Here is a 72,089-nt window from a genome sequence, read left to right as displayed (position 1 = left end):
GCAACAAGTTCCCAGAGACCCCATGGATATGAGCAGAATGCAGGAAATCATAGAAGGAATGTCTCAACAATACATGAGGTCTCAAGAGAAGCAAGAGGACTTTCACCTAAAAATGATGGACATGCAAAGGAACTTTGAATCAAGATTCCTAGATCTGCAAAGGGAACAGAATTTACAATTACAGGAATCCCTCAGCCACATAGGCCAACACCAAGATGACAATATCTTGGCAATCAAGGAAGCCACCACTTTGCAGAATGCAAGATATGCAGTTCAAGCTGATTACAACATCAGTTCTCAAATCAAGCTTAACTACATAGGGGAACATCTACACAAGATGGACCCAGCATTCCCAGCTTTTGATGAGTATTTCAAGGGGAGGAAAGAAGGAGAGATGAACAAGGCAGTGATCCTTGAAGAAAGAGTGGAAGAAACAATGAAAAAAGCTGGATTCTGGACAAAGCTCATAAGAAAAGACAAAGGAAGTACAAGTGGTCAAAAAGAGGCAAGAAGCAAGAAGAAGCAGGACCCCAAGAATCAAGAAGAACCAAGCAACAAATGAGAGGTGGTCTTGTTCCTTAATAATCAAATAATAGTTTGTGAATTGTCTTTATGAGCTTTCTTTTATTTTAAGTCATTTAAGTTTTATGTGAAATTTCTAGTATGTTTGTCTGTTTACTGCTTTGAATAAAGTGAATGTCTAGATGTTTGGATATAACTTCACCTTCTTAAACAAATGCTTTCCATGCTTGTTCTGTTTCCAAAAATAAAAGAAAAGTTTGAACAAAAGTAACTTGGCTCATTTAGTGACAAATCAAGTAGAATTAAGTGGTGGTATGCATGCTTGATTGTTTAGTCAGCTCACTGGAAATTGAGTGTAGAATTATCATTTTTGTGTAGAAGTTGAATACTGTCTATGGATCTTGATGAATAAATGTCTTTGGCCATGAAAAAGAAAGAAAAAGAAGAAGAAAAAGCCACTGAAAAAGGGCAACCAAAAAGCAAAAAAAAATTGAGAAAATAAGCTAGGCACCAATGGTTTGAACTTCTGAGACAAATGCCTGTGGTGTTTATGTATTAAGGATATGCTTGGATGAATAGGTTCTGAGGAGTGTTTCAACACTTGGTAACTTGGGTTAACTAACCCGGGATTATCAACCAAAAGTCCATTATCAAGAGCAACCTAAATACAAAACATTTAGTCACACAAAGAGGTGCTGGGCACCAATGTCTCAAGAAGAAATGTGAACTAAAATGCCTGTAGTGGATATGTGTAGTGCACTGATAAGAAAAAGAAAATGCCAAAGGCTTGTGCAACACATGACACTGAGCAAACAAGGAGCAAAGGAGCTCTAAGAAAAAGAAAAACAAAGAAGGGAAACGTGCCAAGGACATAAGAATAACAAGAGGCCATAGCAGTGTTTGATGGATGCAATGAAAAAGTGATAATCTTACCTGATAAGAATGAAAAAGTGATGCTGCAACTTTCTGCATAAAACCCTTCTGATGAACTTCAAGTGCTTACTAATATAGCCAATGTAATTGCTTTCTGTTTCATACTTTCTTCTCAAATAACTCAGGACTTGCTTAGGGACAAGCAAGTATTAAGTTTGGTGTTGTGATGCCAAGGCATCTTAGGCTAGTTTCACTAGCATTTTTCTGTTAGTTTTAGTTGTTTTATGAATTTTCTTGAGCTTAAAGTAACCAAGAATGGTTAAATGAATAACAAAGCAATAAACCATCCAAACAGTATGATTTTGATGCAAATTCCATGAGTTTTTAGTTATATTACTTGAATGCTATGAATGGAAGATTTCTCATGAAATTTTGCAAGACTTTGATGCAGTTGTTTGGATGATTTCAGGGAAGAAGAGGTTAGGCAAGGAAGCAACAAAATCAATAAAGGAAGCTTGAATATCACATGTGGAGTTTAAGTTCCAGTTTAAGCTTAAACTGGAACTTAAACTGCCAAGCCATATAATGCTGGGAACTATCAGTGGCGTTTAAGCTCCAGTTTAAGCTTAAACTGGAGCTTAAACGCCAAAATCATGAAAGCTGAGGAAAGGCTGAAAGTGGCGTTTAACCTCCAGTTTAACCTTAAACTGGAAGTTAAACGCCAGAAATGAGAAATGCACCAGGGAGCCATTTCCACGTTTAAGCTCCAGTTTAACCTTAAACTGGAGCTTAAACGTGTTCGACCAAAATTCTCCTCCAGGGTTGCTTTCTTCATTTCCACGTTTAAGCTTCAGTTTAACCATAAACTGGAGCTTAAACGTGTTTGACCAAAATTCTCCTCCAGGGTTGCTTTCTTCATTTCCACGTTTAAGCTTCAGTTTAACCTTAAACTGAAGCTTAAACGTGTTCGACCATTCCACACTACAGGGTTGCTTTCTTCCATTTCCACGTTTAAGCTTCAGTTTAACCTTAAACTGAAGCTTAAACGTGTTCGACTACTTTACCCTCCAGGGTTTCTTTCTTCCATTTCCACGTTTAAGCTTCAGTTTAACCTTAAACTGAAGTTTAAAAGTGCTTGAGTTATACCACCTCCAGGAGTGTCCAACGTTTAAGTTCCAGTTTAAGCTTAAACTGGAACTTAAACGTGCTTCCACAAAAGGCATCACTGGAAGTGTCTGGCGTTTAAGTTGCAGTTTAAGCTTAAACTGCAACTTAAACGCCACTATTTGAAAAGGTTTATGGGCCAAAGATATTACAGTTTTAAGTTAGCATTTGAGCACAAACATTAACTTAAACGTACTCTGGTATGAAACCCAATTGAATATCATGGTTTATGAGATTGGGCCTGAAGAATTGATGATTCTGGAATTTCAATTTGTTGAGTCATGTGTCATTACTTGATTATCACTAAGTTGGCTCAATGAATGTTACAGAATTGGATCAGCAGCCTCATCAGGATTATGGATCATAAACCCAAAGCAAAAGGAAATCAGGGAAAGGCCTCAAAGCCCAAGAAACACAACAGAAGCTCAATTTAGAAAGTGTATAAATAGGATAGAATTTAAGTTAGTAAGGGGACTTTTGATCATTTTTCTAGTTTTCATACTTTTTGTAATTGAATTCAGAGCTATGACTCACTAAACCCCCTTTCATTGGGTTAGGGAGCTCTATTGTAATTCAATGAATCAATAATAGTTTTTATCTTCTTCTTCAATCTTTTCTCTTGAATTTTTGTTAGAAAGCTTCTCGATCTAATTCCATTGGTTAGTTGTCTTGGGAAAGAAACTATCCATAATTGGAATCCTTCGGAACCTTGGGAAAGGAATGGAGGATTCATGCTAGAGAAGCTTTCTCACAGTGAATTGGATTGGGGTTTGGATGGATATTGTGACATGTAATCCTACCAAATTGTGGTTCATGAAACTGTGTGGTATAATCAGTGATCGAGCGTCATCTCTTCTTATGAACATTTAAACCAAGGGATTGGGAATTTGTTTGTTTTTAGAGAGAATTGGTGAGCCAAGGGATTGGGATCCAATCATATAAGATTGCCAAGCAAAATTCAATGAACGCATTGGTTGAGGAAGGGATAAAAATGTTTTGATTCGGAGATCTCAATATCTCCTGAAACCCAATGAATTCCCTATTTCTGATCTACCACTTTCTCTTTACATTCTGCAATTAAATTCATGCAATCACCCCGATCCCTTTTTAATTTCAGCAATTTAGCTTCTCGCTCTTTAATTCATGCAATTTAAGATTCCGCAATTTCAATTTCTTGCCATTTACGTTTCTCGCCAATTTTACATTCCGCAATTCTCATCTAAATCTTGATTCCGCTCAACTAGAACACACTTCTAATCCGAATTGCTCACTCAACCAATCCTTGTGGGATTCGACCTCACTCTATTGTGAGTTTTTACTTGACGATAACCGGTGCACTTGCCGGGTGGCATCAAAAGCAAGTGAACAATGCCATTGCATCTTGCCCGATCACATATATCTTAATCACAATCAACCCTTATAATCTCAATCAAACTCTTTCATCATCATCTCATGATTTTACAACCATTTCTCATTATATCTCATTCATCAACATTGCTTTGTTCTTATAATTGCCTCATTCATCACTTTTATTATCTCATCAAATCAATTATCCCCTCTTCAACTCCTCTAATACCAATTCTATCTTCTTCCACTCATTAACCTTTACTTCGAAACCCAGAACCTAACCAATAAACCTTGAACAGAGTTTTCAGAGGTTTGAAAAAAGAAAGGAATGTTCAATAGTTCAAAAATAGTGAATTTTCATCAAAACAATGGTTTTGAAATTTTACAGACTTGCCAGAAAAGTCAAATAGGAAAAAAATAGTTTTGTGTGAAAAACAAGACTCGTGCATACGCATCATTGCTGTGCGTACACACACTTGCAAAATCATCAGGGTGTACGTGCGCATGAGCTCAAATGTGCTCCCTAGTCTGTGCGTGCGTGCGCACACTAGTGTGCGTATGCACGCACACCAAAAATCAAGGGTTTTTGCAACTTAGGAAAAATTCAATTTTCGGCACCTAACTTCTGACGTCCATAACTTTCTCTACAAATTCCGATGTCCACAAAATTTAACCGTTTTAAAGCTCTTGAAATTATCTTTAATTTGAAACAAATTTCATTCAAATCCAAAATTTGAGACTCAAGTTATGGTCCACCAAAGTTCGTTAAAAGTTCATTTTTTACCAAAAGAGTCAAAACCTCTATTTTTCAAACTCTCAATTTCAAACCAAAGCTTCACACCTCAAAACAACATTAAATACACTCATGTAACTCCATAACTATTTCATTCCTTCCACAACATTTCAATATCCAATTTCATCAATTTCAATCCAAACAATTCATAATCCAAATAACATTATTCATAATTCATCAATATATCATTATCATAACACATAATCATTATCAAACCTCATCATCGATAATTCATCACATTCTTATAAAAAGCTCAACATTTACACCAAGACTTACTAAACTTTAACAAGTTTACGTAATCCAACTTATCCTACGGTCAACTAGCCTTTGTTTTCACGTTATATTACACATTATCTATAATAAACCAAAATCATACCTTGGTCGATTCCTCGCTAAGCCTGGAACACTTCAAAAACCTCTTCTTTCACAAGCTTCAAGCTTCCAAACGCCAATTCCACAAGTTCAACCACTAGAATTTCGTTACAATCCACCAATTGAACTCTGATTCAACAAGATACACAATCTAATTCATCTAATATCATAATAATCAACATAAGTTTCACTCACCAATTCACAAGGTTTAGGGTTTCCTTACCATTATCCAGAAGTCAAATGGACAAAACCTAGTGATTACCCGCTGTTGGAGTTCACCTAAACCATAAAAATCATTCAATTCTTCAATACCCAATATCCAAAAACTCCAAATTTTAAAACTGAATAGAGAAGATATGGGAGAGAAATCTCAAGTTTTTTACTGAATTGTTCAGTGATTTTTTGTAGAGGATTCCGAGATGAACGCATGGTCGCTGACGGCTTATCAATCAGAACTCCAGATTGAAAGATACTAGGATTTGAAGTTGAAATGGAATTTGGGGTTAGGTTTTGCTCCTCCCCCATCAAGTTCAACGTGATTCCCTGTTGAAATTTGGGAGAAAATGGCTAAGTTAACCTTATATATAATGGGCCTTGGTCATGATTTGGGCCCAGTCCACCCAGTTCAGCCCCTTGGCTTGATTTTGGGCCAAAAACCTTTAAATTTAGTGTCTAAATTTGTATTTTAATTATTTTTACCTTTGCTAAATTATCAAATTTGACTTCCTATTTTTTTGAATAATAATTAATTTATTGGTTAATTATTTACTAATTACCCGATGTTTATATTAAGCGTATGAAAATTTGGTAATAAATGGTTGGATTAGAGGAATTGATGAATTAAGGTGTGAAAATGATGATTTAGAGTAGTAACGTGTAAATTAAGTAGGCTTGAACTTGGTTGATAGTAAAGGAGTGAATTGTGATAGTTGGGAGGTATTATATTGATGTAGAAAATTGATGTGGCTTGTGAACCTCTTGGAAATTGGAAAATTTTGCTTTTGGGTAAAAACTAATTTTTGGCCCACTTCGGTGATCCATAACTCGGTCCTCGGAGTAAGAAATTCAAAAAATTAGATTTTTATGAAAATATATTCAATGATCTTTCTAATGGTTCAAAAATGGTTGAAAAATGAATTTTGTATAAAAAGTAATGAAAGATTAAAGTTTGGGTTAAAAAATTGAATTTCTGCAATATATCAGCTTTTTTGAAAATCTGGTAGTCATCCGTATGTAGCAGTGTCACGTGACACGGGTAATTTTTTTTTGCCCAGTACTCTCACGTACATGGAAGATGCATGTATATGCGACACTGTCAAATTTTGAATTCATGTGTACGTGGAAGGTGTAGCCGTATGCGACTTTCCCAAAACCTTGAAAACCTGCGTACACGGAACGCATGGGTATGCATGACCACCCTGTTTTTCTGAAAATGAATTTTTAAGTTCTCAACCATTCTTCTAGCCTTCTAAATCTCTGTAAACCCTGTGATGAGTCTAAAGTCAGAGTAATAGAGGTAGAGGAGTTAGGAATGAGATCTAATGAGGCGAGGCAATGAATTAGAGAAAGATGGATTAAATGTAATGAGACATATGATGAGGATGATCATGATAAGGCAAAATGATAATGATTGATTTTGATTGAGGATTATTATGACAATGCTAAAGGATGATGATTGATTTTGATTGAGGATGATGAGTATGATTAAGATAATGAGAGATAACGATGATTAAGTTTGAGTATAATTTTGATTGAAGTGAAATGAGACTGAGGGTGAATTTGATAAAGAAATTGACTTTGATTGAGACATACCTGCATTGGTATATGCAGTGGTGTTGTTCTACTTGCTCCGAGTTAGGGTTTAAGCTCCCGGGATAGATGCAAGGGTGTGGTTCGCTCTACTTGCTCCTGGTTGAAAATGATACCTCTAGGGTAGATGCAAGGATTGTGGGTTTGTCCCACTTACTCCCAGTTGATGTTTGAGATCCTGTGATAGACACAAAGATTGTGGTTTTGTCCTGCTTACTCCTAGTTGATGTCTGAGCTTCTGGGTAGATGCAAGGATGGTGGTTTTGTTGTGCTTACTCCTAGTAGAAATGTTGATCCTCCGTCGCAAGACATGGCTGAGATCTTAGACCTTCCCAGATGTTCCTCCATGATATTGATATATGATTGTGAGCTCGAGGATATGCCCACAGAGGGACTATCCAGGGTTAGTTACCAGACATATTCGGTTTGGCTGTATAACCGACAGATGATATCATCGGCCATAGGACAGGCATGCATCATTTTCATTTTTTTTATTTGTTTGGGTTTGCTACTTGGCATGGTTTGCTTAATTGTGCATATTAATGTGACTATATGTTAATTATTTTACCTAAATCTACTTGTATATTACTTGGTTGTCTTGCTTGTGTTTGAACATCTGAGAGGTCCCTCATGCCGATGTTAGTTGATACTGAGGGCTATTCTGTTTGGAGTTTGGAGAGTCGTGGAACTTTGAAAAGTGAAGTAGATTAGAATTCCCTATGATAGTTACCTAATTACGGATTAGTGAGAACTTACGATGGAACAACTGATGTATGAGAGTTTAAGATTGCTTAGAGTGCTCCTATTACCTTATATTGTATCTATTTGACATTTTTACTGCACTGGAAATCTATGGGTCATGGGTTCTCATTCCATATATATTTCTTGTTTTCCAGATGCAGGTCCTAGTCTATAATGCACGAACACTAACACGAACATGGGACATGACACAAGACACAAGACACGCTGACACACAAATTTTAAAATCTTACATGACACGAGGACACGCATACATATAAAATATAAAGTATTTTTTAGATAAATCATAATGATATTTTATTGATATTAAAATATAAATTAAATTTTTAATTATTTTTAATGTCTTATTTTAATTATATCAAGTGTTTAAAATATTTTTTTGTTTTAATAAATAATAATATATACTATATCTAAATTTATTTTAAGAATATATGTTAAGAATAAGACTCGACACACTAACACGTGATGGTATTTAGGTGTGTCCAGGCGTGTCCGAAGAAGAATTTTTTATTTTTATTAAGACACGGTTAGACACAGCAGACACACGTGTCAGGCGAGTGTTGGTGCATGTCGTGTCCAAAATGTGTCCGACACGTAGACACGGCAACTCAGTAAAGTGTCTGTGCTTCATAGGTCCTGCTGCCCTACAGTGAGCTGGAGTTCATCTGGAAGACGGCGAAGTTTAGTTTGAATTCTGTTTTGTATTTTGCTTAGATTTCTCCCCATTTATTTTGAAAAAAATTAATGATGTATATGTATATATTTTCTTTTGAAACCTTACTTATAGAGGCTTTGATGTCTTTTAGGGAGGGATAGGTGTAACACCCTATAACCCTAAGCCTTACCTTTAGCCGTAAAGCGAATGATAACAAAGTGTCACGATAGTTCTAAAACTCATACAGTAATAAATAGAGAACGAAATAGAAATACTAGAAGTCCGATGAAGGAATGAAAGCTCAAAAATTGCATAAAGCGGAACTACAAAGCACGAAGCGTTTATACACAATAACTAAAAGCGTAAAGGCACAAGATATAACATGAGACGTAATATAATAATAGTCAATATATATATATATATATGATAAACAAAAGAACTCTAGTCGTAGGCCGCTGAGTTTAGACCGACTAGTTACGAACAGAAATTACAGAGTTTTTGAGTTAAAACAGCTTATACAACTTATCTCTCAAAGTAAACCTCTAAAGCAACATAGTATAGTGCCCAATATATAAGATATAAGGTTTTAGGATGCTAAAGACAATCCTAAAACTTCACATTACAGATAATCAAGCTTAATAAAAATAAATATCTCAAACCATGAGCCATAAATAGGGTTATCTAAATTTAGGGGATTTCTAACTAATACTAATATCACTGCTGTATCCCACAGCCTTCGTCAACCTAACCTCCATGCAACCCCATCACCACTGCCTCCTGATCCTCCTCACTGCCAGTAAAACACATTTAATGCAAACAAGTAAAGCACAATTAATATTCATATACAAGAGGTAAATCAACAAGCATATAGACATATTATTCAAATAGGCATAACTCAAGTAATCAAAGCAAACAAGCAAATAGAAGATGCATATAATGAATGTCTACCTATTTAGCTTGTGATATCACTTGTCGGTTCAAAATGTCAACCCGACACATCCCTGAGATGTTGCCTTTCTGCCACAACCAGGGTTATAGTGCTGACGTGGCAGAAATTGGCCGATTAAGAATTTATAGAGAAAACAGCATTGCAAGTATAGTTCTCAACTGACTAAAATCCACTTATCAATTTAGAAGAGGTTGTCACAAAATTTAGAAATAAAATACTGGGAGTATGAATCCAGGTCGTCTCCCAACGAGTTGCAGAAAGAGTGCTATTTTATTAATCAGAAGTTTTCTAAGAAATTTTTGAGTTTGAGAAACAGAGAAATTAATAATAGTAAATTCAGATAAAACCTTGACCGGGAGAAGATTAAATGGAAGTTCTATTCCTGTTTAACTTTCCCAAGTGTAATAATAAAAGGGTTGTTATCCTACTTAGTTATCCCTTATATAATAAGGGAAAGTCAAGTAAATCTAAAACTAATCCTATCGCTTGCGTCCTAATCCTTTCCTAAGAAAGGATTACAGTCGAAGACAGGAGAATTAGCCAACAACTTCCAATAAATATTAACACTTGAGTATTCCAACTCAAGTTTTTCCTTTTAATCAACTCCCAATCAAGTTAGGGAACTACTCCATTATCATGAATATAACTTTCACAGAATTAAGAGAGGAATAAAAGTAAGACATGATAATTAATAACTAAAAATCAATTAAAAGTAAAAATGGTTCTTTGCATTGATAAATCCTAAAATCATGAACATACTTATCTAAATAGAGTCAATGGGCAATTAAAGAGTAAAGGAATAGAGAAACAAACTAGAATGATAAAGCTCCGACGGAGGTAATGAATCTTCTCAATATCCAAAACAAAGCACTAAAACTCTAAAACTATCAATGTGAAGAAAACTTAGAGGAAGGAGTAGAATTCTCTCTAGATTCAAAAAATAAACTACAACTATGCAGAATGAGAATGTCTCTTGAGTCTCTTCTATTCCCTGGCTCTAATCTGTGTTTCTGGGCCGAAAATTGGGTCTAAAACTGGCCCAAAATTGCCCCCAACGATTTCCGTAGGTCACGCATGTCATGCGTGCGCGCTAGGTGTGCGTGTGCGTCGATTGTGCTTTTTGCTTGTTGCGCGTCTGTGCCAGGTGCGCGTATGCGTCGATGTATGGATGCGCTAATGTGCGCGTGCGTGCCAGGTGCGCGCCCGCGCTGCTCCTTGCTGGTCAGCTTCTTTATTTCCTTGCGTTCCTTCCATTTTTGCAAGCTTCCTTTTCATCCTCGAAGCCATTCCTGTCCTATAAAGCCTGAGAGCACTTAACGCACAGATCACATCATCGAATGGTATAAAGGGGGATAAAAAAATATATAATTTAAATGTCTAAGAAGCAAGTTTTTCAATCATAGAATAAAATTGGGAAGGAGTTGTAAAATCATGCAAATCATATGAATAGGTAAGTAAAGAGTTGATAAAAACCACCCAAATTAGCACAAGATAAACCATAAAATAGTGGTTTATCAAACTTCCCACACTTAAACAATAGCATGTCCTCATGCTAAGCTCAAGGAGACAAAAAGAGTGAACAGGGAAAGTAAGACTCATGCAATGCAACCTATGTATATGAATGCAACTATATGCTGAGATGTTTCTATCTACTTGGTCAAAAGTAAACAAGTTCTTCAAGACAAACATAAACCAAATTCCCATAATTCAAATTATACAATAAGAGAAAATTAAACTTGTAAGAAGATAGCTCATGAAAGCAGGGAACATAGAATCAAGCGTTGAACCCTCACTGGTGGTGTATATGCACTCTAATCACTCAAGTGTATGTGGTAATCCACTCTAGTCTTCTCTAGTCATGCTTTCTAAATTTTGTTCTTCACCTAACCAATCAACAGATATTTAATGTACCAATGCAAACATCATGAGGTCCTCTCAAGGTTGTAATGGGGCTAAGGCAAAGGTGAGGATATATGTATGGCTGAGTGAGCTATAAATTGAATCTTTGACTAATCTAAGCTCTCACCTATACACACACACACACACACACTATATAACTTCTAAAACTATGCCTAACTACCCAAAATTCCCACTTTTTCATCTCATACTCATGCATCAACTTTCTTTTAATTTTATCACATATGCATTGATCTTTCCTTAAACTTGACATTGGATTAATTTTGTCCCCTTATTCACTTAATTAATTGATTTTTTAAAAAAAAATAAAAAATGATACATCAATGCATATGGATTTTTTAATTTTTATGGTCTTACATGAGTAGGCACCCAAATTCCCAATATTTAAATAAAGCAGAATTATAACACATTCCTATCAACCCATGTTCCCACAATTTCCCCACACTTAGTTAACACATTATCTTAAGCTAACCAAAGATTCAAATTAGGTAATTAATTATTTTTTCGCTTAAGGCTAGTTATGTGGTAATATAAAGAACAAATGGAGATTAAAAGGCTCAAAGTGGCAAACAACGGTAATTGAAAGGGTAGGCTCTTTGGGATAAGTGAGCTAATAATAAATGATGGCCTCAATCATATGTATGCATTTAAATACACTATACATTCGACATATAGAATGGAACAAAATATAGATTACAATCATAAAGAAGAAAACACACAAGAATAAAATATTATGGTTAAATAATGTAAGCATATAATTAAGCTCAATTCTCACAGGTTGTGTGTTCTTTGGCTTTAAACTATATTCTAAATTACAATCTTCAAAACAAGTTTTAACACAAAAAATTTTAATTTAGATTAGTGAAATTTTCAAAATAGAGTCTTGAAAAGAACTTATTAATTTTCAACCAAATAGAACATGCATGCAAACACTAATTACTATGTAATTTTTATCCTACCTAAACAAAAAGAAAATTTATCTACTGGTACAAAGAGAAAGAAAAGTTACCTCCGAAAGTTAGGTACTGACTGACCTCCCCATACTTAAAGCTTAGCACTATCCTCGGTGCCATCAGTCAAGAACAAAGGGGGGCTGGTAACAGCATCTCCACATTCGGGGTCTTCATGGCTCCCTGTGCTGGTAGTTGAAGTGGAGTCCAGAGTGTCTGGGTCTTCTTCAGGTGGGTGAATCTGCGCTTGTTGTGGTGCTCCATGCGTTCCATCTGCCGGTCTTGCCAGTCCAACCTCTGAAGTATTTGAAGGAGCAGTTGAGTTGTTGAAGGTGCTTGTGATGTGGAAGGAGAAGGTATATCTCTGGTCGGGTCTTCAGTCCGGCTAGCGGTGACTGCTGGGGGTCTAATGTATTTCCCATTCGGAACATATTGATCATCTCGAGGAAGCATGGCTTTGATGTCTCCAGCTCTATAGGAGACTCCGGCTGCCGAGACCAAATCTGAAACCAAGGCGGGAAAAAGTAAGTTGCCCGCAATCTGTACGTGTCCCATGGCTTGCCGGATGTGTCTTGGTAAATTGAGAGGCTGGTCTGTAAGGATGCACCAAATGAGTACAGCCATGTCTGCAGTGAAGAAGGACTCGTGAGTGCTCGAAAAGACATAGTGGGACATAATCTGTGCCTACACTCGAGCCTCTAAGGTAAGTGTGGAAGCCAATATGCTCTAAGGCCAGGATCGATGGTAACCATATATCCAGGTGCTGCCAGGTTGTGCTATGACTCTGAGGACCGCATCCCAGTCAAAGTGATACATCTGTCATTTGAAAGAGGCTTCTTGATATGCGTCCAATCCTTCTGGAGCAGGGAGAAGATCCAAAACTTGCTGAATGGCCCTTTTGGAGATGAGGACTTGCTTCTCACGGACATAGACAAACTGTAGGTTTGGCATGTGAAAATTGGAGTAGAATTCAACTACCCATGAAAGGTTGACTTGCCTTTGCTGCCTCCGTAAGAATCCCTAATGTCTTCTGTCAATGCGGGGCTCCACCAAATCCACCATGTTGGTGAGGAGGATAAGAAGGTGCTCATTGTTATAGTTCCTTGCTGCCAGAATGGGGAACATCTGCTCACAGAAGCGGTTAGTGAACTGCGCAGTGTCCCTTGCTAGAAAGGCTTTCTCGGTTTTCTCAACCTTAATGATCCTCTTGACCTGCTTTGTTGAAGGTTTGACTGATGTTGAGAGCGATTCTTTTGCCAATGCTCTTTTTGTTCCCCTCCTTGCCGGTGGTTTGGTAGCGGCTTTCTCTTTTCCCTTCTTAGTGGCCATCCTGAAAGAAAATGAGAAAGGTACATATAAGTCCAAGGGTTGGAGCAAAGAAGAGGACAGTACAAGTGATAATCTTGCCAAGGTAAAGAAGGATGTCGTTAATACATGGTCGGGACTTTATGTAATTAGGACATCAATGAAAATATAGCAAGAAAGATGAAGGCAATTAAATGCAAGATGTTTATTGGCATGCTGGCAAAGGCATGAGTAGCATAGATCAAGCACCAATTGCGAAGAATGTATTATCACTCGTAACAAACTAGCAATCACGTTTGTATTGACAATCATAATTAATTAATAAAATAATAAGATGATTTGGTGAAAAACAGGCGTTAGAGTAGAAGAATAGAAACATTGAAGAATGCACAATGCCATACGGGTATTTTCACAAACACCTAGTATGCATGTTTAACATGATAGGGAAAGAATTAAATTGGAACATGCAATCATCCCAAAAATAATTAATATTAATTTTCAAACAACTCCACAATAATAATCACAAGTAATTAGAAGAAAGTAGTTACCCAAATAGATTTATAGCACCAACCAGCATAATACAAAAATAAAGAAAAGAAGAAGAAAAAGAAAATAGAAGAAAGAACCTTGAAAAGAGGATGAAAAGAGAGAGAGAATGGATTATGTGAGTGAGAAAGACGTGAGAGGAGAGGAAAAAGAAGAAGATAGAGAATAGAGACAGAGAGGATAGATAGAGAAGAAGAAGAAGAAGAAAGGAGGAAGAAAGAAATTAGGAGAGGGAAAGATAGAATTAGAATTAGGGAGGGAGAAAGAATGAGAACTGGCGGCGCTGGGGCTTAGTGGTACGACGCAACCAACACGGACGCGCACTGCGTGCATCCGCACGGATTGTGCAGAAGGGTAGGGGTGAGTAGGCGCCAGGTGCGTGTACGCGCGGGTCAGTTTGTGCTTATAGCACAGTACCCGACCCAGACCAGCACAACTCTCTCGTCGAACCAGGTTTTACGACGATTTCGATATCGACGCGGACACGCACTTGGCGCGGATGCGTCGGTTGCCAAGAAAGGAAACGGCATGCACGCGTACAGTACACGAACGCGTGGGTTGGAAGGTGCCTAAGGCACATTTCCAGCCTAGCTCCCGCGCGACTCTCTGTTTAAACTCACCCAATTCACATTCACAAGGGATGCAGACGCGCACTAGGCGCTGGCGTGTCGATCTCCTCATTTTTTTATGCAAATATGCAGATGTAAATGCAAACTATATGCAGAATAATGAGAAAAGTCATTAAATAAAGCTAAAAAGAGAGAAGGGAACGATCATACCATAGTGGGTTGTCTCTCACCCAGCACTTTTCTTTAACGTCCTTAAGTTGGACGGTCCACTAGCTCAGTCTTCTGCTGTGGGTGGATCCTCCAAGAGGAAGATCTCAAGCTCCTTACTTTTCTTCATCTACTCACCGTGATATAGCTTAAGGCAATGTCTATTTACCTTGATGAATTTAGAGCTCGAATGATGACTTAGGTGAAAGACTCCCTATGGCTCTGTCTTCTCTACCCTATAGTGACCTTCCCATCGTGATCTCAGCTTGCCTGGCATGAGCCTTAGTCTGGAGTTATAGAGGAGAACTAATTCCCCAGGTCTGAACTCTCTCCTTTTAATGTGCTTGTCATGCACAGCCTTCATCTTCTCTTTATATAGCCTGGAGTTATCATATGCTTCTAGGCGAAAGTTCTCTAATTCTTATAGTTGCATCTTCCTTTCAACTCCGGCCCTTTCAAATCCCATGTTGATTTCTCTTACCGCCCAGAATGCCTTGTGCTCTATCTCGACTGGGAGGTGACAGGCTTTTCCATAAACTAAGCAGAAGGGGCTCATCCCTATAGGTGTCTTGTACGCTGTCCGGTATGCCCAAAATGCATCTTGTAGCCTGGTGCTCCAGTCCTTCCTATGAGGCTTGACTATCTTCTCCAAGATATGATTTATCTCTCTGTTAGACACTTCTGCTTGTCCATTAGTCTGCGGGTGGTAAGCAGTTGCTACCTTGTGAATAATGACATGCTTCTTCAGTAGAGCGGTCAGTCTCCTGTTACAAAAATGGGTGCCTAGATCACTCACGATTGCTCGTGGTGATCCAAAGCGACAGATAATATGGTTTCTAACAAAGGAGACAACAGTGTTAGCATCATCAGTACGGGTGAGAATTGCTTCCACCCATTTGGAAATATAATCTATAGCTAACAATATATATATATATAAAAAAAACCGCTAGAGTTGGGAAATGGACCCATGAAGTCAATACCCAAACATCAAAAATCTCACAGAACAGCATAATTTGTTGGGGGTATCTCATCCCTCTTGGTTATATTACCAAACCTCTGGCATGGAGAACAAGATTTACAGAAAGCAGCAGCACCTTTAAAAAGAGTAGGACACCATAATTCACAGTTTAAAATTTTTCTAGCTGTTCTTTGAGGGCCAAAATGTCCACCACTCTCAGAGGAGTGGCAGGCCTCTAAAATAGACTGGAATTTTGATTGAGGCACACACCTTCTAATTATCTGATCAGTGCTATACCTCCACAAATATGGGTCATCCCAAATATAATATTTGGACTCGCTTTTCAGCTTGTCCCTTTGATGCTTAGTAAAATTGGGAGGGAAGGTAGGACTAACTAGATAATTAGCTACAGGTGCATATCAAGGAACTACTTCAGATACTGCATGCAAGCTATCAAATGGAAAAGTATCATTGATAGGAGTGGAGTCATGCTTGATGTGCTCAAGGCAACTCAAGTGGTCCGCCACTAAATTCTGAGAACCACTCCTATTTTTTATTTCTAAATCAAATTCTTGCAGCAGCAGTATCCAACGTATCAGCCTTGGTTTGGACTCTTTTTTAGCTAACAGATATTTGAGAGCTGTATGGTCTGAGTACACTACCACTTTAGTACCAAGTAAATAGGCTCAGAAGTTATCCAGAGCAAAAACAATAGCTAATAGCTCTTTTTCAGTGGTAGTGTAATTAGACTGAGCAGCATCTAAGGTCTTTGAAGCATATGCAATTACAAAAGGATCCTTTCCTGCGCGCTGGGCCAACGTCGCTCCACAGCATGGTTGGAGGCATCGCAATAATTTCAAAGGGCTGGCTCCAGTCTGGTCCTCTCACTATTGGAGCTTGAGTCAAGGCAATCTTCAGCTTATCAAATGCTTCCTTATAGTCCGCACTCAGCTCAAATTCAACATCCTTCTGTAGCAGTCTGGATAGAGGTAAAGCTACCTTACTGAAGTCCTTGATAAATCTCTAATTAAAACCTGCATGGCCAAGGAACGAACGGACTTCCCTCACGGAGGAGGGGTAAGGCAGACTAGAAATGACATTTACCTTTGCTGGATCTACAGAAATACCAGTATTAGAGACAACATGTCCTATATCAATACCTTGTTTGACCATAAAATGACACTTTTCAAAATTCAAAACAAGGTTTGATCTAACGCACCTGTCTAATACTCTAGATAAACAATCCAAGCAAAGGCTAAAGGAATCACCGTATACACTAAAATCATCCATGAAAATTTCTATATCATTCTCAATAAGACCAGAGAAAAGACTCATCATGCACCTTTGGAAAGTGGCCGGTGCATTGCATAAGCTAAAAGGCATTCTCTTGTAAACATAAGTTCCAAAGGGACATGTAAAAGTAGTCTTTTCCTGATCCTCAAGAGCTATCTGAATCTGAAAATAGCATGTGTAACCATCTAAAAAGCAGTAATACAATTTATCTGACAGGCAATCCAATATTTAATCAATGAATGGCAGGGGATAGTGATCCTCACGAGTGGCCTGGTTGAGGCACCTGTAGTCAATGCACACCCTCCAGGAATTTTGCACTCTCGTTGCTATGAGTTCTCCTTGCTCATTCTTTACTGTTGTGACTCCAGACTTCTTGGACACCACTTGCACTGGGCTGACCTATTCGCTATCTGAGATGGGGTAGATGATATCTACTTCCAGTAGTCTAGTCACTTCCTTCTTGACAACCTCCAAGATGGTGGAATTCAACCTTCTTTGGGGTTGACGAACAGGCCTTGCTCCCTCTTCTAAAAATATTCTGTGCTCACAAACTTGAGGGTTGATGCCTACTATATCTGACAGGCTCCACCCAATTGCTTTCTTGTGTCTTTGCAGCACACTAAGCAACTGCTCCTCCTGTTGGGCTGTGAGTTCCCTTGCAATGATAACTGGGAGCTTCTGATTATCCTCAAGGTAAGCATACTTGAGGTGGGTGGAAGGGGTTTTAACTCTAATTTCTGCTCCTGACCGGGCACTGGATCGTCTGGAGCCAGTGATGATGGCATAATGTCCTCATTGTGTTCAGAGAGTTTCCCCACACGTGGACCTTGCTCCATGTGCATCTCTTCTACTGCTTTTTGGTAAACTGCAGCCACTGTCTCATCAATGATGTCGTACTGGAAGATGGAATGGTCTTTCGGAGGGTGCTTCATAGCCTCATTCAGATTGAAGCTCACTGCTCGGCCGTCTATCTCAAAAGAATAGGTTCCTGAGAATGCATCCAACTTGAACTTGGAAGTCTTCAGAATGGTCTTTCGAGCAAGATGGATGACGGTTTCCCTGAGTCATTTTGGGGTATCTCCAAGATATAGAAGTCAATGGGGAATGTGAGCCCCTTAATGCTCACCAGCACGTCCTCAGCATTTCCAACCACCGTAATAATGCTTTTATCTGCTAACACAAAACGAGCTGCCGACCTTTTTAAGGGAGGGAGCCTCAAGGCATCATATATAGACAAAGGCATAATACTCACGCACGCTCCTAAATCACATATGTAGTTAGAAAATATTACATCCCCAATGGTACAGTTAACCATGCATGGACCTGGGTCACTACATTTTTCAGGTATATCCCCATGAATGCAGATATAGAACTAGCTAAAGGAATAGCTTCTAATTCATTAATCCTATCCTTATGTATGCACAAATCCCTTAGAAACTTTGCATATTTAGGTACTTGCTGAATAACATCAATAATGGGAACAGTTACCTCAACCTTTTTGAAGATTTCTACCATTTTTGGGTCAAGTTCCATCTGCTTTCTGGGCTTTCTTGCAAGGCGTGGAAATGGGATAGGGGTGGTGTCTTTGGTAGCTGTAGCTCCTTCTAGTGTGCCATTCTCTGGTTGAGTTACTTCTTCTTCAACTGTGTCTTGTACTTCATCTTCCTTTTCAACATCCTCCACTTCAAGCATGTCCTCAACTGGGGTGTGTTCTAGTGGGCTTGACTCCTTAGAATTCCTCTCTTGCAGTGTGGTTTCGGACCTCAAGGTGATGGCATTGATGCCACCCTTAGGGTTGAGAAGGAATTCTACTGGAGCTTGAAGGCTAGTTGTTGGAGTTATTCAGTGATCCAATCTGTGGGACAAGAGCTTGCAAGGTAGAGTTCAGACCGTTTAAGGTAGAAGTAAAGTTGTTCTCCATGGTCTTCTGTCTTTGATCAATAGAGTGTAGCAACTCATCATTAAAAGAAGAAGAGGGGTAAGTGATCTGAGGGGTCTGCTGAGACACTTGGGACTGCCTTAGATGAGGTGCTCTATAAACCTGGTTCTGGTTTTGCTATTGATAGGGAGGATTCTGCTAATACTGGTTCTGCTGGTTGTTATTATTATTTCACCTCTAATTTTCTTGGCCATCTCTGCCTCCTCTGTTATAGTTGTCCCTCCAACCTTGGTTAAAGTTCCCACCTTGGTTATAGTTGCCGCCTTGTTGGTAGTACCCTTGATTCGGGCGGTCATAGAAATTGTGAGTAGCTGCCACGATGTTGTCCTCATGTTGGAGCTGTGGACACTCATAAGTGTAATGACTATAATCAGCGCATATTCCACATACTCTCTAGGAACCAGTTGTTGACTATGTTGTGGTGAGGGGGGCTGATATTGTTATTGGCCCAGATGTATCTGCTTCAGTAGGTTGGTCATCTCACATATGGATTGTGTGAGAGCATTATTCTCACTGCTAGAGGAAACCTCTGCCACAGCCTTGGGGTGGTTGTTCCTGTTGTGCTTTTGATTCCGAGCAGACTCAGCCAAGTCAGCAATCAGTTGTCATGCTTCATCCGTGGTCTTGTACTTTTTATGAGAACCATTGCTTGCACCATCTAATGTAGTCTTGTCCTGAGGTTTCATGTCTTATGTGAAGTAACTGATCAACACGAACTTGTCAATCATGTGGTGGGGGCACGCATTTAGGAGATTATTAAAGTGCTCCCAATACTCGTAAAGAGTCACTGATTCACCTTGAATAATCATTGAAATTTCTTTCCTCAGTCTATCAGTAACTTCAGCTGGAAAGTATTTTTCTAGGAATTCTCTTCGAAGCATGTCCCAGTTAGTAACAACTGCTTCAGGTTGAGTGTAGTACCACTCCCTCACCTTTCTCTCAAGAGAAAATGGGAAAGCGGCCAGCAGAATAGAAGTCTCAGTTGCACCATTATGCCTGACAGTAGAACAGTCTGTCTAAAAACCCCTGAGGTGCTTGAGAGGCTCTTGAGTAGGCAAGCCATGAAACTTCGGTAGTAGATTGATTAGTGCAGTTTTCAGTTCAATATCTGCACCCAGATTTGGATGACGCGCTTGGAAAGGTGGTAGTGTAAAGTCCAGAGCTCCTGCTTCCTGGAGAGTGATCCTCCTGGGAGCTGCAATGTTCTCTGCACGTAAATCAACCAAATCAGTAGAAAGGGAGCTTGTTTCTTCCTTAAATGACATTTCAGATTCATCCTCGAATAGGACAAACCGACACCGAGCTTGCCTTATACGTGAAATAGTTCTTTCAATTTCAGGGTCAAATGTGGGTAAGCTCGGATCAGGTAATGAACGCGTCATTCAATGAAAGAAACATACAGCTCATAGTAGTAAAATAAAATAAAATGCAAATAAATAAATTTCAACCAATAAATTAGCACACTATTGCAACTTTCCAACAACGGCACCAAAAATTGACGTGGCAGAAATTGGCCGATTAAGAATTTATAGAGAAAATAGCGTTGTAAGTATAGTTCTCAACCGACTAAAATCCGCTTATCAATTTAGAAGGGGTTGTCACAAAATTTAGAAATAAAATACTGGGAGTATGAATCCCAGGTTGTCTCCCAACGAGTTACAGAAAGAGTGCTATTTATTAATCAGAAGTTTTCCAAGAAATTTTTGAGTTTGAAAAACAAAGAAATAAATAATAGTAAATTCAGATAAAAGCCTTGACCGGGAGAAGATTAAATGGAAGTTCTATCCCTGTTGAACTTTCCCAAGTGTAATAATAAAAGGGTTGTTATCCTATTTAGTTATCCCTTATATAATAAGGGAAATTCAAGTAACTCTCAAACTAATCCTATCGCTTGCATCCTAATCCTTTCCTAAGAAAGGATTAGAGTCAAAGACAGAAGAATTAGCCAACAACTTCCAATTAATATTAACATTTGAGTATTCCAACTCAAGTTTTTCCTTTTAATCAACTCCCAATCAAGTTAGGAAACTACTCCATTATCATGAGTATAACTTTCACAGAATTAAGAGAGGAATAAAAGGAAGACATGATAATTAATAACTAAAAATCAATTAAAAGTAAAAATGGTTCTTTGCATTGATAAATCCCAAAATCATGAACATACTTATCTAAACAAAGTCAACGGGCAATTAAAAAGTAAAGGAATAGAGAAACAAACTAGAATGATGAAGCTCCAATGGAGGTAATGAATATTCTTAATGTCCAAAGCAAAGCAATAAAAATCTAAAATTATCAATGTGAAGAAAACTTAGAGGCAGGAGTAGAATTCTCTCTAAATTCCAAAACTAAACTACAACTATGCAGAATGAGAATGTCTCTTGAGTCTCTGCTGTTCCCTGTCTCTAGTCTGCATTTCTGGGCAAAAAACTGGGTCTAAAACTGGCCCAAAATCGTCCCCAGCGATTTCTGCAGGTGCGCGTGCGCGTCGATTGTGCTTTTTGCTTGTTGCGCGTCCGTGCCAGGTACGCATGCGCGTCGATGTGTGGATACGCTGATGTGCACGTGCGTGCTAGGTGCGCGCCCGCGCCGCTCCTCGCTGGTCAGCTTCTTTATTTTCTTGTGTTCCTTCCATTTTTACAAGCTTCCTTTTCATCCTCTAAGTCATTCCTGCCTTATAAAGCCTGAGAGCACTTAACGCACAAATCACGGCATCGAATGGTATAAAGGGGGATTAAAAATATATAATTTAAATGTCTAGGAAGCAAGTTTTTCAACCATAGAATAAAATTGGGAAGGAGTTGTAAAATCATGCAAATCATATGAATAAGTGAGTAAAGAGTTGATAAAAACCACCCAAATTAGCACAAGATAAACCATAAAATAATGGTTTATCAGGTGCCCTTCTCACTCTCTCTAGTGCCCAGTACTTTATCTTGCGCCCCTGTGAGTTATAGTCCCCGGTACATTCTTTTAAGTTATAGTGCCCGAGTTCACTCTGGCGGCAGAAAGATTGTGTGTGCAGAAAATTGCCATAGTCCTCACATCTCAACGTAGGCGATAGACTACCTCGGCCCTTATGCCGGCACCACTACCTTGACAAGTGAGAGACTGCCACAGCCCTTGCCCAAGGCGCATAGTGACTTGCCAAATATAACAATTCACTCATAGCACAATTCCATTTATACACATTCCATTAACCATAATCCATCATTTTCAAGTTCCAATATTATTATCCATCATCATTATCTCAAGTTCATCATCAACCCACCTCCCCAGTAGTTCACGAGACAAAACCATTCAACTAACATACCAAGCCTAAGTCACTGTCTTCTAAAACTCGTATATAAATCCATTAATCTCAAACATAAACCATCTATACTAGTCTTAGGTCCTAATTTGTAGCAACAAGTCTTAAGGAGAAGTTAAGGAAGTTTGAAAAGTTAGAAAACTCTTGAAAACAAAGAGAAATCATTTTTTTTAGTAAAACAGGATCTATGCCTATGCACGCCAAGGTGTGCGTACGCACACTCCAAATTTGGACCATTCCGCATACGCACCTATGTGCCGCGTATGCATCCTTGGATTGTCGCCCATTCCGTGTAGGCATGCATGGGCCGCATAAGTGAGAAGGCTTGGCAGAGACGCACGTCCACATACGAAGATGTCCGTGTACGCATGCACTCCCAGACTTGTAAAATTTTGTAAAGTCGCAGAATTTCATTTTGAAACACCAAACTTTAAACGTTCATAGCTTCCTCTACCAAACTCCATTTTCCTCAAACTTTATATCATTTTAAATCTCTTGAAATCATCTTTAATTTGAAATAAGAGTCATTCAATTTCAATATTCGAGGCCTAAGTTATGATCCACCATAGTTTAGTAAAATAAAAGGTTTTGCAAATTCTCTAGTTTGCAAAACTTTCAAAAACCAAACCAAACCACCCCCCCAAACATTCCAAACTCAAGTAATGGAATACCAAAATATACTAAATCCAGACCCAATGTCCCTCAATCACATTCTAACCATTTCACTCAAGATTTCTCCCTCTCCACTCATTAAATCCATATATCCAATAAATCTCAATTTCAAACATACAACTCCAACAATTTCCATAATTTCAATCCCTCACAAGCATTATTTACCAATACACATATATATCCTCCTCAATACTCATCAAACTCAATGATCATCAACAATTATCAATAACATCATTAATCAATATCAGTCATCAAAATTATCACAATCATCAAATTCATCTTACATCATCAAATCCATAATCATCAATAACCATTTGAATTCTATCCTATGGTCCACTAGCCTAAGGTTCACAAAACATTACATATTACATAAAAAAATTAAAATCGTACCTTGGGCGATTATCCTCCACGCACAAAACCACTTCACCACAAGCTTTCAAGCCTTCACTCAACACCAAATAACACCAAGAACACTCTATATCATGAAAAACAACAAGAATCAAAGCTAGGATTTATGACATTCAACTAAACACAAGGATTTAGTAATATCTTACCTTGTCCAATGAGTTTTGGGATAAAACCCATTACTTACTCAAGCTAGATTACACCTAAAAAACAAGAACATAAAGAAATTCAATAACTCAAAAGCCATTTTCAAAAATGACATAGGGCAGAGAAACTGCAAAAAAAAAGAGTAAGTTTATTACCACTTTGTTTAGCTAGAAATGATGGGCTCAAAAGAGCTTTGCATGACCACAAACGACTCATCAATCGGAGCGTTGTAGCTCAAGTTATGGCTCAAAGAAGGAGAGAGTGAATAGTGCTCTTGTTCCTCTCTTATCTCATAACCAGCGGCCCTTTTTTTTGTGTGTGTGTGGGTGTTATGAGCTGAAAAAGGCTCATTAAAGGGTGTATATGTGTTGGTCTTGGGCCCAACTTAGGCCTGGCCCAACCGCGTAGCATTTTTGGTTTGTTTGGCCCAACTTTAGGCCAAACCTTTAGGATAGGTGCCCGGTTTGCTATTTCAAATACTTTTCAAAGATTTTATACTGTTTTATTCTCTCTCATGCAGTACTGGACAAACTTAAGCTAGTACTGCCAGCTAATCTACTGGTACGCATCTTTACGCAAAAATTTTCAAAAGAAAATATTTTTCCACTCAGAAAAAATCTACTGAATCTGAGTCTCACCATTATATTTTAAAGAAACATTTTTATATTTTCAAACCTATTCTAGGAAATTAAAGTATTATATTCTACTTAAATGGTTTTTCATGAAAATTCTGGATCTTACAATAGGAACTGTTTTTGTTGCTGGATCCCTATGACATGGGATAAATGTCGGTTAGAAAATTACCAAAGGATTTTCTCAATTCAATGTCACAAAGTATAGTCCCAACTGACGGAATACCCCAAATCAAAGTTTAAAAGAATGTCACAATAATAAAATTAATAACCGGGAGTAGAATCCCGCATCGTCTTCCAAGGACTTGCACTAAAATGCACATCGTTGGATAGGAATTTTTTGGTTTTGAATTGCTTGCAGAAGAAGTAAATTGACAAGTATAGAAAAGTAACAATCAACTAACAATTAAATATAACTAAAAGTACCAATCAAGCATCACCTAACTAGCAAGCATGCATCAAGTTAACTATAAATAAAAGCATATAAGAATAAGAGATATGAAATTAGAATGAGAAAACTAGGAATTTCAAACTAGTAAAAGTGAGTGACAATCAATCAATATAATGGTCTTGGCTAGGAAAGAGAATTAGAGTTCCTATCCTTATTGTAATTATCAATTGTTATGAGAATTGCCTATTGCTTCCACTTAGTTATCCTCTAACAAATGAAAGAAAGTCAAGTGGGTACAATTAACTTGAGTTCACAAGTCCTAGTCAACTCCTAAGAAAAGACTAGCTTTAGTGAAGTTCAAGTTAACAAGCAACTTCCAATACTCAATCAACCATAAACTTTGACAATTCAAGAGTTTTCAATACTCAACCCCAAAGCCAAGAGTATAAATCTACTCCATAATCATAAGATGTATTTTCATAAACACTTTGTGTCCAAGAAAAGAAAACATCATAAAATTGAGAAATAAATCCAAATCAAAACTACCCACTAACAATGATTGCTAATAACAAACCAAATACAACAATGAACATGAAAGAAAACTCAATGCATTAATAAAAAGTAATTCCAACAAGATCCCAATTCAAAACTCACAATTACTAAAGTTACAAGAGTGCTAAGCAAAATTAAAGAGTAGAAACTACAATTAAAGCAACAAGAACTGAAATTAATAAGGATCTAATCTAAGAATTCAAGTAAAGAGAAGTGGGAGTTTCTCTCTCTAGAATTCAAAACTATGTAAAAACTAAACTAATGGCATGTATCTCTCATCATCTTTCACTCCCAGCCTCTAATCTGCGGAATGGGCTTGAAACTGGGCCAGCCAGAGGTCTGAAATCGCCCCCAGCGTGTTCCCTTTAGTGAGGCACGTGACGCTTGTCACGTGTATGCGTTAGTCACACACCCGCGTCGGTGCCAGCTCCTCAATTCTTTAAATTTTTATGTTTCTTCCACTTTTGCATACTTCCATTCCATCCTCTAAGTCATTCATGCCCTATAAACCTGAAATCACTTAACAAACATATCATGGCATCAAATGGTAATAAGAGAGGATTAAGAATTAACATTTTTAAGGCCTAGGAAGCATGTTTTGAACCATGAAGCATAATTAGGAAGAAATCCTAAAAACATGCAATTTATGTGAATAAATGTGACAAGAGTTGACAAGATCCACTCAATTCAATCCAAAATAAACCATAAATTATGGTTGATTAACTTCCCTAAACTTACACATTAGCGTGTCCTCATGCTAAGTTCAAGAAAACCACAAGGGGTGCAGGGGAATGGTAAGACTTATGAGATGCGACCTATCTACATGAATGCAACTATATGCAAAATGCTTCTACCTACTTGGTTAAAAATTGAATCAAACTCCAAGAACATATATGAACATACAGAGCTAAAATAGCATGATGATTCATGAATTCCACCAATTCAAATATCAAAATGAAGTATAAATAAACTTGCAAGAAGAAAGCTCGTGAAAGCAAGGAACAATGGATTGAGCATTGAACCCTCACTGGAAGTGTTTACAGTCTAATCTCTCTAGTGTTTGAGGGTCGATTCTCTCAATTCTCTACTAATATTGCTTTCTAAGGCTTGCTTTTCTTATAACAATCAACATATGTTCAATGCATAGATACACATATCAAGAGGTCTTTTCAAGATTTATAATGGGGTTAGGGTTAAGGTAAGATTGTATTTAGTCAAGTGGACTGAAATCTGAATCCTTGACTAACCTAAACTTTCCACCTAACCTAAAACAATCAATGTAATCAAAATGCAAAACCTAACTACCCATTGACTATTGATGAACGGATAATTTATACGCTTTTTGGCATTGTTTTTATATAATTTTTAGTATTATTTAGTTAGTTTTTAGTATATTTTTATTAGTTTTTAAGCAAAATTCACATTTCTAAACTTTACTATGAGTTGGTGTGTTTTTCTGTAAATTCAGGAATTTTCTGGCTGGAATTGAGGAACCTGAGCAAAAATCTGATTCAGAGGCTGAAAAAGGACTGCAGATGCTGTTGGATTCTGACCTCCCTGCACTCGAAGTGGATTTTCTGGAGCTACAGAACTCCAAATGGTGCGCTCCTAATTGCATTGGAAAATGGACATCCAGGGCTTTCTAGAAATATATTATAGTCCATACTTTGAGCGAGTTTTGATGATGTAAAATGGCATCAAAATGCCAACTCTCTGCCCTTTTCTGGGGTCAAAACGCCAGAACTGGCATAAAAGTTGGAGTTAAACGTCCAAACTGGCACCAAAGCTGGTGTTTAACTCTAGGAATAGCCTATGCACGTGAAAGCTCTAATGCTCAGCCCAAACACACACCAAGTGGGCCCCAGAAGTGAATTTCTACACTACCTATCTTAGTTTACTCATTTTCTGTAAATCTAGGTTACTAGTTGAGTATAAAAACTACCTTTAGAGATTTATTTTGTACCTCATGATATTTATACGTTTTACATTGTATCTCTACAGCATGAGTCGCTAAACTCCATTGTTGGGGGTGAAGAGCTCTGCTGTGTCTCGACGGATTAATGCAATTACCACTATTTTCTATTCAATCACGCTTGTTTCCGTTGTAAGATATTCATTCGCACTTAAACATGATGAATGTGATGATCCGTGACACTCATCACCATTCTCAACTTATGAACGCGTGCCTGACAACCACCTCCGTTCTATCTTAGATTGAATGTGTATCTTTTAGCCTCCATTCCGAAAGATCGGAGTCTTCGTGGTATAAGCTAGGATTATTGGCGGCCATTCCTGGGATCCAGAAGGTCTAAACCTTGTCTGTGGTATTCCGAGTAGGATCCAGGAAGGGATGACTATGACGAGCTTCAAACTCGCGAGTGTTGGGCGTAGTGACAGACGCAAAAGGATCACTGGATTTTATTCCAACATGATTGAGAACCGACAGATGATTAGTCGTGCGGTGACAGGGCACATGAACCATTTTCACTGAGAGGATGGGAAGTAGCCATTGACAACGGTGACACCCTACACACAGCTTGCCATGGAAGGAGCCTTGCGTGCGTGAAGAAGAAGACAGTAGGAAAGCAGTGATTCAAATGACAGAGCATCTCCAAAACTCCAACCTGTTCTCCATTATTGAATCACAAGTACCTTTTATTTCATGTTCTTTTATTTTATTACAAACAAAACCCCTTTCATTGATAATCTCCTGACTAAGAGTTACAAGGTAACCATAGCTTGCTTCAAGCCGACAATCTCCATGGGATCGACCCTTACTCACGTAAGGTATTACTTGGACAACCCAGTGCACTTGCTGGTTAGTTGTGCGACATTGCAAGTGTAATTGCAATTTCGTGCACCAAGTTTTTGGCGCCGTTGCCGGGGATTGTTCGGGTTTGGACAACTGACGGTCCATCTTGTTGCTTAGATTAGGAAAATGTTATCTTTTTGGTCAGAGTCTTTTATTTTCTTTTCGAAATTTTTCAAAAATTTATTATTTTTCTTTTAGATTTTTCTGTTTGAGTCTAGTTGCATGTTTTAAGTTTGGTGTTTTCTTGTTAATGTTTATTTAATTTCCGAAAATTTATTTTTGGTTTTCTAAAAATTTTAAGTTTGGTGTTCTTTTTATGTTCTTGAGTCTTTCTTGTGTTTTGATCTTAAAATTTTTTAAGTTTGGTGTTCCTTGGTGTTTTCCTCAAATTTTCGAAAATTTTGCATTAAATTAGTCATCAATTTTAAAAAATATCAAATCTTTTTAAATTGCTTTTCAATCATATCTTTTCAATCATATCTGTTTTTTACTTTATTTTTTTAGTTTCCAATATTTTTTTATTTATTATTATTATTTCAAATATATATATATATATAATAAAATAAATAAAACAAATCCACATCATCTCTCTTTCTCTATCATGGAACTAAGTGGAAATGAACCGTCCAAAAGGACTCTGGGGTCATATGTTAACCTCGCTACTACTTCATATGGGAGTAGTATATGTATACCCTCCATCGGAGTCAGTAGTTTTAAGTTGAATCCTCAGCTCATTATCATGGTGCAGCAAAATTGCCAGTATTCCGATCTTCCACAGGAAGAACATACTGAGTTTCTGGCACAGTTCTTACAAATTGCTGACATAGTACATGATAAGGAAGTAGACCAGAATGTCTACAGATTATTGCTGTTTCCATTTTCTGTAAAAAACCAGGCTAAGAGATGGTTGAATAACCAACCTAAGGCCAGTATAAGGACATGGAAATAGCTGTCAGAAAAATTTCTGAATCAATATTTCCCTCCCAAGAGGATGACACAGCTAAGGCTAGCCATCCAAGGCTTTAAACAAGAGGATAATGAATCCATTTACAATGCCTGGGAGAGGTACAGAGAGATGCTGAGAAAATACCCTTCTGAAATGTTTTCAGAATGGGTGCAGTTAGACATCTTCTACTCTGGGCTTACAGAAAAAGCTCAGATATCTCTAGACCACTCAGCTGGTGGATTTATACACATGAGAAAGACGATTGAAGAGGCTCAAGAGCTTATAGATACTGTTGCCAGAAATCAGCATCTGTACTTGAGTAGTGAGTCCTCCATGAAGGAAGAGGCTAAAGCAGTATCTACTGACCTTAGTCCCCCAGAAAAAGTTACAGAACTCAACCAGCAATTACTTACTCTGACAAAATAGTTAGCAGAATTTAGAGAAATGTTACAAGATACTCAGGATGCTAATAAGAATATGGAAGCACAACTTGACCAGACAAGACAACAGTTATCTAAACAAATAACAGAAGAATGTCAAGCTGTTTAATTAAGAAGTGGAAAAACATTAAATACATCAACTCAAAGCAGCAGAAAGCCAAGGAAAGAACAGCTGACAGAGGATGAACAGAATGCTACCCAAAATCCCTCTGAGGACAGTAAGAGCCCAGAGACGAATGATTCTGGCATCTAAACGCCAGAAAAGGGTGACAAAATGGCGTCAAATGCCCAGTGGATGCCCAGTTCTGGCGTTCAAACGCCAGAATAGCGTGAAAAGTTGGCGTCAAACACCAATTCCATGTTCAAATTTGGCGTTCAAACGCTAGAACAGGGTAGGAATCTGGCGTTAAACGCCAATCCAGCACCCAATCCTGGCGTTCAAACGCCAGTAAGGGATCAGACACCCGCAAGTGCTGATAATAACTCCCTCAAGAAGGCATCTCAGCCTGCTTCTGTAGGAAATAAACCTGTAGCAACCAAGATTAAAGAATATAAAGCCAAAATACCTTATCCTCAGAAACTCTGCCATGCAGAACAGGATAAGCAATTTGCTCGCTTTGCAGACTATCTCAGGACTCTTGAAATAAAGATTTCATTTGCAGAAGCACTTGAGCAAATACCCTCTTATGCTAAGTTCATGAAAAAAATCTGAAGCCATAAGAAGGATTGGAGAGAAACTGAAAAAGTTTTTCTCACTGAAGAATGCAGTGCAGTCATTCTAAAAAGCTTACCAGAGAAGCTTAAGGATCCTGGAAGCTTTATGATACCATGCACATTGGAGGGAATTTGCACCAAGACAGCTCTATGTGATCTTGAGGCAAGTATCAACCTAATCCCTACATCCACTATCAAAAAGCTTGGTTTGACCGAAGAGATCAAACCAACCCGGATCTGTCTTCAACTTGCTGATGGCTCTATTAAATACCCATCAGGAATAATCGAGGACATAATTGTCAAGGTTGGGCCATTCGCCTTTCCCACTGACTTTGTAGTGCTGGAAATAGAAGAGCACAAGAGTGCAACTCTCATTCTAGGAAGACCTTTCCTAGAAACTGGACGCACCCTCATTGATGTCCAAAAGGGGGAAGTGACCCTGAGAGTCAATGAGGATGAGTTTAAGTTGAATGTTGTCAAAGCTATACAGTATCCAGACACACCAAAAGATTGCATGAAAGTAGATCTTATTGACTCTCTGGTAGAAGAAGTCAATATGACTGAGAGTCTCGAATCAGAGCTAGAGGACATATTTAAAGATGTTCAGCCTGATCTGGAAGGGCCAGAGGAACTAGAAGAACCTCTGAAAACTCCTCAATTAGAGGAAAAGTCCCCCAAACCAAAGCTCAAACCACTGCCACCATCCCTGAAATATGCATTTCTGGGAGAAGACAACACTTTTTCTGTGATCATAAGCTCCACCTTAAAGCCACAAGAAGAGGAAGCGTTGATTCAAGTGCTAAGGACACACAAGGCAGCTCTTGGGTGGTCCATAAGGTAGTGATTGTTTTGAGGTACTGAGATAGAAACTGGAAGACTGATACTCAGTATCATGTTTGTCGGTTCAGAGACTGATACTAAAATTTTTGTCCTTGTCCCTAAAATTTCAGTATTTTAGTACTTCCAAAAAGTAGGGACATAGGGGACTAAAATTTTTAGAGATGGAGACTGAAACTTTAATAACATTTTATACCTAAAATACCTTCATTTTAATTAATTAATTCCAATTTTACCCTTTGTACAAATTAAATTAGAATTTTATTCTTGTTTCAATTTCTATCTCTCACTTTACACCAAACAAAATACTGAGATTTATTTCAATCTCTGTCACTTAGTCTCTATCTCTCAGTCTCAGTCTTTTTGTCTCTGTCTCTCCACCAAACGCTACCTAAGTGATCTTAAGGGTACTAGCCCAGCCAGATGCATGCACAAGATTCTCTTGGAGGATAATGCTAAGCCAGTGGTTCAACCACAAAGGCGGCTGAATCCAGCCATGAAAGAAGTGGTGCAGAAAGAGGTCACTAAATTACTAGAGGCTGGGATTATTTATCCAATTTCTGATAGCCCCTGGGTGAGCCTTGTCCAAGTCATCCCTAAGAAAGGAGGCATGACAGTAGTTCATAATGAGAAAAATGAACTGGTTCCCACAAGAATAGTTACAGGGTGGCGCATGTGTATTGACTACAGAAGACTCAATACACCCACCAGAAAGGATAATTTTCCTTTACCATTCGTAGACCAGATGCTAGAAAGACTAGCAGGTCATGATTATTACTACTTTTTGGATGGCTATTCAGGCTACAACCAAATTATAGTAGATCCCCAAGATCAAGAGAAAGCAGCATTCACATGCCCATTTGGAGTATTTGCCTACAGAAGGATGCCATTTGGGCTGTGTAATGCACTTGCAACCTTTCAAAGATGCATGCTCTCTATTTTCTCTGATATGGTGGAGAAATTTCTAGAAGTCTTCATGGATGACTTCTCAGTATATGGAGACTCATTCAGCTCCTGTCTTAATCACCTGACACTTGTTCTAAAAAGGTGCCAAGAGACTAACCTGGTTTTGAACTGCGAAAAATGACACTTTATGGTGACTGAAGGGATCGTCCTTGGGCACAAGATCTCGAACAGAGGAATAGAGGTGGATCAAGCTAAGGTAGAGGTAATTGAAAAATTACCACCACCTGCCAATGTTAAGGCAATCAGAAGCTTTCTGGGGCATGCAGGATTCTATAGGAGGTTTATAAAGGATTTTTCAAAAATTGCAAAACCTCTAAGTAATCTGCTAGCTACTAACATGCCATTTATATTTGACACAGAGTGTCTGTAGGTGTTTGAGACCCTGAAAACCAAGCTGGTCACAGCACCAGTCATTTCTGCACGAAACTGGACATTACCATTCGAACTGATGTGTGATGCCAGTGACCATGCCATTGGTGCAGTGTTGGGACAGAGGCATGACAAACGTATCCATGTCATTTACTATACCAGCCGTGTCCTAAATGATGCATAGAAAAATTACACAACCACAGAAAAGGAATTGCTTGCAGTGGTTTATGCCATTGACAAGTTCAGATCCTATTTGGTAGGATCAAAGGTGATTGTGTACACTGACCATGCTGCTCTTAAATATCTACTCACAAAGCAGGATTCAAAACCCAGGCTCATAAGGTGGGTGCTGCTTCTACAAGAGTTTGATATAGAAATAAGAGACAGAAAAGGGACAGAAAACTAAGTGGCAGATCACCTGTCCCGGATAGAACCAGTAGAAGGGGGTCCCTCCCCATCACTGAGATCTCTGAAACCTTTCCGGATGAGCAACTCTTTGCCATTCAGGAAGTACCATGGTTTGCAGACATTGCAAACTATAAGGCTGCAAGGTTCATACCCAAGGAGTATAGCAGGCAGCAAACGAAAAAATTAATTTCTGATGCAAAGTACTACTTGTGGGATGAACCATATCTCTTTAAGAGATGTGCAGAGGGATTAATTCGTAGGTGTGTACCTAGAGAAGAAGCGCAGAGGATCCTTTGGCACTGCCATGGATCACAATATGGAGGATATTTCGGAAGTGAGCGAACAGCCATAAAAGTCCTCCAATGTGGCTTCTACTGGCCTACTCTCTATAAAGACTCTCGAGAGTTTGTACGGAACTATGACAGTTGCCAGAGAGCTGGTAATCTACCTCATGGTTATGCTATGCCTCAGCAAGGGATCTTAGAGATTGATTTGTTTGACGTATGGGGTATTGACTTCATGGGGCATTTCCTGCCTTCATACTCAAACACTTATATTCTGGTGGCAGTAGACTATGTATCTAAATGGGTAGAGGCAATTGCAACACCCACTAGTGATACTAAAACAGTGATAAAGTTCCTTCAAAAATACATCTTCAGTAGATTTGGTGTCCCTAGAGCAATAATCAGTGATGGAGGCACTAATTTCTGCAATAAACAGCTTTACTCTGCTATGATCCGGTATGGAATTAGCCACAAGGTAGCAACTCCATATCATCCACAGATAAATGGACAAGTTGAGGTCTCGAATAGAGAACTAAAAAGAATCCTGGAATGGACTGTAATGGCCCGTAGAAAGGATTGGGCAAAAAGCTTGGATGATGCTCTGTGGGCATACAGAATAGCATTCAAGACTCCTATAGGAACTTCTCCATACCAACTTGTGTATGACAAAGCCTGTCATCTGCCCGTGGAACTGGAACACAAAGCCTACTGGGCAACCAGATTCCTAAACCTTGATGCTACATTAGCTGGAGAGAAAAGATTGCTCCAGTTGAATGAGCTAGAGGAGTTCAGGCTCAATGCTTTCGAAAATGAAAAAATTTACAAGGAGAAAGCAAAAAGATGGCATGACAAGAAATTGTCATCCAGAGTATTTGAACTAGGACAAAAGGTCCTGCTACTCAACTCGGGACTCAAATTATTCCCTGGAAAATTAAAATTTCGGTGGAGGGGACCATATGTGATTACAAGTGTGTCACCATATGGATATGTGGAGCTTCAAGATACTGACTCTGATAAAAGATTCATTGTTAATGGACAAAGAGTAAAACACTATCTTGAAAGCAATATTGAGCAAGAGTGCTCAAAACTGAGACTAAAATAACATTCAGTGAGGTCCAGCTAAAGACAATAAAGAACCGCTTATTGGGAGGAAACCTAATTTTATTTCAATTTTATCTATATTAAGTTTTTGTTTTCTTTTAAGTTGATGATCATGTGAAGTCACAAAGACAATTACAAAAATAAAGAAAAAAAAAATCAAAAACAGCATTGAAAACAGCACACCCTAGAGGAAGGACTTACTGGCGTTTAAACGCCAGTAAGGGTAGTAAAATGGGCGTTTAAACGCCCAATCTGGCACCTTTCTGGGCGTTTAAATGCCAGAATAAGGCACCAGACTGGCGTTTAAACACCAAAATAGGGTAACAAATTGGCGTTTAGACGCCAGAACAGGAAGGAAAGCTAGCGTTTAAACGCCAGAACAGGAATAAAAGCTGGCGTTTAAACGCAAGAACAGGGTAGCAAACTGGCGTTTAAACGCCAGAATTGCACTCTAAGGTGTGTACACGCCCAAATGGAGCAAGGATGAAGAATTTCTTGACCCCTCAGGATCTGTGGACCCCACAGGATCCCTACCAACCTCAACTCACTCTCTCTCCTCTTCACACCTTTCTACAACACTCTTCTCCAAATACCCTTCACCAATCACCTCCATATCTCTCCTTCCCTTTTCCTATAAATACCCCTCTTCACTCCTTCATTTTCACACATCATACATACCTTCCCCTCCCCTTTGTCGAAACACATACACCTTCCATCTCCTCCATTTTCTTCTTCTTCCTTTCATTTTTTGCTCGAGGACGAGCAAATATTTTAAGTTTGGTGTGGTAAAAGCATTGCTTTTTGTTTTTCCATAACCATTTATGGCACCTAAGGCTTGAGAAACCTTTAGAAAGAGGAAAGGGAAGACAAAAGCTTCCACCTCTGAGTCATGGGAGATGGAGAGATTCATCTCAAGGGTCCATAGCTCAGTAGTAGAGCATTTGACTACACATCAAGAAAGCCCACTCAGGGACCTTAACAAGAGCATGAGGAATTCCCTCATCAAAAAATCCCTGAGATACCTCAGGGGATACATTTTTCTCTACACAACTATTGGGAGCAACTAAGGATAGGAGCACCAAAATCACTAGGGATGAAGCAACAAAGGCAAGGAAGAGACATAGAGGAGCTCAAGAGCACCATTGGACCTTCAAGAGGAGGAAGACACCACCCTCACTAAGGTGGACTCATTCCTTAATCTCCTTGTCTATTTATTTTTCTATTTTCGATTTTTATGTTGTAGGTTCTATCTATGTTTGTGTCTTCACTACATGATCATTAGTGTCTAGTGTCTATGCCTTAAAGCTATGAATAACTCCATGAATCCTCCATCTCTCTTAAAATGAAAAATGTGCTTAATTACAAAAGAACATGAAGTACTTGGATTTCAAATTTTATCTTGAAATTAGTTTAATTATATTGATGTGGTGGCAATACTTTTTGTTCTCTGAATGAATGCTTGTTGTTTATGAATGTTAAAGTTGTTGGCTCTTGAAAGAATGATGAACAAAAAGAAATGTTATTGATAATCTAAAAAATCATGAAATTGATTCTTGAAGCAAGAAAAAGCAGTGGAAAAAAAGAGAAAAAAATTGCAAAAAAAAAGAGAGAAAAGAAAAAGAAAAAGCAAGCAGAAAAAGCCAATAGCCCTTTAAACCAAAATGCAAGGGTAAAAAAGATCCAAGACTTTGAGCATTAATGGATAGGAGGGCCCAAGGAAATAAAATCCAGGCCTAAGCGGCTAAATCAAGCTGTCCCTGATCATGTACTTGTGGCATGCAGGTCCAAGTGAAAAGCTTGAGAATGAGTGGTTAAAGTCATGATCCAAAGCAAAAAGAGTGTGCTTAAGAACTCTGGACACCTCTAACTGGGGACTTTAGCAAAGCTGAGTCACAATCTGAAAAGGTTCACCCAGTTATGTGTTTGTGGCATTTATGTATCCGGTGGTAATACTGGAAAACAAAGTACTTAGGGCCACGGCTAAAACTCATAAAGTAGTTGTGATCAAGAATCAACATACTTAACTAGGAGAATTAATAACACTATCTGAAATTCTAAGCTCCTATAGATGCCAATCATTCTGAATTTCAAAGGAGAAAGTGAGATGCCAAAACTGTTCAGAAGCAAAAAAGCTACAAGCCCCGCTCATCTAATTAGGACTAAGTTTCATTGATACTGTGGGATTCATTGTATATTCTCTTCTTTTTATCCTATTTTGTTTTTAGTTGCTTGGGGACAAGCAACAATTTAAGTTTGGTGTTGTGATGAGCGGATAATTTATACGCTTTTTGGCATTGTTTTTATATAGTTTTTAGTATGATTTAGTTAGTTTTTAGTATATTTTTATTAGTTTTTATGCAAAATTCACATTTCTAGACTTTACTAGGAGTTGGTGTGTTTTTCTGTGATTTTAGGTATTTTCTGGCTAGAATTGAGGGACCTGAGCAAAAATCTGATTAAGAGGCTGAAAAAAGACTGCAGATGCTGTTGGATTCTGTCCTCCCTGCACTCGAAGTAGATTTTCTAGAGCTATAGAACTTCGAATGGCGCGCTCTTAATTGCGTTGGAAAGTAGACATCCAGGGCTTTCCAGCAATATATGATAGTTCATACTTTGAGCGAGTTTTAATGACGTAAAATGGCGTTATAACGCCAGCTCTATGCCCTTTTCTGCCGTCAAAACGCCATAACTGGCATAAAAGTTGGAGTTAAATGCCTACACTGGCACCAAAGTTGGCGTTCAACTCTAGGAATAGCCTATGCACGTGAAAGCTCTAATGCTCAGCCCAAACACACACCAAGTGGGCCCCAGAAGTGAATTTCTACACTACCTATCTTAGTTTACTCATTTTCTGTAAATCTAGGTTACTAGTTGAGTATAAAAACTACCTTTAGAGATTTATTTTGTACCTCATGACATTTACACGTTTTACATTGTATCTCTATGGCATGAGTCTCTAAAATCCATTGTTGGGGGTGAGGAGCTTTGCTGTGTCTCGATGGATTAATGCAATTACCACTGTTTTCTATTCAATCACGCTTGCTTCCGTTCTAAGATATTCATTCGCACTTAAACATGATGAATGTGATGATCCGTGACACTCATCACCATTCTCAACTTATGAACGCGTGCCTGACAACCACCTTCGTTCTATCTTAGATTGAATGTGTATCTCTTAGCCTCCATTTCGAAAGATCGGAGTCTTCGTGGTATAAGATAGGATTATTGGTGGCCATTTCTGGGATCCGAAAGGTCTAAACCTTGTTTGTGGTATTCGGAGTAGGATCCGGCAAGGGATGACTGTGACGAGCTTCAAACTCGCGAGTGTTGGGCGTAGTGACAAACGCAAAAAGATCACTTGATTCTATTCCAACATGATCGAGAACCGACAGATGATTAGCCGTGCGTTGATAGCGCACATAGACCATTTTTACTGAGAGGATGGGAAGTATCCATTGACAACGGTGACACCCTACACACAGCTTGCCATGGAAGGAGCCTTGCATGCGTGAAGAAGAAGACAGTAGGAAAGTAGAGATTCAGATGGCAGAGCATCTCCAAAACTCCAACCTGTTCTCCATTATTGAATCACAAGTACCTTTTATTTCATGTTCTTTTATTTTATTGCAAACAAAACCCCTTTCATTGATAATCTCCTGACTAAGAGTTACAAAGTAACCATAGCTTGCTTCAAGCCGACAATCTCCGTGGGATCGACCCTTACTCACGTAAGGTATTACTTGGACGACCCAGTGCACTTGCTGGTTAGTTGTGCGGAATTACAAGTGTGATTGCAATTTCGTGCACCAACTATCTTTTTCTACATATTCATGCGTCCCAATTTTAAACACAATTCATATGCATTGCTATCACTATTTACCTTGGGGCATTTTGTTCCCTTTTTGTTTTTTTTTTTTTTTGTTTTTCTTTTCTTTTGTTTTTCTTATTCTTTTCTATTTTTATACATGTATATATATGGTAGAGAATATGTACAAGAGATTGATACATATGATTAAAGTATTGAATGCATGAATATGTGCCCAAAATTTTTCACATTTTCACAAAAAGTATAAAATAACCAATTCTCAAACCAAACGTTCCCAAACCCAATTTTTTCACACTTAAATTGTGCACAGTTTCACTAGTCTAAACTAACCAAGGATTCAAATTAAGGACATTCATTATTTTTTGCTTAGAGTTAGTGATGTGCTAAAATAAAGAACAAAAAGCAATCAAGCTTCACCTAACTAAAAGTACCAATCAAGCTTCACCTAACAAACAATTAAAGTAAGATAACTAAAAGTACCAATCAAGCTTCACCTAACTAGCAAGCACGCATCAAGTTAACTACAACTAAAAGCATATAAGAATAAGAGATATGAAATTATAATGAGAAAACTAGGATTCCTAAACTAGTAAAAGTGAGTGACAATCAATCATTATAAAGGTCTTGCCTAGGGGAGAGAATTAAAGTTCCTATCCTTATTGTCATCATCAATTGTGATGAGAATTGTCTATTGCTTCCACTTAGTTATCCTCTAGTAAATGAAGGAAAGTCAAGTGGGTACAATTAACTTGAGTTCACAAGTCCTAGTCAACTCCTAGGTAAAGACTAGCTTTAGTGAGGTTCAAACTAACAAGCAACTTCCAATACTCAATCAACCATAAGCTTTGACAATTTCAAGAGTTTCCAGCACTCAATCCCAAAGCCAAGAGAAGAAATCTACTCCATAATCATAAGATGCATTTTCACAAACACCTTGTGTGCAATAAAAGAAGATATCATAAAATTGAGAAATAAATCCAAATCAAAGCTACCCACTAACAATGATTGCTAATAACAAACCAAATACAACAATGAACATGAAAGAAAACACAATGCATTAATAAAAAGTAATTCCAACAAGATCCCAATTCAAAACTCACAATTACTATAGTTGCAAGAGTGCTAAGCAAAATTAAAGAGTAGAAAGTATAACTAAAGCAACAAGAACTAAAATTAACAAGGATCTAATCTAAGAATTCAAGTAAAAATAGACAAAGAACACTAAACCTAAAGAGAAGTGGGAGTTTCTCTCTCTAGAATTAAAAACTATGTAAAAACTAAACTAATGGCATGTATCGTTCATCATCGTTCACTCCCAGCTTCTAATCTGCAGAATGGGCTTGAAACTGGGCCAGCCAGAGATCTGAAATTGCCCCCAGCATGTTCCCTTTAGTGAGGCACGTGACGCTTGTTATGCGTACGCGTTAGCCACACATACGCGTCGGTCGACTTCTGCACCTGGCCACGCGAACGCGTTAGTCACGTGCACGCGTCAGTCACACATTCCAACACTCCATATCATCCTCTTCATCATCGAATATAAATTCACATATAATTAATCATGCACCAACATCATTCAATCTATCTTAGAGTCCACTAACTTAAGTGTCAAAAAATATTACATATTACATAGATGAAACCAAAACCATACCTTGGCCGATTCTCCAAAAGCACACACACCCAAAGCTTGATTCCAACATGATCAACAAGCCTCAAGCACCAACACCACTTCTAAAACTTACCAACTATCAAGCTATACACATATAACATACCAAAAATTAACATTGGCTAACTAAAACATCAAACCACAAGAGTTTGAAGAGATTTACGTTACCCAACGAGATTAAGAAAAAAATTCAACAATATTCCAATGCTAGATCTCCCCTAAACAACCAAAACACAAAACTAAAAAATACGAAAATATTAAGGCAGGAAATTGGAGCGCAAGTTTTGAATTCCTACCTACAAATCTTTGTTAGAAATGACGGGCTGGGCAAGAGCTTCATGTGTCTTCAAATGTCTTGTCAATCGGAGCTTTGTAGCTGAAGTTATGGCCAAAAGTAGGAGAAGATGAATAGTAACTTCTCTTCTCTTCTTCCTTCATAATCAGCAGCGCCCCTCTCATCAAAATATGGAGAGAATCAGCTGAATGCTCATTATAAGGTGTTTATACATGTTGGGATTGGGCCAAACTTGGGCCCGGTCTAATCCGTTAACATTTTTGGCTCGTTTAGTCCAATTTTGGGCCAAAATCTTTAGAATTAATACCTGATTTTCAATTCTAAATTATTTATGTCTTTTCAAAATAATAAATTCAATTTTCAAAATCTTATTTTTCTCAATATGCGGTACCGAACAAACTTGAGCCGCGGTACTGCCATCTTAAGCACTAGCACACATTTTTAGAAATTTTTTTTGCAAAAGATACATTTTTCTATTCAGAAAAATCTATTGAATTTAAATTTTACCTTTTTATTTTCAAATTATTATTTCTAAATTTTTGAACCTATTCTGGGTAGTTAAATTATTATTTTATTAAAGCGGTTATTCCGGTTCTTACACACCCGGCAAGGATGGAGGTCTCATCCCGCTTGCTCGCGGTCCTGATGTGACTTAGGGAAGGTGCTAGGGCACACTCCCTCTGAGATGGATTGATACCCCAATGAGGCAACTGACAGGGTACTCTCCTTTTGAGACCAACTTGTGATAAGTTGAGAATGTTCTTTTTGGGGATATGTTGGATTGTTTTGCCCATGTTCCGATTGCAAGGTGACAAGGCACTCTTCCTTTGAGACAAGTGACATGACACTCTCTCTCTTAGATAAAATGATACCTCTAGTGAAAAGGTGACATGATACACACACATTCTCTCTCTCTGAGATCGGCTTGTTATAAGCCCAGATAGTTTTCTTCCTAGAAATGCGCAATCGAGAGACAATGTCCATGTTAGCTACCGGATGTGTCGGGTTCTGGCAGTTTAACCGACATGTGAGCTCATGGCCAATAGGGCAGGCATGCATCATCTGTATCTATGCGACATTGTTTAAGTGTGATTATTGTATTTGATTTGCCTATCTGAAGATCTGTTAATTGCTAATTGTATTACTTGTGATTCTTGTTTATTGATTGTATTTAAATTGCTTTACTCGTGTTTGCTACTACTGAATTAATAATTGAAAACGATTTGGGAATTTAAGATGTTGGGACTAAACATTGAGAATAAATCAATACTATTGAGATTGAGTTTTGATATAAAATTACTGAATTTGCACAATTATGATATTGAGAGGGATGGTGACTTGTATTAGGAAGAACTAAAATTTAGAGATCACTATTATAATTGAGATTTATTCTGTTTATTCTATTTGGATTAGTGAAACTCTAGGCTTGAACTTGGTATGTTTGGAGACTAGGATTACCTAGCGGGTTCATGTAGTTTTACATAGTCTTTATTTAGAACTATTATCCCATTAGGAATCTTTCGGTTCTCACTTGTTATGAAAATTGTTGATTTTTCAGATAATAGGATGTGACACATTTTGTTAAGAATGCAAAACTCGTTGGTGAAGCGAAGGAGACTTTATTTTTAAAGTTTATCCTGTACTTAGCATATTTCTCTACTAAACATGTATTTGTATAGTTTTCTCTTTGAAGTTTTATTTAAAAAAAAAAGAGAATGTATTTTATATCTTCTAGTTTGTAACTTTTTTAATTTGGCCTTTTTTTACAGGTTAAGACTAGTACTATTTATGTATCTAATTTTGAATCTTATATATAAATTATTATTATTATTATTATTATTATTATTATTATTATTATTATTATTATTATGTATGACTAAGGATGATTCACTTATCTAATTAAATCTAATATAATATAATTATATTGGATAATATATCTAATGAATAATTGATTTTAATATGATTATACCCAACCTTAATTATTTCGAGTATTAGAGTTCAGAGTTGCATATTAAAAAAATATAATTTTTATATAATTTTTATTAATTCTAATTTCACCTTAATTGTTATTTTTCTTTTTTCTTTTTAATATAATTTTTTTAGTATTATATATATATATATTTTAATTTTTTTTAATTTTGTCTTATAAATTTAATTCTAATCGAACATTGATTATTTGAATCGATCCAATTTAAATTTAATAATCGGTTCGAGTTGGATCACAAAAAAAATTCAACTCAAACCGATTAAAATTAGTAGATTCGAATATCAAATTTACTAAAATCCAACGCATTCAACCTAAATACATCTCTGAGAATAAATACAAGACATCTTGGGTCTGAGACTAAATTACAGATGCACCACAATAAGGCAGTGTTTGTTTTGTCATACATGTCCATCAAGAGATGGACACGGTGATACATGTCCACCGTTTGGTTCATTAGACATAAATTTTTGATGGACACGGTGACACACAGAAGCACATAAAATATGTGTCTTTAGTGTCTCTCCTTTAACCTAAGACACTAAAACACAAATTATAAGACACAAACTTTTCTAATCTTATCCCTTCTTTTTTTTTTAATTCTAATTTTATCCTTTTTTCCTTACCCTCTCATCTTCTCCTTTCTCTTTTTCTGATTCACCTCCTTCCATCATACACTCTCATCTTCTTCTCATACTCTTTTTTCATTTAACCACAGTCTCTCTCCATTGCACTTCTTTGCCGCCATCGCCGCCGTCACTACTGTATCTCTTCCTTCATACGTTGTCGCAACCACTGTCGCGTTCCTTTGTCACGCCGCCTTCGCCGTGGTTGTCTTCTCCGTTCTCTGCCTCACTGTCGTTGTTAAGGCTTCCTTCCATGTTTGATATTGAGGCATTTCCAAATCAAACTCGCACCTCCGTCTCTCTTTCACGCCGCTGTCTCCCTTCCACTATATGGTCATCTATTTTGCTGTTTTTTTCTTTCCTATTCTTTGAGGTTTTTTTTTGTGATGAGAATAATTGTCTATTTTTAATTTCAATTTCAATTTTTTTGTTTGTGACTATAATTAGATCGTGCTTTTTGCATGCAAGATGAGAAGAAGATAATTGAGGGGAGAGTTTTCTGTTTTTTTTATTTATTTTTTATTTAAATTTTGATTAATCTTGTTGTTAGAGTGATTTTGTATTAGTTTGTTGATTTGTAGAATTAAATCTATAATTACACTAAAAATTATTAATAGTGATAATCTGAGTTAACATGATAATGGTGATGGTGATAGAGATAGAAAAGTGATAGATGGTAGGGTTATTAGTGTCATTTTATTAAAATTGTAATTTAAATGCAAGGTCATGTACTTAAATACCAAACAAATTTAAGACTTTATATCCTAATGTGTCTATGTCATTTTATGTCTTTATGATTATGTCTTATGTATTATCACCACTAACCAAACGGAGCCTAATTAAATATATGTGCTACATTTTTAAAACATAAAAAATAAAAAAAAATTATTTAAAAATTAAGAGGATAATTAAAATATAATTTAAGATAAAAATGTCCAGGACCGCAAGTTAACTAGTGAGTGAGTGCCTGAGAGTGACAGTGAGCTTCTCCTCGCCCCTCGGCCCTGCCTCCGTTGTGCTTCTTCGAGATTTCGTTCCTAGACGCTTCTCCTTCTAACGCGTCTTCTCCGTTCTCATTCTGTGTTCTCCCTTCTAGGTTTGGATACAAATTTATCATCCTCGTTTTCTTCTTCTTCATATTCTTTCGAATAGTAATGCTTTGTTAGTTTTCCTGTTGTTATTTGCGTTAATTTCCTTCTCTTTCTTCTCCGGCGCCATCAACTTGGCGGTTACTCCTTCGCCTCTCTTCTCCCCTCACCCTCAGGTACTCTCTAAAGCTTTGTTTCTCTCTTCATTTCTGCTCCCTGAATCGCTTCCTTTTTTTTTTCTTCCTCCAACTTGCTATAGCTGTTCCAGCCAGTTGAAGTGGCAAAATTTAATTGGTCTTTCCTGAAATCAATCTCATTTCATATATCTTTTTCAATGCAAATTTCAGTTTGAAAATAATTCATTTACTGATACTCTACGCGGGCACCACCGCCACGCTCTAGTTAGAAAAGAGAGAAATATGATTGTTGATTCCACATCATTCATAAGTTGTGGTGCAGAGAACAACCACCTTTATCGTGACTTTGAGTTTAAACTTTAGAGTGTCAACCTTAGCTTCAGACTTTGAGCTTAGCAATGACTTCCTTCATTGGCAAGCTCTCCTCACTTCCCCTCTCTCTCCCCCTCTCCATTCGTTCTTCTTCATCCAAAGGTACCATCGCAACACTACTTCCTTTCCCTTTCGCCCTTCTCTTCTAAACTCTCTACTTTTTAATTTTTATTATCTTTTGTTTTATTTTTGGGGATAATGGAAAGAAGATGTGACACTCAGAGAGGACTGGAGGAAAAGGTCAAGGCCCATTGCACCAGGTGGCACTTACCCAGCGAAAGATCATTGCAGGTAATGATATATACTTGGTGTTTCTCATTTGAAGAAAAAGATATTCTGTTTTGTTAATTTGTTCCCTTTCTTGAAAACAGTAGCTGCGGCTTGTGTGACACATATTATATTGCACATGTCAAGAATGCATGCGCTTTCTTGGGAGATGGAATGTCTAGGATTGAAGTAACTTGCTCTCTTACTTCCTCTCCTTAACTTGTTACTATTCATGTATCTATGACTCTTGCTTTACCTCATCCATTTGATTCAAAATTTCAATTTATTTATGTACTAGTATTTTCCGATGCTACTAAATCACAAATACATTTTTAACCCTCTTGATACTTGGCCCTTTTCTCATTATTACAAGATTGGATAGAAAAGGTTGTCAACTTAGGTTGACAAAAATGGTTAGGTTCTAGCACTTAATTGGTAGATCCCATGGTCTGTATGAAAATTAGAGGTAATCTAGTTAGCAGAATATAGTAGAAACTTTCTTTTTTTTGAAGCCTGAAACTACTCCGACAAAACCAAAGATTTGTTTCTACTTTGCCCGCCATGTTCATAACCAAGTTCTTCTTTTGTCGCTAAATTGTGCTGCATAAGTATTCTATTGAAAGGGAGGACCACCGGTTTGGCACCTAAAAAGTGAAAATGTTGACAAACTAGTTGCTAAATGATGTTTTATTAGTTTGTAGTAGCCTAATGATGAATTCTATTTTCACTAATGAGATTTGTTAATGTTAACAAAAAGCAAAGCTGTTGTAGGGAATGATTTGTTAGCAACTTGATTTTTTATAGACTATGTTTCAGTGTGTTGATCATTTTGGGACAGAATTTGTCAGCAGAAATGCACAATAATCATTGGCGTATCTTGAGAGAATATAATATCTAATTTGTCAGTTCCCTTATTCAAGTTGTCCAAACTGAAAGATTTCTAATGATTAACCACTTCGATTGTATGCATCATGAATACCATTAGTAAGAGTAATTTGGTTACGGACTTATGGTACAACTAATTAAATACTTGGTTAACATAAATAGAAGTGATATGATAGAGAGAATGGTGTCTAGTCATTTGTGTAATTGTGAGCGTTTGGTTTGAGAGGTATCTTAAAATTCTCTGTCATTGTAATTCATCAACAAACAGTAATTTCTAATTCTAGCGGTAAAACCCTATGCATCCACTTTTTCTTGTTGCATGAATCTCAATGAATCCAGTCACAAATTAAAATGAATTCTTCAATGTTGTGCACTTCTTAATTTTATCATTTAAAATTTGATTAGTCAAGTTCACATTTTTCATTTGCATAATTGAACATCAGAAAAAAAGAAATACCTTGATTAGTGTGCTTCTGTCTAGAAACTACAAAGATGGCATAATTGTTTTCCATTTCAGAGATTGGAACCTGTTGTTCATGGTAGAGGGAGAAAAACTGATACCTTAGATGAAACCTACTTAGGGGTCCATGAGGAGCTGTTATATGCTCGAAAACTTAACCCTGTGGAAGGTACTTTTTTCCAGAGTTGAAAATGGTAAATTCCATATGCTTCTACCATATTATATTTGGATTGTAACTATTAGTGTATGTCTTGTGCTTTAAGTATTTTTTCTCAGTCTTTTTCTAATTTCTTTTTTAAATACTCATCTATGGGTAGGGCCTCTGAATCATCATTTCTTCCCTTTTGATTTTTGGGTTTTCTAATGTTACTTCTGATTTCAATCCAAAACTTTAGTGGCTATATTATACTTGTCAAATTTATTCTTATGATAGGAGCTCAATGGACTGGGATAGTGACAACCATTGCAATAGAAATGCTTAAATCAGGCATGGTTGAAGCCGTCATTTGTGTACAGAGGTATTGGAAAGAACTTGCAAGTTTTTAGATGGGATGCAAGATGCGGCTGTCTGTTAAAGCTGACCTTGTTTCTTGTGTTAATTATGTTTACTTCATAGTGATCCTGATGACAGATTCACTCCAAGACCTGTTTTAGCAAGGTTTGCTTCATGGCATTCTGGTTGAAATTTTTCCAGAAATATGCAAAGCTGAAGAAATTGTACCATTTCGTGATACCCTGTTATGTTAACATGTCACATAGCACTTTGCGAAATGGGCCTTTTTTGTGAAATAGGTCCTATTTTGCAATAGCGGGTTGCGAATGAGAGATTCCCCCCTTCCCCGTGATTCAAAAATGGGCCATTTCACATGGGGGAGTTGTGGTTTGGGGATAACTTTTGTTGAAGCCAAATGAACATATCATTGAAAATGCACTGGGCTTGCAAAATCAGTGCAAATTTTGTTTCCCACCCAGTCTTGGTGAAAATGTCAGACTCGTGATAAAAGTTAGCTTCAATGATGTAAGGCTCCTGTTGTGCTCTAATAATGGAGTGAATTGAGTAAAGAATCTTGAGGAGTTTAAAGCTGTTAAGTTAGTTAATAAAGGAATTGCTGGCTAACTAAAGTATGTAAAGCCCCTTCTACCCCTTCCAACTCATTTCACATCTCGTTGTTGCGAAATTGCCAATTTCTGTGCAAAAGAAAAAAGCATCTCATACTCCCCCCCACCCCACAGAAAAAAAAAAAAAACGAAATTGTGAAACGGGACCTCTTACATTGTGCAAAGTGCCATGTAATATTTTAATGCAGCAGGGTATTGTAAAATGATATCTGTTGTGTAGTTGCGCAAGTTCTCCAGCTTTTGGGGATATTTAATTCTTTTATTTATTTTTTCTATTTAATTGTTTCTTTACCAAATTCAGGACACCAGATGAGGTGTTGGCTGCTAAAGGTGTCAAGCCAACATTATCACCTAACCTCAATACCCTTGCGCTTGTTGAGGTGCTTGCGAAGTTACTTTTTGTTTTTCAATAGTTGCACATAGCAGCATATTCTCTGTACAAATTTAACTGTTCAAACATTTTGAGAAGTTTTCTCGCTATGAAAGAATATTCATTTGAATGTCAAGTTCACCATATTCATGGGAATTTCTTGCTAAGGTTTGAAATATGTTCATATAATGACAAAACATTTCTGAGTTATCCCTCAGTTCTCTTGGCTTGGTGATTGTGATGTCAAATTCATTCAGTGATGTTTTATGTTTACTAGACTAGTCATCCATGTCCACATTGATGGTTTATCTGTTATTCACATTTCTCTTCATTTGGTGCTTTTCTTAAAGCAGATGACCATTCAACTCTATTATTTGCTTTGAACTAGATACTTTTGACAATTTATTTGTTTCTATCTATTACATGTGAGAAAGTTCTATTAGCAAATTATGGATATGAAGAGGTCACATGCATACTAAAGAAACAATAGGCTCCATGAAGTCCAATAGATCATTTACCTAAACTCTTTCTTTGATTTGAAACCTACAAGTGAAGACAATTCTTCAATTGGCTGTGATGTTAATTTATACTCTCTGTTTTAGTTTTTGATTTCAATTGCCATAAGAACATTTGGAAGTATTGTTGCTATGTGTTGATTTTAATTTTCATTTATGACAGGCTGCAGGTGTCAAACGTCTTCTTTTCTGTGGTGTAGGCTGCCAGGTGCAAGGTATGACTGGTACAAAGATGTCTTTCATTTTTTTTAGTTTTTATCATTTTCTCTATTGTGACTTGTAATGTAATGCAGATTAATTTCTTCAATTGCAGCATTAAGATCGGTTGAGCACCACTTGAATTTGGATAAGCTCTATGTTTTAGGCACGAATTGTGGTATGCTAGTGGTTTTATTTTATTTTGAATTATTTCAATCCATGACTAATCAAGGAATATAAGAATAATCGACAAACCTAATGTTCATTCGTATCATTAGAAGAGGTATTGTGACAAGTAGGGAATCAGTTTAGAGCAATAAATATAGTAGCACTCTACTCAACTACTTTCAATAAATACAACACCTAAACTGCTAGCCATGGTATAAACACAATCTATTTCAAGTTTTCAGCATAACAAAACATGAATTATTATGAATTATAAAGTTGGTAATAATCAATTGCTAAATGGATATTTGTTTACGTTTTGAACATATTTACACTAGTCCTTCTGGAATTTGGACTGATACAGAAATTCATATTCAATAGTGGACAATGGAACTAGAGGAGGACTAGATAAGTTTCTAAAGGCTGCAAGTGAAACACCTGAAACCGTTCTCCATTATGAGTTCATGCAAGATTACAAGGTTTTCTGCTATAAAACTCTATAATTTAGTTTATTACATTTACAAGTTTCTTAGTGTTTTTATTATCTTGTAAAATGTTGATAAAAGATTGTGGTTTCTTGATTCAATGGGTCTATATACCTGTAAATCTTATTTTCAGTCTCTAGCCAATCCTCCATTATAGCACCTTCTCTTAATAGAATTAATACCAATGACAATTTACAAATGAGAAGACCACATAAGGTCATTTCTCCAAATGTGTGTTACGTGTTGGGGAGATTCAGAACTGGTCTCACATTTGTTCTTACGCTGCCCTATGGCTGATTCTTTGTGGAATTCTGTCCGGTATTTATTGAGTCTTTGGTATGCCCAGCATCACTAGATCAGTTTCTTTAATGAGGTTTACAGGCTTTGGGGAAAGAAAGAGGCAAAATCTTTGCGGCATTGTGCAATATATGCTGCTATTTGGAGTATTTTGTTAGCGCACAATCTATGATCTTTTAGTGATATAGTTTCAGGAAAAGATGTCTGAAATAGAATTAGACATTTAGCATCTATATATGACGTAAAGCATTTTTTTTTTTCATAGGACTTTCCCTTTCAGACATGATGAGAGATTGGAAAGATACTGTTCATTGAATTTTGTGGTGTTTTGTATATTTCTTTTGGCTTGGGAGGATATCTTTTCATTGACTTCATTGTATTGTTTAATGAAATTCTTTCTTTTGTTATCAAAAAATAAATAAATAAAAATTTTCTCCTGTAAAATGTAAATACGTAGTTTAAAATTATAGCACCAAACGGGTTTCTTTAGAATTATAATTGGGAATGATGTAAACTATTTTGTACATGCATATTACTCTGGTTACCGGTACCTCACTTTAGTTATGAGTTATGACAACAACAAAACAACAGCAGTGCCTTATGCTACTAGTTATGAGTTATGACACTATTGATAAAATATTATGAAAAGAAGGATATAAATGGCTTGTTTATAGGCATGGTTCATGATAAGACAGACATTATTTGATCCATGTAACCTAACAAACTAGGTTTTGTGGGTCTGGAAGTTTATGCGCAAGGCAATGCTGCCAATGGTACTTGGAAATATCAAAAGTGATACACATGTTCGATTTCTTTACATAGGAGGTCAAGGGTATCGCCTAGTTTTAGTTTTGTCAATCAAATGTGTGAACATTAATAAAGTAAGCTGGTGTAATCTAGAGAGGCAGCAGGTAGTTAGAGTAGCAGAGCCAGCTAGGATGGCACAGCTGTAGTTAGTTACAGCTGTCATAACTAACTTAAGCATGTAAGAGTTATCATGCCTTTTGTACTAGCTTATACCATAAGTGTCTTCTCATTGTATATAGGCACAAATCTGGTGCTAAGCTTAGTAATAATACAGGTTACACTGTTTAGTTCATTATCTCTTCTTTCTGAACTCTCTAAATTCTCTCTTCTGTATTAAACATTGATTCAAGTTACAATCTCAACTTTGAATTTTTGTGATATGCTTTCATTGCATTTGTGAGTATGCGAGTCTTGTGCACAATATTAAGATTCCTACCCTGAGTCATGGTGCAATATTAAGGTCATGTAAGTTGGCCCTCAAGACCCTAACTGGCAGGGTTGGGACCCTTGCACAGATGATTTCTTCATTTTATTTGCAGATCCTATATCCTGGTCCTTGGTCAAATTCTGACACACTTTCAAACTTCTTTCAGGTTCACTTGAAGCATCTGGATGGTCACATTGAAGAGGTAAACAACCATTCGTCGTATTTATTTGGTCATGATTTTACAAGCAATTGGCTTCATTCTGTTTCCCTGTTTTAACTTAACAGGTTCCGTATTTCTGTCTACCAGCAAATGACTTGGTTGATGTTATTGCCCCATCTTGCTATAGGTTATCTGTTCTTTTACTTTGTATAATGTGACATATCAAATTTATATACAATTTAGAATTTACAGTTTCTTATATTTCGTTTTATGTTGTTTCATGCTTTCTTCGATTTTCCGGCAGTTGTTTTGACTATACAAATGCTTTAGCTGTAAGTCCTTGTCTATTCTTATCTTTTTAGCATGCATATTTTTTTTTATCTCATTTTACCTTTGAAGGTTTTGTAGGTGGTTGCTTCCTAAAGTACACGTGAATTTGTCTGCACTATACTAACTGTTCCGTTATGTTCTTTCACATTAGTAATTTAATCACTTATGATGCTGAACGAGTTCTAACTTTCCTGTTGGCTATACTATGTCAAATCTGGAATTAAGATCGAGTGTTCAAAATTCATCACTTCTCTTGATACTAGGAAATTCTGTAAGCACGGAATTGTATTTTATGTGGTTACCAACCCCTTTATTATTAAAATTTGATCTATGATTATCTATTATTTGAGAGAGTAGTAGTATATGGTATCTATTATTTACATTTAATTATACTTTGCGACAGATAACAAGATCACTTGTTGCATTAGTTCACTCTATGCTTGAATGCCTATGTATAATTTTTTTAATATATATATATATATATATATATATATATATATATAGTTTAAATAACTTGATTATAATAACCGAGTTATTTTGCTTGACACTGTTTGACAATATATTTTGGAGATTTCACCTTTAATTTGCTCCATTATTCTGTCTATAATTGAACCATCTTCTTTAGTGGATAGATTGGATGTGAAATTTTCATGTTAAGAAATTATCTTTATTTTTCCTGATCTAGTTTCACATTGAATAAAATAATTTTCAGGATTTAGTAGTTGGATATATGGGTGTCCCAAAGTATTCTGGAATTAGCATGACACAACATCCACAATATGTTACAGTCAGGTAACTCCAATAAAAAGTCAAAGTCCTTTCCTTTGCACTTTGACTTTGTTCGGTAAATGCTCCTTAAATATTGTTTAAAGTGGAAGGAAAGGTTTAGATTCTGTGTGTCTTAGCTACATAGTGGAATCTGTGCAGAATTATGAATATGAACAATTTTTTATCGTATTGTAATGAATCCTATGAGATTTGAACTGATCCTATAATATCCTAATTGATTTATTCACATATCTATTATAATATATTAAAGGAGAGTCCAAAGTAGTGTTATAGTGAATGAATGATATATAAACTTCTATGTTTCATGTAAAATTGCCATGTCATCTATAGCTTTTATTTGTCCCAAAAGTTTTTTTATTTGCATCAAATATACTCCCGACAGCTAAATTTTTAAAAGATTTAAGACGAATCTAACAATAATACATGAGAATTATGTTTGATTTGCTTGTGTTGAAGGTTGTTCTTATGTAATTGTTGTTGAATTGGTTCTAAATTTTTTGAAAAATTAGCTGCTAGGGATATATTTGATGCAAATAAAAAATTTCTGGGACAAAATTGAAACAAAATTAAACTTAAGGGTATTTTTGAAACTTTTACCAAACTTCAGGGACAAAAAATTATACTTTACCCAATTTTATTTTATGAAAATCTATCTATCTATCTATCTATCTATCTATCTATCTAGTATAAAAAGAAAAACCAAATAATGATACAATGAACACTTGACATATTAGATAATTTCTAATATTGCCACATAAGCTCTTTAGTGAAATTGTCATTTTATAGCCTTTTAATCATCATATTACTTTTTAATCTTATAGGTAGTATTTAGATATACCTTTTAATCTCTTTTTACACTTTTTTTCTAGGTTATTTTATACCTTTAATAGTAATGTTATTTTTCTTGAATAGATATAAATTGGTTAATAAAACCTAATTTATTTTCTCTTTTTTTTCTCATTTATATTCATGTTTACCATAACATTTATTTCACACCTTTTTTATCTCCTCTCATATACCTCTCACTCTTTTATCCTCTATTATTCCTAATGTTTTGCACAATTATTTGAAAAATTTGGTTGATGATCACGGTTTTTTATTTGCTCACTATATGGTGGATGATGAACTCCTAAAATACTATAATGTATGAAATTCTTACAATATTTTTAAGTTTTCTTTTGCTGTTTTTGATCTAGTTGTATTTATCAATTATATATTGTCTTTATCAATTATATATCACCTTTTTTCAATAATTTACATTTTTAATATTATTTAGTTATAATAATAATGTTGCAAAAGCATGATGTCATGATTGATAGATGTTATTTTCAATTATTGAAACATTATGTTCTTATTTACATTATATCTAATAGTTTCATTCTTGCACTATAATATTTAAGTTTCTTAAATATACGTATTAAGTGATGAACTCTTTCAAATACTAGAATAGTTAATATTAATTTCTTAATAGTGATGAACTCTTTTACAATTTTATTTAGATTTAATATTCATTTTTACAATTTCTTTATTAAATAGTTTCTTACGTATAAAAATTAATTAATTTTAGTTTTGCGCAATGTACGGATTTAAATCTAGTTCTAATAGTTATTATCACAAGTATGTATTGTGTTGAGATTACGGATTGCAGTGTTCATCCAAGGGTGTTTTGTAAGGCCAATTCTAATCTGCAGTTTGCTCTTCAAAAATGACAGGAATGAACGAGGTAGAGAAATGCTGCGGCTTGTAGAGAACTTATTAGAGATTCGTCCAACAACTAGTGCTGTAAATTATCAGCTGCATTCCATTTAAAAATATTAACTTCACTATTTGACAAGGAGGAATATGACTTTGCTTTCTGAATCAGGGAGATCGTAGACCATTTGTTATGGAGACTGTTAAGGCTGACGATAATGCTAAGTTAGGTATGCATAACTCGCATTTCGTCTTCATTTTGGCCCTTGACATTCGTGACATGTTTATTATTCTGAACCTAATGGTTGCATGCATAGTATCTCTTATTTCTTTTGCCTAGCATCGAAGCTTATGAGATTTCAATCTTGATTGCCTTTATATTTGTAATTCCTGATTTGAGCAGGAAGAGGTCCTTCTCAGCTGGCTCCCAAATTCATTGGAAACTTGCTCGCTTTTATACTAAACTTGGTAAAATTCCTAGCAATTTATCCATTTATATAAACTGTTTATGAACACAAGAGATGCTGACATTTTGGCTCTGGCTTGTGTTAAGATTGGTCCAAAGGGTCTGGAATTTGCACGCTATTCACTTGATTACCATACCATCCGCAACTATCTGCATGTAAATCGAATGTGGGGAAAAGAAAGGTAAGAACAGGAATTGTCGATAATTCTAACTTTCATTTGAAGTGCAGTTTTTCATATTCTCAATATAAATGCATGCAGAGCTGACAGGCATATGCCTGGATATGCAAAGAAAATTGTGGATCTGTACAACCAAAATGGTCAAATTGAGGAGATGCTTGGCAACAAGTGATTCTAAACGATTTATATATATGTTCGATTCAGTGGCATAAATACTTCCAAAGGTGCACTGATCATAAGTTTTCCTTAATTTGGACCAAGGATGAGCACATTATACTGTCACACCCATACCAAATTGCAGATTCAAAAGTGACTTGGTCTAGATGGTTAGTAACTAGTAAGTGTTGAATAATATGGCAAAAATTAATGTGGGTCTAGCATAGATTGTTCAATAAATGTGAAAGACGTGATACTCAAACTTTCCGATGACAACAATTCTTATTTTTGAGCCATGGTTCATCTTTATAATTGTCATTAGTAAAATGTAGGATGAATTTGCTGTATTTTGTTGCTTTGTGGCATATTATTGAAGCACAATTAACACTTTACCAGAATTCTCCAAATTGGATTTGCATTTAGCTCCTTTATATTGCACAAGATGGTAAAGTGAAGGATTAGGTATCATTAGATAAACCATTTGTGTTGTATGGAACTCGCTAAATAACCTAATGTTGCTTAAACCATTTGTGTTGTATGGAACTCGCTAAATAACCTAATGTTGATTGAATCTTCTTTGGTTCTCACGGCTATTCTTCAGTTCAGCAGGTTAAGGATTAATCCGTTGGTAATCAGAGTTTCATTTAAGAGTTTGCCGTTAGCCAATGAATTATTGCATGTACAAGACACAATTTGAATCTATGACACCTGCTTAAGCGGATTAATGAACTAATCACTAGATCAACCTGAGTTTATTAATGGTGCTTGAATCTTCTACACATCAACATTGGTCCTTGCTAGTTTCCTTTTTTGGAAAATAAACCGCTCAACTCCTGCAGCCCTTCGGCATAGCCATCGAGTTGTGAGGAGCATGTCAACCCTAGTGTCTTACTGGCTAGGCCATCAAGACACTAAGATTAGATGAAGGACAAAACTTTATAAAAAGTATTACTTTAGTTTCTAACGTTTAGGTTAAGTCTTAATTTTATCTCTAACATTTGAGACGTTCTATTTTTATTCCATATGTTTTATTGCGTTCTATTTTAATCTTCTAGTCAAAATTAAGATTTTCTTCTGAAAGTATTTTTTTTTCTAAATTGTTTTTTTTTTCTCTTATTATTCTGTCACTTTTGTTTTCAAATCACTATAATAGTCAATGATAATTACAATTACGAGTTTAATCTCTACCTGGAAAAAATATAATGGAGGAAAATGTATTTTTAGAAGAAAAATTTAATTGAATCAATGAGCAAAATAGGACGTAATAAAATATTTGAGATAAAAATAAAATGTTTCAAATCTTAAGGACGAAATAAAATTTAGCAAAAACATTAAAGGCTAAAATCATATTTTACACAGTCTCCAACTTCATATTATTACTGAATGTCTAGTCTCATTGGAGTGGTTTGTATTGGGATTCCAATTTGGTGGGATATCATTGTTTGGATATTATTTTAGAGAAATGATGTTTGACCGACAAAATACTACTTTTGCCAACTGCCAACTACGATACGCATACAGATGCTAATATACAATGTTCGATTTGCCTTTTGTAGTGGGGATTGAAGTAACCCATGCCTATGCCCTTAGATTGAAACTAACATGTTTTCTCCCTGTTATTTTTCTCACTCAATCGTCACGTCATTCTTCTAATGCAAATTAAAAAGTTCTTACTATTAACCGACGAAGTTAATCCCTTTCAAATCACGAAAACTAATCCCTTTTGCTTAATACGAGTCTCGTAGACAGTTACTGGAGTTTGGTTTGACTTCCTCGTTGTCGCATTACTTTGGTGTCGCCGGTGAAGTATCCACGGGGCTTGCTGTGATGTTGTCCACAGGCCGTGAGAGAAGTTTATTGAGGGATTTCACGGGCCGTCAAATTCTCTTTGTTGGTGTCATCCGTGAAGTGTCCACAGGACCTGCTGTGACGCTGTCCACAGCCCGCGAGGAAAGTTCATTTGAGGGATTACATGGGCTGTGAAATTTGGGTTTGTCATCTACACGGGCTGTGCAAGCACTGCTATTGGAAGATTGTTGGTGTTAGTGCAGTGTTAAAGTTTCAATTTTTGGCATATACATTTAAATTTTCGTAGGGTTTACTAAGTTTGTATCCATGTATGTTGTGTTAGTTTCTTTGAAAATTCTACTTGTGTTTTAGTAGTTCTGAGTGAAGTAGTGAGATTAATGGTTAATAAATAGTGAGCTATAGTTAAATCCCAATTTCAGTTAATATTGAAGTTATGCTTTAATTTCTATAACTTTTCCTAGTTTTCTATGTTGAGAGATAAATGTTGGTACATGTGTTGGTTAGGTTGTTATAACACCCTAATTTTCCTAAGCTTTACCTCGCGTCGTAAAGCAAAAATTAATCAAAGGTTACGCCAATTCTAAAGCTTATACATATTTATATAGAAAGAAATAATATATTCTAGAAGCCCGACGAAGAATTAAACTCAAAAACAGAGTTTGAAAAGCACAAAGCGTACTCACGAAACTACACTAAACGAAGCACAAGACATACGTACGGATATCAAGGTATATGTAAATAGATATATCAAAAAGATAATAATAATATAAAGATCTAGCCGTCGCTCGCGGAATTTAAGCCGGCTAGTTACATACAGACATACAGAGTTTAAACAGTTAAAAACAGCTTATACAAACTTTCTCTCAATTTAAGCCTCTAGGCAAAATAGATACAAAAGTGAGAGATCTATACACAATAATCAAAAGAGACTTCAAAACAGGATAGAGATCCTTCGCTCTGTCACCACCAAAGTAACTCACCGAGATGGGTTGCAACCCGCATCTGAAAAACAACAACAGAATATGGTATGAGAACCGGAAGTTCTCAATATGGTAACAGTACCCAATGATGTAAGATATAAGACTCTGGGATGCCAGAGGCAATCCTAGAACTTCATATCCATCACAAGATTCATCTTAAAGCATAACTAAAACATTAAACATAACTTGAAACCATACAATTAAAGAGGTATTCTAACACTCTTCGCTGTCCCACAGCCTTCACCAGCCTATCCTCCATGCGATCCCATCGCCACCGCCTTCTAAACCTCCTCAATCCTAGTAGAATACACAAATAATATCAATGCAAGGAAAGCACAAGTATAAGCATGTATATCAGGTAATTCAATTAGGCAATTAGGCATACAATTCAAGTCGGCAAAGCAAGCAAGCAAATAAAAGATGCACATGATGAATGCCTGCTCAATTGGCTGTGATATCACATTGTCGGTTCAACTGCCAAGCCGACACATCTCCATGGAGATGTCGCCCTTTGGTATCATACTGGCAACCCCCGAGATATCGTTCCTGGAACACGGTCCAGGATATAGTGCCTACACACTCTAGTGATACGAAGGGATGCGAGCAGAATACTCTTGCCACAGACCTCACATCTCAACGTAAGCGGGATTAACCACCACCCTTACGCCACCGCCGCGACCTCGACAGGCGGGATTAACCGCCGTCCTTGCCAGGCGCATAGCGTCTCAGCAATCTTGTTACCTCGACAAGCAGGATTAACCACCGTCCTTACCAAGCGCATAGCATCTCAACAATCTCATTAAAATATTTCATCAGTGGTTTGCAAAAATCATTTCATTCAGAACTCATTATTTCACCACTTTCACAATGCATTAAGAACTCATCAGTCCACCACTCTCACAATTCATTATCAATAATCACCAATACCATACGCCACCTTCTCACTCAACCAAAACCATCCTCAGTACTCTAGAAACCTAAGCGTCCGTTCTCTAACTTTTTACCCGAAATACCTAATAAGATTCATCTAGGAATTTCTCTATGTTTTAAAATCCAAAAACAAGCCAAAGAGTCTTAGATAAGTGTCACGGAAGTTTACAAGCTTGCCGGGAAGGTGAAACAGTTAAAATCAATGTTTTTATTGAAAAACAGCGTAGTGTGCATATGCATAGGGGGTGCGTATGCACACTTAGGAGGATTTTCAAGAAGTGTGCGTATGCATAGAGGTGTGTGTACGCACAGGAGTAAAATTTTCCAATTCTGCTCGTTCGCACAAGACGTGCCAACGCCGTCAACAGAATATACCTTCCAACGTGTGCGTGCTAGCGCTCCCAACAGCATTCATATCCCCGTGTGTGTGTGCGCACAAAGCTGTGCGTGCACACACTTTCAAAAATACACAGGATGTGCGTGTGCACAGGGTTATGCGTGCGCAAACAAACCAGAATCACAAATTCTGCAACATTCACAGAATTCAGATTTCAGACACTAATTTTCAATGATCATATCTTTCTCTATAAAGTTCAGATTTTCACAAAATTTATACCATTTTAAAGCTTTTTAAATTATCTTTCATTTGATATAAAATTCATTCAATTTCAAAAACTGTAGCTCAAGATATGATCCGTCAAAATTCGCTAAAAATCTATTTTTACCAAAGTTTCCTAAATTCTCAACTTACCAACATTTCCAACCAAAACCAAAGCAAAACCACTCCAAACTACAATATATCTTATAACTTACCTCTTGTGCCACAAATCACTATTTACACCAATTTCCATTCACATTATACATTCCTCAATCTCAATTTATCAATTATTTCACACTATAACATTTTTCACCCAACACAACCACCCGTCATCATTATATCACCAACAATCATCATGATCAATCTCAATCAAAATCTTCAACACCATATTATCAACATCAACATCACAAATCATCAAAATAACTCAGATCATCAAATCATCATACATCATCATACAACAATTCCAACAACCAAGATACAAGCAATTGAAGAAGAGGATGAATAGGTATTCTCTCTTCCTCAATGCAGCTGCTAGGGTTGTGTTCATGCGTGTTATGATGCTGAAATGGGTCAAATTGGGTGTTTATTTATGTTGGGCTTGGGCCCAACTTGGGTCTAGTCCAACCCGTTAGCGTTTTTGTTCCGTTTGGCCCAATTTCGGGCCAAACCTTTTAACTCCCGATTTTTTACTTTAAATATTTTCCTAAGATTTTCTACTGTTTTTAATTATTCTCACACAGTACCGGACAGACTTAAACCGGTTTGGCCGGTTCATCTGTCGGTTCGAGTTTTTATGCAGTTTTTCACAAAAAATTACATTTTCTGACTCAGAAAAATCTACTGAGTCCAAAAATCATATTTAATTTCGCTAATTCTCACTCTAAATTTTCGGAACCCAATTTGGGCAATTTAATTATTTAATTGAACGGTTAATTAATCTCGGTTCTTACATTCTCCCCACCAAATAAGAAATTTTGTCCTCAAAATTTAGTGGTTACCTGAGAATAACTCGGGATAATCCTTTTCGCATTTCGGACTCCAATTTCCAAGTATGCTCTTGCACTCCTGCTTGCTTCCAAGCCACTTCAACCAACTGAACTTCCTTTCCTCGCAGCTTCTTTATACTTGTGTCATCAATACGCACCGGTATCATTCGAAACGTCAAGTTTTCCCTCAACTCGACCGACTCGGGCTCTAACACATGAGCCGCATCCGGCGTATACTTACAAAGTTGTGACACGTGGAATACGTCATACAAATTAGACAAGTGAGGCGGCAAAGCTACTTGATATGCCACCGGCCCGAATCACCTCAGAATCTCAAACGGTCCTATAAACCTTGGATTCAGCTTCTTGGTTTTAATCGCTCTTCCAATCCCAGTTGTCGGTGTAACCCTCAGAAATACATGCTCTCCCATTTCAAATTCTAACGGTTTCATTCTCTAATCCGCATAACTCTTCTATTAGCTCTGTGCAGTTAGAATTCTAGCTCGAATCTTCTTAATCTTCTCAGTAGTTTCTTCTAGCAAATCAGGACCCAAAACACTTGCTTCACCAGTCTCATACCAAGAAAGTAGAAATTGGCACTTTCATCCATACAAAAGCCTCATACGGAGCAATCTCAATGCTCGCATGAAAGCTATTGTTTACGCAAACTCCACTAATGGCATGTAATGGTCCCAACTTCCAGGATGATCCAAAACACATGTCCTTAGCATATCTTCCAACGTCTGAATAGTCCTTTCCGACTGTTCATCCGTTTGTGGATGATATGTGGTGCTGAGACACAGCCTTGTACCAAAAGCTCTTTGGAAGGCTTTCCAAAATCTTGATATGAATCAGGGATCATGGTTCTACACTATGCTCGATGGCACACCGTGCAACCTTACGATCTCCTTGATGTACAACCTCGCCAATTCCTTTAAAGAATAGTTTACTCGGATATGTAGGAAATGAGCGGATTTGGTTAAGCGATCCACGATCACCCAAACTGCATCAAATCCCAAACTAGTCCTCGGTAAACCGGTCATAAAATCCAGCAATTCCTTCCATCTTCCACGGAGGAATCTCAAGAGGTTGTAACATTCCCAATGGTTTCTGATGCTCTATCTTCACCTTTTGACACATCAAACATTTAGATACAAATGTAACTACATCATTTTTCATCCCAGGCCACCAGAACATCTTCTTTAGATCATAGCACATCTTTGTACTTCCTGGGTGAATGGAAAACCCACTGTTGTGAGCTTCTGACAACAAATCTTATCTCAGACTCCGGACATCCGGCTCACAAATTCTCCCTTTATACCTCCATAATCCTTTATCATCCTTAGTAAACTCTCCATGCCTCTTCTTGCCAATCAGTTGAAATAATCGCTGAAGTCCTTGCTCATCTTGCTGAGCCCTCTGAATCTCTGTTTTAAACGTACTTGAAATTTGCAACTGGTTCATACAAGCTCTTCCGGCAACTTCACCAATATCCAACTTAAGATCTACAAACTTATCCACCGACTCCTCTTTCTTGATTCTCATCCAGGCTATCGTTAAAGACTTTCGACTCAACGCGTCCACCACAATATTTGCCTTTCCAGGGTGATAACTCAGTTCAAAATCATAATCCTTAAGCAACTCCATCCACATCCTCTGATGCATATTGAGCTCTTTCTGATCAAAGATGTACTTGAGACTCTTATGATCAGAAAAGACGCTAAACCTCACTCCATATAAGTGGTGCCTCCAAATCTTCAATGCAAACACAATTGCCGCTGATTCCAAGTCATCAGTTGCGTAATTTACCTCATGCGGTCTCAGCTGACACGATGCGTAAGCCACCACGTTCCGGTGTTGCATCAACACGCAACCCGAACCCTTCAGTGACGCATCACAATACACTTCAAATGGTTCATGCAGTTCCGATAAGATTAAAACAGGTGCTGAAGTTAACTTTTGTTTCAAGGTCTGAAAACTCTCCTCAAACTCCGACGTCCACACAAACGGCACCTCCTTCCGGGTTAACTTGGTCATTGGTAATGCAATCTGGGAAAATCTCTCAGTGAATCTCCGCTAATATCCGGCTAAACCCAAGAAACGCCTAACCTCTGTCACGATCGTTGGTCTTTCCCATTCGATCACCACCTCTACTTTCGAAGGATCTACAATTATTCTTCCTTTGCTCACCATGTGACCTAAGAACTTTACTTTCTCCTTCCAGAACTTGCATTTGGACAACTTAGCATACAATTTTCGCTCCTTTAAGATTTGCAACACAATTCTCAAATGTTCCTCATGCTCATTTGTCGTCTTAGAATAAACTAAGATGTCGTCTATGAAAACCACCACGAATTTCTCCAAAAAGGGACGAAATACTCTGTTCATGTAATCTATGAACACAGCAGGTGCATTCGTCAACCCAAAGGACATCACCGCAAACTCATAGTGCCCATAGTGCGTCCTAAATGAAGTTTTTAGAATATCATCCTCCTTCACCCTTATCTGATGGTAACCGGATCTCAAATCAATTTTGGAGAACACTACAGCTGCTTGAAGTTGATGCATCAAGTCGTCGATCCTAGGCAGCGGATACTTGTTGTTTACAGTCACTTTGTTCAATTATCGGTAATCCACACAAAGTCGCATTCCTTCATCCTACTTCTTCACCAATAAAACTAGCGCTCCCTATGGTGATACACTCGGTCGAATAAACCTCTTGTTCAGAAGTTCTTCCAATTGAGTCTTCAATTCTACCAGCTCTATCAGAACCATTCTCCTTTTGAGGTGGGAACTCGGGAATATCTTCCGGAAACACTTCCGAAAAGTCTTTAACTACCAAGATTTGATCTAAGTTCTGATTATCACCTAACGCATTCGCAGCCAACAGTATATAACCCTGACACTCTTCCCCATGACAGTTCACCATTAAAGAGTTCAGGTAATAACCCCCAGCTACCACTGCTCCTCCTTCTCCTTCCGGCATAAACCGAATGGATCGCTCAAAGTAATCCAACAAAACTCTATTCTTGGACATCCAATCAAACCCCAAAATCATCTCTGTCCTAATTATTGGCAAAGAAATTAAGTCATGGATAAATTCTCTATTCTCAAGCTTGAAATCTACTTGCCTACAACCTAACCTAGTCATAACTGTCTGATACGGGGTATGCACATGTAAATCAAATGCTAATTCTGAAACCTTCAATCCTAGTTCCTCAACCTTATCAAATGAAATAAAAGAAAGCGAAGCTCTAGTATTATATAAGGCAACCAATGTTTTATCACCAGTTAAGCATATACCTCTCATCAACGGATCCGCCTTAGCAGCATCATTGGCGTTCAAAGCAAACACCCGTCCTTGTTAGTTCTGGCTTGCATTCTAAGTCCTCTTCCCACGAGTGCAATCTCTCACAATATGACCAGGCAATCCGCAGTGGAAGTAACCACCTATACCAATCTTGCAAAATTCATTTGGATGAAAACGCCCACAACGCACACAAGTTAAATTTGGGAAAGCCTTACTCTGATTCCCTCTCCCTTTGGCATGCTGGTACTGATCATAAGTGTTCTTTCTGAAGCCTCCTTGACCTTGAGGCGCATATCCTCCTCTCTTAAAATTCTGACCCCTCGGCTAAAAGTACTTGCCACGTCCGCGGTTGGTGTTTCCCCCACGAGTTTCCTTTGATGAGGCTACCGTCTTTGCACATTCCTCAATAACCCTTGCTAATGAGCAGATATTTTATACATTTTTTGGCATCATTTTCATATAGTTTTCAGTAAGTTTTGTTTAGTTTTTATTAAGTTTTTATAGGTTTTAGTGCTAAATTCACATTTTTGGATTCTACAATGAGTTTTGGTGTTTTTGTACAATTTCAAGTAATTTTTTGCTGAAATTGAGGAGTGGTGGACGAAATTGTGATCACTATTCTTTAAGTTGTACTTTTATGGAATTTGAAATTGGCACGAGTGGACACAACTCCGTTCAACTAACCAGCAAGTGTACTGGGTCGTCCAAGTAATAAACCTTACGCGAGTAAGGGTCGATCCCACAGAGATTGTTGGTATGAAGCAAGCTATGGTCACCTTGTAAATCTCAGTTAGGCAGATTAAATTGGTTTATGGGTTTTCGAAAATAGAAATAAGAAAATAAATAATAAAAGGGATAGAATACTCATGCAGATTCATTGGTGGGGATTTCAGATAAGCGAATGGAGATACTGTATGGCTCAAGGACGCCTGCTCTCCCACTGCTTCAACTCAATCCTTCTTACTCCTTTCCATGGCAAGCTGTGTATAGGGGTTCACCATCAACGGTGGCTACTTTCAATCCTCTCGAGAAAATGATCCTATGCGGCTGTCACTCGCATGGCTAATCGTTTGGAGGCATCACCCATGGTTGATGTCTACATCCCATCCTCGCAGTGAAAACTACGCTCACGCGCTCTGTCACAGCACGGCTAATCACTGGTTGGTTCCTGCGCCTACTGGAATAGAATCCCTTGATTCTTTTGCGTCTGTCACTAACGCCCAGCACTTGCAAGTTTGAAGCACGTCACAGTCATTCATTACCGGAATCCTACTCGGAATACCACAGACAAGGTGAGACTTTCTGGATTCCCAGGATCCTACTCGGAATACCACAGACAAGGTGAAACTTTCCGGATCCTCATAAATGCCGCCATCTATCTAGCTTATACCATAAAGATTCTGTTGGGGAATCTAAGAGATACACATTCAAGCTCTTGTTGCATGTAGAACGGAAGTGGTTGTCAATCACGTGCGTTCATAAGTGAGAATGATAATGAGGGTTACTTATCATTACATTCATCATATTCTTGGGAACGAATGAATATCTTGGAATAAGAATAAGAGAGATTTGAATAAAAGAGAATAGAATTGCATTAATACTTGAGGTACAGCAGAGCTCCACACCCTTAATCTATGGTGTGCAGAAACTCCACCGTTGAGAATACACAAGCAAAGGGTTCAGGCATGGCCGAATGGCCAGCCCCCAAAACGTGATCACAGGATTCAAATTACAATCCAGGATGATAATATGATAGTAAAAAGTTCTATTTATAATAAACTAGCTCCTAGGGTTTACATGAGTAAGTAATTGATGCATAAATCCACTTCCGGGGCCCACTTGGTGTATGTTTGGGCTGAGCTTGATCAATCCACGAGCTGAGGCTTTTCTTGGAGTTGAACTCCGAGTTATGACGTGTTTTGGGCGTTCAACTCCGGATCATGACGTTTTTCTGGCGTTTAACATGAACTTGGCGTTCAACGCCAAGTTCCGTCGTCAATCTTCGAATAAAGTATGGACTATTATATATTGCTGGAAAGCTCTAGATGTCTACTTTCCAACGCCGTTGAGAGCGCGCCATTTGGAGTTCTGTAGCTCCAGAAAATCCATTTCGAGTGCAGGGAGGTCAGATTCCAACAGCATCAGCAGTCCTTTTGTCAGCTTTCTTCAGAGTTTTGCTCAAGTCCCTCAATTTCAGCCAGAAATTACCTGAAATCACAGAAAAATACATAAACTCATAGTAAAGTCTAGAAATGTGAATTTAACATAAAAACTAATGAAAACATCCCTAAAAGTAGCTTGAACTTACTAAAAACTACCTAAAAACAATGCCAAAAAGCGTATAAATTATCCGCTCATCAAGGAGCTGGAGCAAAGGTCTGATTCAGAGACAGAGAAAGCACTGCAGATGCTGTCCAGATCTGACCTACCTGCATTCGGAAGAACTTTTTTGTAGCTACAGAAGTTCAAATGGAGCGTTCTCAATGGCTATGAAAAGCTTACTTCCAGAGCTTTCCAGAAATGTATAATAGTTCATACTTTGCTTCGGATTAGAAGGCCCAAAATTGGCATCCAACGCCAACCTCTTGCCCCATTCCTAGCGTCCAGTGCCTAAAGAGGAGAGACCAGCATCTAAACGCCCAAAGAGGACCCCCTAGCAAATGTTTCATGCCCTAGAGATCTCATAGCACATGGATATCATCAAAGCTCAGCCCAAACACTCACCAAGTGGGCCCTAGATGTGGATTTTAGCACTAAATAGACTGTTTTACCCTTACTAGTCATCTATTTAGTATTTAAAGTTATTTTACATAATCATTCGAACAACATCTAGAAAACACACACCATTCATGTTTTACCATTGTATTTTCCTTTCAGTATGAGTTTTTAAACCTCCTAGGCTGAGGAGAGGAGCCCTGCTGAGTTCTATGAATTAATAAAAGGATTACTATTTCTTCTTCGATCCGTGTTTGATTTAATTTAAGATGTATATCCCCTCTTCATCATGGTGAATAGGATTCTTGATAAACCCCATTTTTAAGGTTTATCTTTTGTTGAATTTAGAGGGTTTTGTCAACTTGTCTCCCATTTATTCACTAAAATAGCATGATTTTGTAAATTCTCCTTTAATTGTGCTTAAGAGTGAAAACATGCTTTTTGGGTCTTAAAATAGCTAAATTTAATTCACCTTGATTCCATTAGATGCCTTCATATGTTTGTTAAGAGATTTCAGATTTAGGAGGCAAAGATTGGAATTGAGGGAATGAAGAAAAAACATGTAGAAATGGAGAACTCATGAAGAAATGAAGGAATCGCAAAGTTGTCAATCCTGACCTCTTCGCACTTAATCAATCATAACTTGAGCTAAAAGAGTCCAAATGAGGCGGTTTTAGTTGCGTTGGAAAGCTAACATCCGGGGCTTCAAAATGATATAAGATTTGCTATAGTTGCCTGGAGTTTAGAGATGCGTACGCATGATGTACGTGTACGCGTGAGAAGCTGCACGTGACTCACTAAAGGCAACTCGTGGTCAGTGATTTCTAAAGCATTTTGGGCCCAATCCAACTTATTTCTGATGCTATTTAACCCAAGAATTGAAGAGGGATGAACCATCTAGTTGTTAATGAGTTTTAGTTTAGTTTTCATCATGGTTTAGTTAGTTTTTAGAGAGAGAAGCTCTCACTTCTATCTATAATTAGGATTAGGATTTTAGTTCTATTCTCTTAGATCTAGAACTACCTCTTCTCTTTTGCTTTAATTCTCCTTCTTCATCTTTAATTCTTCTCTTGAAGTTGTAGCATTCTACTTCTCTTGTAGTTTCTTTGTATTGTTAATTGTAGTTTATGAATTCTTTTGTAGATCTACATTTCTTCTCAATGCTATTGGTAAGTTCTTTGTTGTTTCATAATTGTTTTGCCTTTCTATTGTTAATCTCATGCTTTTTTAGTTGTAGATTGCTTTAATTCTTGTAATTAATAATGTTTGTCTTTAGTGCCTTCTATGTATTTGTTGAAATATTTCTTCTAGTCTTGAGGTAGGTTTTGTTCCTCTTGGCTTTGGTTGAGTAATTAGTGACTCTTGAGTTATCTAATTCTTTTGTTGATTGACAATTAGAAGTTGCTAATTGATTTAAATGCCACTAAAGCTAGCCTTTTATTATGAGTTGGCTAGGACTTGTGAACAATTTTTAACACAATTGATAAGGATAACTAGGATAGGACTTCTAGTTCTCATACCTTGCCAAGAGCTTTCTTACTTGCTAGTTTATTTCTTTTGCAATTTGCTTTTCTTGTTTCTTATCTCAAAAACCCCAAACATACTTCATAACCAATGGCAAGAACACTTTATTGAAATTCCTAGGGAGAACAACCCGAGGTTTGAATACTTCGGTTATTAGTTTTAGGTGTTTGTTTTAGTGACAACCAAATTTTTGTATGAAAGGATTATTGTTAGTTTAGAAACTATACTTGCAACAAGATTTCATTGGTGAAATTCTATACCACACAAAAATCCATTCATCAAAATGGCGCTGTTGCCGGGAAATTACAATGGTGTTATGTTATTTGCTATTGTGAATATGTTCATATTGTGAATATCTTACGTTTTGGTTATTTTTTGGTTTTGCTAGTAATTAGAAGTTTACTTTTTCTTTGTGACTTTGAGATTTTTTTATTGATTTCTTCTTTTCCATATGAATTCTCATCCTTATGGTTTTGGATATGATTGTTACTATGTTGTAGGTGATGACAACTTTAATTATGGCTCACATTATGGGAGAGATAAATTTTTGAGAAGGGAGCCACATCCATATGAGCAATCATCATGGCAACCTCCTCACTCAAACTACTATGATGGTAATCCCTCCTATAATGCATATCATTCTAATGGATATGATGGTTCTTATCATGATTATGCCACTCAACCACCATCAATCCATGCACCATACTCTCAACATACTTCTCAAACACCATCATTCCAACCACCATATTCTCAATCCACATCCTATTTTCATTAATCACCTCCACACAATCCTAATCCATATCCTCCATATGCACACACTTATAACCATTATGAACAAGCACCCATGGAACCACCACCACTTCAACATAAATACCCTCACAATCCTCCTTTTTCCTCCAACCAAGGCTCTATGGATGATACACTTGGTATCACTCTTCAAGAGCAAGAAGAGCTCCAAACCACACTCACTAGTTTCACCTTTGCCTTCCAAGAGCTTATATTCCATTTACCTTTATGATGAGCGGATAATTTATACGCTTTTTGGCATTGTTTTTAGGTAGTTTTTAGTAAGTTCAAGCTACTTATAGGGATAATTTCATTAGTTTTTATGATAAATTCACATTTCTGGACTTTACTATGAGTTTGTGTATTTTTCTGTGATTTCAGGTAATTTCTGGCTGAAATTGAGGGACTTGAGCAAAACTCTGAAAAAGGCTGACAAAAGGACTGCTGATGTTATTGGAATCTGACCTCCCTGCACTCGAAATGGATTTTCTGGAGCTACAGAACTCCAAATGGCGCACTCTCAACGGCGTTGGAAATTAGACATCCAGAGCTTTCCAGCAATATATAATTGTTCATACTGTATTCGGAAATTGATGACGTAACTTGGCGTTGAACGCCAAGTACATGCTGCTGTCTGGAGTTAAACGCCAGAAACACGTCATGATCCGGAGTTGAACGCCCAAAATACGTTATGACTTGGAGTTCAACTCCAAGAGAAGCCTCAGCTCGTGGATAGATCAAGCTCAGCCCAAGAATACACCAAGTGGGCCCCGGAAGTGGATTTATGCATCAATTACTTACTCATGTAAACCCTAGTAGCTAGTTTAGTATAAATAGGATAAGTTACTATTGTATTAGACATCTTTTGACAGTTTAATCTTTTGACTATTCGGTCTTTTGATCATGGAGAGGGCTGGCCATTCGGCCATGCCTGAACCTTTTACTTATGTATTCTCAACAGTGGAGTTTCTGCGCACCATAGATTAAGGGTGTGGAGCTCTGCTGTACCTCAAGTTTCAATACAATTATTATTACTTCTTATTCAATTCTCTTCTATCCTTATTCCAAGATATACGTTATACTTAACTTTGATGAATGTGATGATCCGTGACACTCATCATTATTCTCACCTATGAATGCGCGTGATTGACAACCACTTCCGTTCTACGTTGGGCAGGGCGCATATCTCTTAGATTCCCCAACAGAATCTTCGTGGTATAAGCTAGATAGATGGCGGTATTCATGAGGATCCGGAAAGTCTAAACCTTGTCTATGGTATTTCGAGTAGGATTCTGGGATTGAATGACTGTGACGAGCTTCAAACTCCTGAAGGCTGGGTGTGATGACAAACGCAAAAGAATCAAGGGATTCTATTCCAACCTGATTGAGAACCGACAGATGATTAGCCGTGCTGTGACAGAGCATAGGAACGTTTTCACTGAGAGGATGGGATGTAGCCATTGACAACAGTGATGCCCTACATACAGCTTGCCATGGAAAGGAGTAGGAAGGATTGGATGAATGTAATAAGAAAATAGAGATACGAGAGGAGCACAGCATCTTCACACACTTATCTGAAATTTCCACTATTGTTTTACATAAGTATTTCTATCCCTTTTATTTTCTATTTATTCCATTAATCAAATTTAAACCAATAATCTGCCTAACTGAGATTTACAAGGTGACCATAGCTTACTTCATACCAACAATCTCTGTGGGATCGACCCTTACTCACGTAAGGTATTACTTGGATGACCCAGTACACTTGCTGGTTAAGTTGAACGTAGTTGTGATCACATATGACAAAGAGCCATTAAATAAATCTCATGCAAATACAAAGAGGGCAATCACAATTTCGTCCACCAAGTTTTTGGCGCCGTTGCCGGGGATTGTTCGAGTATGGACAACTGACGGTCCATCTTGTTGCTCAAATTAGGTAATTTTCTTTTCAAAAATATTTTTCAAAATTTTTCTTTTCTTTTTCATTTTTCCAAACTTTATTTTCGAAAAAATATAATAAAAATACAAAAAAATCATAAAATCATAAAAAATCAAAAATATTTTGTGTTCTTGTTTGAGTCTTGAGTCAATTTTTAAGTTTGGTGTCAATTGCATGCTTTTAAAATTTTTCTTGCATTTTTTTTCGAAAATCTCATGCATTCATAGTGTTCTTCATGATCTTCAAGTTGTTCTTGACAAGTCTTCTTGATTGATCTTGATGATTTCTTGTTTTGTGTTGTTTGTTGTTTTTCATGTGCATTTTTGTTTGTTAGAGTCCATGCATTAAAGATTTCTAAGTTTGGTGTCTTGCATGTTTTCTTTGCATCAAAATTTTTTAAAAAATTATGTCCTTGATGTTCATCATGATCTTCAAAGTGTTCTTGGTGTTCATCTTGACATTCATAGTGTTCTTGCATGCATTAAGTGTTTTGATACAAAATTTTCATGTTTTGGGTCATGATTGTGTTTTTCTCTCTCATCTTTAAAATTTCAAAAATCAAAAAAATATCTTTACCTTATTTCCCTCCAAATTTTCGAAATTTTGGGTTGACTTGGTCAAAAATTTTTAAAATTAGTTATTTCTTATAAGTCAAGTCAAAATTTCAATTTTAAAAATCTTATCTTTTCAAAATCTTTTTCAAAAATTATATCTTTTTCATTTTTTTATTTTTTGAAAATTTCAAAAATCTTTTTCAAAATATTTTCAAAAACTTTTTCTTATCTTTACATCTAATTTTCGAATTAATGCAAGTACTATTGTTTTTCTTTCAATTCACGCCTACTTCTTCTTCAAGATATACTCTTGTACTTAATTCAGTTAAGTCAGACTGAAGGGGTGATCTGTGACAATCACCCACTATCTTCAGTACTCGCTTAACCAAGATCCACGTGCCTGACAACCATAAAGCGGTCTACATGATGTTCAACGTAGTCATTGGATGCCAGCCGGAGTATATTCTCTTGGGTCTCTAATCCATGGGTTCACATCGTCTCTCCTGACAACAGAGCATCCGACCTTATGATTAGGATCTTCGTGGTATAGGCTAGAATCAATAGACAGCATTCCTGAGATCCGAAAAGTCTAAACCTTGTCTATGGTATTCCGAGTAGAATCTAGGAAGGGATGACTGTGAGGAGCTTCAAACTCGCAAATGTTAGGCACAGTGACGGTGTGCAAAAGGATCCAAAGGATCAATGGATCTTATTCCGACACAAGTGAGAACCGATAAATGATTAGCCGTGTGGTAGCTATGCCTGGTATTTTTCATCCGATACGAGAAATCCGACAGTTGATTAGCCGTACAGAGACCGTAGCCAAACCATTTTCACTGAGAGGACCATACAACTTGCCATGGAAGGGAGGGCGCATGATTGGATGAAGATAATAGGAAAGCAGAGGTTTAGAAGCAACAAAGCATCTCCAAACGCTTATATGAAATTTCCACCAATGAATTACATAAGTATCTCAATGTTATTTTCCGTCTTATCTATCTTTTAATTATCAATACCTCATAACCATTTGAATCCGCCTGACTGAGATTTACAAGATGACCATAGTTTGCTTCAAGCCATCAATCTCCGTGGGATCGACCCTTACTCACATAAGGTATTACTTGGACGACCTAGTGCACTTGCTAGTTAGTTGTGCGGAGTTGTGAAAAGTGTGATCACAATTTCGTGCACGAATTAGCGTTAGTGACTAGAGAGCCAGCCAACAACTTCTAATTACCTGTTAACTCTTGCGTCTTCCAACTCAAAGGTCTCCTAATATTAATCAACTCCAAAGCCAAATTGGTAGTCTACTCTATTGACATGGATGCTATTTTTGCATTCATGTAAAGGGAGTTGGAAGAAGACATGATAATTTGGAATTGGGTCGAGATAATCAAGCATTTAAAGAAATTAAATGGAAAGATACTTTTGAATTAATAATTTCCAAAATTAAAGATATCCAATTGTAACTCTGAACAGGGTAAATGGGAAATAAAAAAGTAAAGGAATAATAGGAAACAAACTAGAATGATAAAAAACTTCAACGGAGATAGTAACTTTTCTCAATATCCAACTCAAAAGCATAAAACTAGAAATATCTGGATATGAAGAACCCTAGAGGAAGTAGTGATTTCTCCCCCAAAATTCATAAAATTCAAACTAAAACTAAAAAACTGAGAATGTGTGAATATGTGTTGAATCTCTGCTGTCCCCTGGCTCTAGTTTGTGTTTCTGGGCCGAAAAATAGGTCCAAATACAGCCCAAAATCGCCCCCAGTGTCTTCTGTAAATTCTGCACGTGGCGCATGTCACGCGTACACGTCAAGCATGCGTGCTCTTCAATGGTCTTCTGCGCGTTCACGCGTATGCGTCAGGTACGCGTCCGCGTCTTTATGTAGTGTGCCAAGTTGTGCGTACGCGTCAGGTACGCATGCGCGTCGATTCTCGCCGGTTAAGTCCTTAGTTTCTTGTGTTCCTTCCATTTTTACAAGCTTCCTTTCCATTCTCTAAGTCATTCTTGCCCTATAAAACCGGAAAATACTTAACACACGGATCACGACATCGAATGGGATAAAAAGGGGATTAAAAATACACAATTTAAAGGCTTAGGAAGCAATTTTTCAACCATAGAACAAAATTAGGGAGGATTTGTAAAACCGTGCAAATTGTATGAATAAGTATGCAGATAATTGATAAATACCACTCTATTTAGCACAAGATAAACCTTAAAATAGTAGTTTATTACAAGGGTAAAAGGATCCAAGGATTTGAGCATTAATGGATAGGAG

The 72,089-nt window shown here is 37.2% G+C and overlaps 2 protein-coding genes across 51 annotated transcripts; one reads left to right on the top strand and one right to left on the bottom strand.

Moving 5' to 3' along the window:
• The first annotated feature begins 43,229 nt into the window (after positions 1-43,229).
• Positions 43,230-54,063, top strand: LOC112744127 (7-hydroxymethyl chlorophyll a reductase, chloroplastic). Of its 50 annotated transcripts, none has more exons than XM_072217737.1 (21): positions 43,258-43,403; positions 43,474-43,571; positions 43,844-44,006; positions 44,114-44,195; positions 44,276-44,360; positions 45,574-45,685; positions 45,950-46,034; positions 46,133-46,174; positions 46,937-47,015; positions 47,684-47,735; positions 47,834-47,896; positions 48,265-48,362; positions 50,066-50,101; positions 50,185-50,246; positions 50,364-50,391; positions 51,102-51,181; positions 52,891-52,960; positions 53,043-53,100; positions 53,274-53,338; positions 53,424-53,518; positions 53,597-54,063. In XM_072217737.1, exons 3-21 carry the CDS (start codon positions 43,931-43,933, stop codon positions 53,685-53,687), a joined length of 1,359 nt encoding a protein of 452 aa, XP_072073838.1. In that variant the 5' UTR covers positions 43,258-43,403; positions 43,474-43,571; positions 43,844-43,930; the 3' UTR covers positions 53,688-54,063. The 50 variants fall into 50 exon arrangements, with proteins under 50 accessions (XP_072073884.1, XP_029147849.1, XP_025649473.1 ...); XM_072217715.1 differs by having other exon boundaries at positions 43,265-43,403; positions 43,855-44,006; positions 47,684-47,744; XM_072217700.1 differs by having other exon boundaries at positions 43,265-43,403; positions 43,855-44,006; positions 44,111-44,195; positions 47,684-47,744.
• A 7,564-nt stretch (positions 54,064-61,627) lies between these two features.
• LOC112725152 (uncharacterized) lies at positions 61,628-62,284 on the bottom strand. The gene has a single exon (XM_025775443.1). The coding sequence runs from the start codon at positions 62,282-62,284 to the stop codon at positions 61,628-61,630; it is 657 nt and encodes a 218-aa protein (XP_025631228.1).
• Positions 62,285-72,089: the final 9,805 nt, after the last annotated feature.

The sequence above is a fragment of the Arachis hypogaea genome, chromosome 2 (assembly GCF_003086295.3).
Source record: "Arachis hypogaea cultivar Tifrunner chromosome 2, arahy.Tifrunner.gnm2.J5K5, whole genome shotgun sequence".
NCBI classification, from domain to species: Eukaryota; Viridiplantae; Streptophyta; class Magnoliopsida; order Fabales; family Fabaceae; genus Arachis; species Arachis hypogaea.
This window is presented reverse-complemented; position numbering and strand designations above follow the sequence as displayed.

What these genes read in the sequence shown, in the direction of transcription:
- LOC112725152 (XM_025775443.1), bottom strand. Translation starts at nt 62,284, where the DNA reads ATGAGAGGTATATGCTTAACTGGTGATAAAACATTGGTTGCCTTATAT.
- LOC112744127 (XM_072217694.1), top strand. Translation starts at nt 43,931, where the DNA reads ATGACTTCCTTCATTGGCAAGCTCTCCTCACTTCCCCTCTCTCTCCCC. An exon ending in TGTTTTAGGCACGAATTGTG is followed by an intron (nt 47,897 to 48,264) that starts GTATGCTAGTGG and finishes CATATTCAATAG; the next exon opens with TGGACAATGGAACTAGAGGA. An exon ending in TGACGATAATGCTAAGTTAG is followed by an intron (nt 53,101 to 53,273) that starts GTATGCATAACT and finishes TGATTTGAGCAG; the next exon opens with GAAGAGGTCCTTCTCAGCTG.